This window comes from Panthera uncia (assembly GCF_023721935.1).
Source record: "Panthera uncia isolate 11264 chromosome A1 unlocalized genomic scaffold, Puncia_PCG_1.0 HiC_scaffold_17, whole genome shotgun sequence".
Taxonomy (NCBI): Eukaryota; Metazoa; Chordata; class Mammalia; order Carnivora; family Felidae; genus Panthera; species Panthera uncia.
Window position 1 is genome coordinate 3,286,204 of NW_026057577.1, and position 72,089 is coordinate 3,358,292.

The 72,089-nt window shown below is 34.8% G+C and overlaps 2 protein-coding genes across 2 annotated transcripts; one reads left to right on the forward strand and one right to left on the reverse strand.

Moving 5' to 3' along the window:
- The first annotated feature begins 18,946 nt into the window (after positions 1–18,946).
- Positions 18,947–19,882, forward strand: LOC125935091 (olfactory receptor 1C1). Its single transcript, XM_049648797.1, has one exon. The coding sequence runs from the start codon at positions 18,947–18,949 to the stop codon at positions 19,880–19,882; it is 936 nt and encodes a 311-aa protein (XP_049504754.1).
- A 14,343-nt stretch (positions 19,883–34,225) lies between these two features.
- Positions 34,226–41,209, reverse strand: LOC125935092 (olfactory receptor 14A16-like). The gene is made up of 3 exons (XM_049648798.1): positions 40,308–41,209; positions 35,371–35,389; positions 34,226–34,312 (listed from the first exon to the last, which is right to left on the reverse strand). Exons 1-3 carry the CDS (start codon positions 41,207–41,209, stop codon positions 34,226–34,228), a joined length of 1,008 nt encoding a protein of 335 aa, XP_049504755.1.
- Between the last annotated feature and the right edge of the window lie 30,880 nt (positions 41,210–72,089).

Here is a 72,089-nt window from a genome sequence, read left to right on the forward strand (position 1 = left end):
AGGGGATGGAGAATTATGTATCATGCAAATGGACATAAAATGAAAGCCAGGGTAGCAATATTTGTATCAAAAAAAAAAAAGATTTTAAAACAAAAACTATAAAAAGAGATGAAGAAGGGCACTATATCATAATAAAGGGAACAAACCAACACGATGATCTAACAATTGTAAATATTTTTCCAGCCAACATGGGAACTCCAAAATATTAAAAATTCAGTGAATAACAAATATAAAGGAACTCATTAATAATAATATAATAATATTAGGGGATTTAATATCACTCTTACATCAACGGATAGATCATCTAGTTGAAAATCAACAAAGGAACAATGGATTTGAGTGACACACTGGACCAGATGGTACAGATGTAAATATATATTCAGAACATACAGAAAATTTTATCCTAAAGCAGCAGAATACACATTTCTTTATAAGCACACATGGGACACTGCCCAGAATAGATCACAAATCAGGCCCCAACAATTGCAAAAAGACTGAGATCATACCATGCATATTTTCTGACTGCTAGATAATGAAACTTTAAGTCAACCACTCAAAAAAATTTGGAAAGACCACAAATACCTGGAGGTTAAACAACATGCAATTGAACAATGAATGAGTCAACCAGAAAGTCAAAGAACATTTTTTTAAATAAATGAAAACAAATGAAAATGAACACACAAGGTCAAAACCTTTCATATGCAGCAAAAGTTGTCCTAGAGGGAAGTAGATAGCAATACAGATCTACTTCAAGAAGCAAGAAAAATCGCAAGTAGACAATGTAACATTACACTAAAGGAGCTAGAAAAAGGACAATAAAGCCTAAAGTCAGCGGAAGGGAAATAATAAAGATTAAATCAGAAATTAATAATGTAGAAAACCAAAACAATAAAAGTGATCAATGAAACCAGGAGTTGGTTCTTTAAAAAAATAATAAAATTCATAAAACCTTAGCCATATTACAAGAAGAAGAGAAAGGATTCAAACAAATAAAATAACAAATAACAGAGGATAAATAACAACAAAAAAAACCCCACAGAAATACAAACACTTATAAGAAAATAGTATGAAAAGCTACCTGCCAATATTTGGGACAACTTGGAACAGATTAATAAATTCCTAGAAGCATATAAAATAACAAAACTAAAACAAGAAGTAATAGACTTGATCCAACTGATAACCAGCAAAGAAATTGAATCAGTGATCAAAAGTCTCCCAACAAACAAAAGTGCAGGTCCAGATGGCTCCACAGGGGAATTCTACCAAACATTTAAATAAGAGTTAACAATATCCATTTGTTTTCCTCAAACTATTCCAAAGATAAAAATGAAAGGAAATCTTACAAATTCATTCTATGAGGCCAAAATGACTCTGATTCCAAAACCAGAGAAAGACTCCACAATGGAAGAAAACTACAGGCCAATATATCTAAAGAACATAAATTAAAAATTAGCAACAAAATACCAGCAAAGTGAATCCAACAATAAATTAAAAGAATCATTCTACATGACAAGGAGGATTTATGCCTGCGCTGCAAAGTGATTCAGTATTCACAAATCAATCAATTTGGTACACTGTATTAATAAAAGAAAGGATAAAAATGATATGATCCTTTCAATGGATACATAAAAATCTTATGACAAAATATACCACCCATTCATGGTTAAAACCCTTAACTAAGTGGGGATAGAGGAGCACATATCTCAATATCATAAAGACCATATATGAAAAACCCATTGTTAATATCATCAGGAGGATTCAACAACTGAGAGCTTGTCCTCTACAGTCAGGAAGAAGACAGCGATGTCCACTGTCATCACTGTTATTTAAAATAGTACTGGAAGTCCCATCCTCAGGAATCTCACAGCAGCAACAACAACACAACAACAAAACAATCACACACACAAACACACACACAGAGCATCCAAATTGGCAACAGTGAAGTCAAAATTTCACTACTTTCAGATGACATGGTACTCCATATAGAAAACCCAAAATAATCCATCAGAAACGTCTAGGACTGAAACAAGGAATCAATCTCATTTACAACTGCACCAAAAACCATTAGGACTGAACCTAACCACAGTAAAAGATCTGTCCTCTAAACACTATAAAACACTGAGGACAAATATTGAAGATGAGTCAAAGAAATGGAAAAACACTTTCCATGCTCATTGATCGGAAGGAAAAAAAAAGATTGTTAAAATGTCTCTATGAGCCAAAAGAATCTACACATTTAATATGATACTTATCAAAACAACACCTGCATTTTTCACAGAGCTAGAACAATCTTCTAATTCCAGACTTTAATGTATATTCCAAAGCTGTGGAAATCAAGGCAGTATGTTACTGGCACACACACACACACACACACACGTGCACACACATGCACACACACACAAAGACATATAGATCAATAAAATAGAATAAAAAACCAAAAAAGGAACCCACAATCTAGGCATTTAATCATTGACAAAGCAGGAAAGAACATCCATTGGGGGGGGGGGGCGGAGAAGACAATCTCTTCAAAAAATGGTGTTGGGAAAACTGGACAGCTACCTGCAAAAGAATGACATTGGACCACTTTTCTTATACCATACCCACAAAAATTCAAAATGGATGACAGACCTAAATTTGTGACAGGAAACCATCAAATCAAAATCCTAGTAGAGAACACAGGCCATAACGTCTTTGAAGTCAGCCATAGGAACTTCTAACTAGAGACACAAAGGCAAAAAATAAACTAGTGGGACTTCATCAAAATGAAGTGCTTCCATGGGGCGCCTGGGTGGCGCAGTCGGTTAAGCGTCCGACTTCAGCCAGGTCACGATCTCATGGTCGGTGAGTTCGAGCCGCGCGTCAGGCTGTGGGCTGATGGCTCGGAGCCTGGAGCCTGCTTCCGATTCTGTGTCTCCCTCTCTCTCTGACCCTCCCCCGTTCATGCTCTGTCTCTCTCTGTCCCAAAAATAAATAAAAAATGTTGAAAAAAAAAAAATGAAGTGCTTCCACATAGCAAACAAACAGTCAACAAAACTAAGAGGCAATCTATGAAATGGGAAAAGATACTTGCAAATGACATGTCAGATACAAGGTTAGTATCCAAAATATACAAAGAAGTTATAAAACTCAAAACCAAAAATCAAATAATCCAGTTAAAAATTGGGCAGAAGACATGAATAGACATTTTTCCAAAAGAAAACATCCAGGTAACTAACAGACATATGACAAGATGCTCAACATCACTCATCATCAGCGAAATAAAAATTAAAACCATGTAATATAATAATAAGTAGGGAACATTAATACCTCACTTACATCAATACACAAATTATCTTAAGCAAATCAATAATGAAACTATGGATTTGAAGGACACAAACTTTGTGACACTCAAAAATCCATGAAATAGATGTAACAGATATATTGAGAATGTTCCATTCTAACACAACAGAATACACATTCTTTGCAAGTAAATATGGAACATTCTCCAGAATAGATCACATATTAGGCCACAAAACAAGCTTCAACAACTACAAAAATACCAAAGTCATATCATACAACTTTTTTGAACCAAAACTATGAATCTAGAAGTCAACCACAAGAAAAATTCTGGAAAGATCACAAATATATGAATGCTTCCCGGAGAGCAGCCAGCACTGAGATCACTCTCCAGGGGCAAAGTAGCTGGTTGGTGCCATTTCTCTCCCTTGCTTCTCAACATTAACAACCTTCAGATAAGAAAAAAAAAGTACATAGAAATAAATTAAAATATAAAGAAAATAGTTCAAAATTTTAGGATGAAACAAAAGCATTTCCAAGAGGGAAGTTTATACCAAGAAAGGCTTGACTCCAGAGCAAGATAAATCTCAAATACGCAACCCAACCTTACGCCTATAAGAGCTAGAATAAGAACAACAAGCAAAAGCATAAATCCAGTACATGGAAGAAAATAAAAAATAAAATAAAATAAAAGAAGAAATAAGTGATATAGAACTACAAAGGAATAGAACAAACCAATGAAACCAGGAGCTGGTTCTTTAAAAAAAATAAAATAAAATTGATAAACCTCTGGCCAAATGTATCAAAAAGAAAAGAGAAAGGACCCAAATAAATCAAATCTCAAATTAACAATGAGGAATAAAAACCACACCACAGAAATGCAAATAATTATAAGGGAATACTATGAAAAACCAAATGACAATACAGTGGATAACCTGGAAGAAATGGAAATATAAACTACCAACACTGAAACAGGAAAAAATAGGAAACTTTAACAGACCAATAATAAGCAAAGAAATTTAATCAGTAATCAAAAAATTCTCAATGAACAAAGGTACAGGGCCAGATGGCTTCACAGCAGAATTCTACCAAATATTTAAAGAAGAGTTAATACCTATTTTTGTCAAACTGTTCCAAAAATAGTTTCTATGAAGCCGACATTACTGTGAAATCCTCAACAAAATATTAGCAAACCAAATTCAACTGTACATTAAAAACAATCATTCATCACAATCAAGTGAGATTTATCTCTGGGTGTGTTTCAGTATTGGCAAATCAATCAAGGAGACATATCACATCATTAAGAGAAAGAATAAAAAGCATATGGCCATCTAAAGATTCAGTAAAAGCATTTGACAAAGTAAAACATCCACTCTTGAAAAAAACCCTCCAACAACATAGATTTAGAAAAACAAACAAACAAACAAAACATACCTCAACATAATAAAGACCATATATAAGAAAATCACAGATAATATCATCCTTAATGGGAACAACAGAGGGTTTTTTTTCCCCTAAAGTTAGGAAGAAGATAGGATGTCCACTCCCACTACTTATCCAAAATAATACCAGAAGCCTTAGCCACAGCAGTCAGACAACAAAAATAAATAAAACACATCCAAATCAGCAAGAAAGAAGTAAAATTTTACTATAGTCAGATGACATGATACTCTATGTAAAAACTCAAAAGACTACACCAAAGAACAGCTAAAACCGTTAAATAAATTCAGTAAAGTCACAGGACACAAAATCAATGTACAGAAATCTGTTGCTTTTCTATACCACAACAATGAAGCAGTAGAAAGAAAAAAAATAAGAAAACAATTCCTCTTACATTTGCACCAAAAACAGTGGTGCACCTAGGAATAAACCTAACAAAAGAGATTAAAAAAAAAAACAACTATAGTCTAAAAACTATAACACATTGATGAAAGAAATTGAAGATGACACAAAGGAATGAAAAGACATTGCATAGCCATGAATTGGAAGAAGAAATATTGTTAAGATGTATATACTTCCCAAAGCAATGTACACATTTAATGCAATGCCCATCAAAATGCAAAGAAAATTTTTCACAGAAGTAGAACAAACAATCCTAAAATATGTATGGAACCACAATAGACTCTGGATAACCAAACCAATTTTATAAAAGAAAAGCAAAGCTGCAAACATCACAATTCAAGGCTTCATTTTACATTGCAAAGCCGAGTGACCAAAACAGTATGCATGGTACTGGGATATATATACACATTATATACATTCTATGTTCATTATATACTGTTACATATTTGGCAAAAAAATATACACACAGATCAATGGATCAGAAGAGAAAATCCAGAAATAAACCCATAACTATATGGTCAATTAATCATCCACAAACTGGGAAAGAATATCCAAAGGGAAAAGGACAATCTATTCCACAAATGGTCTTGCTAAAGTTGGACTGTAACTATCAAAAACACACTGGACCAATTTTTAACACCATACATACAAATGAATTCAAACTCCTTTAAATAATGTGAGACCCAAAACCATAAAATCTTTGAAAAGAGCACAGGCAGTAAGTTCTATGACATTGGTTATAGCAACATTTTTCTAGATAGATCCCCTGAGGCAAGGGAAACAGTAGCAACAATAAACTCTTGTGACTACATAAAATAAAAAAGCTTCTGCACAGCAAATGAAATAATCAACAAAATTTAAAAGCAACCTTTGTAATGAGAGAAGATATTTTTTTGCCAGTGATATAACTGATGAAGGGTTGCTATCAATAATATATAAATAACTTTAAAAGTCAAAACTGAGGGGCACCTGGGTGGCTCAGTTGGTTGAGCATCTGAGTGTTGATGACAGCTCAGTATATGACCACCAAATTCATGAGTTTGAGCCCCACATGGGGCTCTGTGTTGACAGCACAGAGCCTGCTTGTGATTCTCTGTCTCCCTCTCTCTCTATCCCCCTTTCTCTCTTTCACTTTCTCTCTCTTTCTCTCTCTCAAAAATAAATACATCCACAATGAAAAACAAATAATCCAATTACAAAATGGGCAGAAGAAGTGAACAGTCATTTCTCCACAGAAGACATCCAGATGGCCAACAGATACATGAAACGATGTTCAACATTATTCATCATTAGGGAAATGCAAATCAAAATTACAATGTGATGTCACTTCACACCTGTCAGAATGATTAAGACCAATAACACAAGAAACAACTGATGTTGCTAAGGATGTAGAGAAAAAAAGGAAACTTCTTACAAGATCAGTGGGAATGCAAACTAATGCAGCCACTCTGGAAAAGTCTGGAATTTCCTTAAAAAGTTAAAATAGACCTACATTTCTATCCAGTCATCACACACACACACACACTCACACTATACACACACACACACACATACACACACACACACACATATGGCAAACTGATGGTTACTATAGTGGAGAGGAGATGAGTGGATGGGTGAAATAGATGATGAGAAGTAAGGGAGAATTAAGGAGTGCACTTGTTGTGATGTGCACTAGGTGATATAGGGAATTTCGGATTCACTATAATGTACTCCTGAAACTAATATAACACTCTATGTTTACTAATTGAAATTAGAATAAAAAGTTAAAAAAAAGAAACACAGCTTTATAATTACTGTGAAAAAAAGTAGTTCTGCAGAATATTAAGATAAACAATGAGATTCAGGCTAAAAGTTTTAAATTTTAATTTTATCTTGAAGGAAATTATAACACAAATGTATCACAAAGTGACTGAGAAATCAGAAAAGAAAATAAGAAAAAGCCTTTATGCATTAATACCTTAAATGTCACTTGTTTTTACTATTTTTTGAACAAGTGACTGTACCTTTTCATTTTTCCCTAAAATTATATAACTAGCCATGATCCCTCTCACTTCTAAGTGACAAATCACTTACTCTACAGTCCCTGAATTCTTATGTTAGTAATAGAAAAACGAAATAAATATGACCTAATTTTAACAACAACAACAAAAAAATAGGTGACAGATTTATATAGTTCTGACTGCTGCAGAGAATGTTCAAAGCAGTTTCCATGGAACAACTCATTTAATTTTCACAAAAGCTATGTGACGGAATGGATCTGTCAGATTGGCCTGGCTACTAACCCACAATCAGTGTTACATCAGGTTGTAGGTATGTTTTTGCTTAGGTTATATGTTCCTGATGATCTGGAATGGGGGTATAGGTCTCATCACCCTGGTCAGCCAGTGATTAAGACTATTACCTGGTCCCCTTCTGGAATATTGCTGTTCATCATGGTCCTTGCGTCAGACATACCTGGGTTTAAATGTTTCTTCTGTACGTTTTCAGTCGTTTATGTAAATCCTCTAATCCTCTGCATGCCATTTGTCTATAAAATGTAGCTCTGTGGCTTCCTTTTTTTTTTAAGTATCAGAAATATATCCCTTGTGTAAGATAATGAAATACCATGTATAGTACACAACAGCAAATGGCATAGTTCATTTAGGTTATAATTAATAAAAGGAATATTAATAAAATAAGTCTATAAGGTCATATAATAGTTGTTGATCCATTCAGTACAGGGCTATTTTATATATGATTTTATCTATCTATCATCTATCTATTTATCTATCTATCTATCTATGCATTTATTTAATTTAAATTCAAGTTTTTTACATACAGTGAGTCTTGATGTCAGGAATAGAACCCAGGGATTCATCTCTTACATATGATACCCTGTGCTCATCCTAACAAGAGCCCTCTTTAATGACCATCACCCATTTAGCACAAAACCCCTCCAGCAACACTCAGTTTGTTCTGTTTTTAAGAGTTTCTTATGGTTTGACTGCATCTGTTTTTACCTTATTTTTCTTTCCTTTCCCCTATGTTCGTCTGTTGAGTATCTAAAATCCCATATATGAGTGAAATCACATGATATAAATATGATTATAAAGTGCTTTAAGTTACAGAACATGGAGGTGGGGAAATTCATTCATGAACAGGAAGTGATCCAGTGAGCTCAAAGAGGAATTTGGCTTTTTAAATAAGTCTCAAAACATGAGTGGTATGTGATGATAAAAGACAATGGGGATCAAAACAAATGGTATAATAAAAATAAAACAACACTAGAGCTCATTTTATGCTTAATATATACCCATGTTATGTTTCAGAAATCTTAACAAATTGAAAACAATTAATTAAAATATGAGTGTCCATATGTTCTTGTAAAATAATCTATCATTTCCAGATTATATATTATATTTTCTGGGATCCATAAATACTATTATGTTTTGCATAAAAACAATCTTGGAGAGGGGATTGGAGCTTGGTATTAGAAGCTATTGCAAAATATTCTTAAAGGCTGATGTAACATCTTACTATAAAGTAAAACTTTTGCATTTACAAATGAGGGGGGAGAAGCTTAAATGTGAGAAGATTTTTCTCAGTTTGAGATATTTCACACAGTTTTTTTGTTTGATTTGGTTTAGTTTGGATTGGTTTTAAGATAGAGAGCACAAGTGGAGTAGAGGCACAGAGGAAGAGATAGAGATAGAGATGAGAGAGAGAATCTTTCTTTTTATTTTTTTAATGTTTATTTATTTTTGAGACAGAGAGAGACAAGAGCATGAACAGGGTATGGTCAGAGAGAGGGAGACACAGAATCTGAAGCAGGCTCCAAGCTCTGAGCCATCAGCTCGAACTCCTGGAGTGTGAGATCATGACCTGAGCCGAAGTCGGACGCTCAACCGACTGAGCCACCCAGGCGCCCCTGAATCTTAATCAGACTTTTGTGCTCAGCACAGAGCCCAATTCATGGCTTTATCCCACCACTGTGGGATTGTGACCTGAGCCAAAGTCAAGAATCAGACGCTCAACCAACTGAGCCACACAGAGACCTCTCACATAGTTTTTAAAATTCAAATTCATTTCGAAAATATTTTTAAATTGATGTCATTTAATATTAACAATTAAAACCAAATTTAATCCAAGTATTGCCCCCACTAACTCTACATTAATAATATCTATTACAAATATTTTGTTTGACAAGTCCTCTACCATTCTTTTATACTCAGCATCATGTTTTCCCTTGATTACTGTCTTGTCTTCCCTTGCTTCCCTTCCCCTCTGCCAATGCCTGCTTGGTTCATCTAAGCCAGGATTATGCCCTCAATCACAGTATTTCCTCTACATACACAGCCACATGCATTCTCTTGAACCAACAGTTTTATACTTCACTACCTTAAACAATTCTATATTTTGTATATGTGGAGCTCCACCCTAATGTGATAAATTCTTAAAATAAAATATTACCATATGATAATATATATTGAATACATGTTTAATATGTTATAATTCAACACTATAGAGTCTTAGAGTATGTGCTTATTATTCCAACATCCTTGCTCCATGGCTTGCGGCAAGGTAACGTTTGGAATTCCCTACAAATGTAGCTTTTGTGTTCTGCATTCATGTCCTTCTCCCTATGCAGTTTATAATTCTAATTCCTCACTACCAGACCCAGAACATATTCTCAGTTCCAATATCGACTGCCCCTTACAAACACACACACACACACACACACACACACACACGGACACACGCACACGCACACACACACACACACACACACACACAAACATGCACATACATCTACTAGATAGAGATGAAGTCACACTGGTGTTTAGCCTGGACACTAAATTGTTAATACAGTCATCATGCCGTTTGTTCTTAGGTACAAGTTAAAGGAAAATCAAATTTTGCATTTCAGAGACTTGATTTTTTTTAATGTTTTCAAAGGTAATCAAGTATTATGTGGAGGGTTTTATGAGGTTTAACATACACTAATGGGCAGTGCATACAAACACAATCCACATTCAGTTAACCCATTCTGACATAGCTTCTCTAAATACTGTTCTCTGTTTTATGTTGTCTCAGCTCATCAATTGTAATGTCTAGGAATTCCTGGGACATACAGCTGAGCTCATACTACTTGTGGAAAGCCCCCACAGATATTTCCCCAACTGGAGCCAATATTGTGGCTGGACCAGTCCTTGTGATTCTTACAATGGTTATGTTTCAACAACTATGAGGGAACTTTGAAAAAACAAGACTTATTACAAGTCCTGGAGGGTACACAGCATACATGGGGTTCTGCAGCTAGATCATAATACACACACACACATACACGCACACGCGCAAAAGAGGATAAAATAATTATGCAAAATGATTTAGGGAAATCAGTGACTTCATCAAACATAATAACATCCATTTTACAGAAATCCCAGAAGAAGAGAGAGGAAAGGGGCAGAAAGTTTATTTGAAGAGATAGTAGCTGAAAACTTCCCTAATCTGGGGAATAAAGTAGATTTCCAGATCCAGGAGACACAGGGAACCTGCATGAGAATCAACAAAAGCAGACCAAATCAAGACACATTGTAATTAAAATGACAAAATATAGTAATAAAGAAAAAAAAATGAAAGCAGCAAGATGAAATACATCCTTATCTTGCAAGGGAAAATGCATGAAGTTAGCAGAAAATTTTTCAACAGAAAGTTTTCAAGCCAAAAGGGAGTGTCATGATATATTCAAAGTGCTGGAAAAAATCTAGATCCAAGAATGAAGTATCCAGCAAGTCTATCATCCAGAATATAAGGACAGATAAAGAATTCCCCAGATGAACAAACACTAAATGAGTTTGTGATCATTAAACCAGCTCTGCAAGATATAATGCAAGGGAATCTTTGAGGTGAAAGGAGAGACCAAAAGTGAGAGTTTAAAGATAGGAAACACAAAAACAGTAAATGTGAATATTTGCACACACCCTAAAAATCAGTGAACTGACAAAAAAGGATATAAAATATAATAACATATACCTGAAATATAGAGAGGAGAAGGGGAAATAATGTATTCAAATTTAAATAGCCATCAACTTAACATAGACTATATGTAGAAGTCATTATATACAAACCTAATGGTAACCAAGTATCCAGAACCACTAATAATATGGAAAGAATAAAGTGAAAGAAATCCAAATATACCACTAAAGAAAATCAGCACAACGTGAAACAGAGAAAGACAAGAAAGGATCAGAGAAAATGTTCAGAAACAACTGCAGAACAAATAATAAACTAACAATAAATACATATTTATCAATAATTAGTTTTCATGTAAATGAGCTAAATGCTTCAATCAATCAAAAGGCATATGGTGAAAGAACAAGTTAGAAAAAAAAAGACCCATCTATAATGTGCCCACAAAAGACTCATTTTAAACCTAAAAACAGCAGCAGATTGAAAGTGAGAGGATGGATAAATATTTACTATCCAAATGGAAGCCAAAAGAAAGCTGGAGTGGTTGGGGCACCTGGGTGACTCAGTTGGTCAAGCGTCCAACATCGGCTCAGGTCGCGACTCACAGGTTGTGAGTGAACCCCACATCCGGCTCTCTGCTGACAGTGCAGAACCTGCTTCAGATCCTCTTCTCCCTCTCTCAGCCCTTCCCCTTTCTCTCTCAAAAACAAGAATTTTTTTTTAAAGCTGTAGTAGCAATAGTTATATCAGGAAAAAAAAAAAAACACTAGATTTTAAAACAAAAACAATAACAAAATTTGAAGAAGGATGCTGTAAAGTTGTAAAGGGGACAATCTATCAAGAAACTATAACAACTGTAAATATTTGTGCATCCAACAAATCACCCAAATACATAAAACAGTTCATAACAAACATAAAGAAACTAACTAATAGTAATACAATAATAATAGGGAAATTTAACACCTCATTTACGTTAATGGACAGATTTCTAAACAGAACAAGGAAACAATTCTTCAAATGACACACTCAAACAAGTGGATTTAACAAATATATTCAGAACATTCCATCCTAAAACAGCATAGTACACACTGTTTTCAAACACACATGGGTGTACTCCAGAATAGCGTCCACATTAGGATACAAACAAGTTTTATCAAACTTGATTCAAAAAGATCAAAGTCATACCATGCAGTTTAACTGACCACAATGATATGAAACTGGAAGTGAACCACAAGAAAAATTCTGGAAATACCACAAAAATATAGAGATTAAATAACATGCTACTAAACAATCAATGGACAACCAGGAAATCAAATAAGAATTTTTTTTTAAGTACATGGAAAAAATCATGAAAACATAGCAGTCCAAAACATTTGGGGTGAAGCAAAAGGAGTGTTAATTGGGAAGTGTGTAGCAATACAGGCCTACCCCAAGAAGCAAGAATAATCTCAAATAAACAACTTAACCTTACACAGGGACTAGAAAAATAAAAACTAACAAAACGTATATTCAGCAGAAGGAAATAAATAATAAAATTTAACCAGAAATACATGATATAGAGGGATGCCTGGGTGGCTCAGTCCATTAACCATCTGACTTGGCTCAGATCATGATCTCATGGTTCAAGGGTTCAAGCCTTTCATCAGGCTCTGTGTTTCCAGCTCAGAGGCTGGAGCCTGCTTCACATTCTGTGTCTCCCTCTCACTCTGTCCCTTCCCCACTCATGCTCTTTCTAGCTCTCTCAAACATAAATAAACGTTAAAACAGTTAAAAAATAAATGACATAGAAACTTAAAAAAAAAAAACAAAAAATACATAGTACACATCGAATAAATAAGATGCTTCTTTGAAATGAAATCAATAAAATTGATAAATCTCTAGCCAGACTTATCCGAAAAAATGAAAAACAATGTTCATATAAAAAATCATAAATGAGAGAGGAAAAATAACAAATAACACCACAGAAATACAAACAATTATAAGTGAATATTATGAAAAAGTATGTGCCAACCAATTGGACCACCTGGAATAAATGGATAAATTCCTAGAAACATGAAGTGCCAAAACTGAAACAGTCAGAAATAGAAAATTTGAACATACCAATAACCACTAAATAAATTGAACCAGTAATCAAAAAAACCTGAACAATCAAAAGTCCAGGGCCAGATGGCTTCACAGGTGAATTCTACCAAACATTTAAAGAAAAATTAATACCAATTATTCTCAAAAAATATTGTAAAAAAATAGAAGAAAAAGGAAAACTTCCAAATTTGTTCTATGAAGACAGCATTACTGTAATATCAAAACTGGATAAACACACCACTAAAAAGAGAACAGGAAAATATCCCGGATAAGCATAGATGCAAAAATTCTAATCAAATACTAGCAAACCAAATTCAATAATATATTAAAACAACAACAACAACAACAACAACAACAACAGCAACAACAACAACATTCAATCCCATCAAGTGAAATTTATTCTTGGGTTGCAATCTTTGCAAATCAATCAATGTGATACAGCACGTCAATAACAGAAAGAATAAGATCCATATGATCATTTCAATATGTCAAAAAAGAAAACAAAACAAAATAATAAATGAAGACCCCTCCAAAAACTTTCAGTTTATGTGGTTCACCATTATCAGAGATCCTAAGGGGGATCCTGTGAGACAAAGTACCAGAGACATCATTACAAGCATAAAACATACAGACATCACAATGACTCTAAACCCGTATCTTTCTATAATAACACTGAATGTAAATGGATTAAATGCGCCAACCAAAACACATAGGGTATCAGAATGGATAAAAAAAACAAGACCCATCTATTTGCTGTCTACAAGAGACTCATTTTAAATCTGAGGAAACCTTTAGATTGAGAGTGAGGGGATGGAGAACTATTTATCATGCTACTGGAAGCCAAAAGAAAGCTGGAGTAGCCATACTTATATCAGACAAACTAGACTTTAAATTAAAGGCTGTAACAAGAGATGAAGAAGGGCATTATATAATAATTACAGGGTCTATCCATCAGGAAGAGCTAACAATTATAAATGTCTATGCGCCGAATACCGGAGCCCCCAAATATATAAAACAATTACTCATAAACATAAGCAACCTTATTGATAAGAATGTGGTAATTGCAGGGGACTTTAACACCCCACTTACAGAAATGGATAGATCATCTAGACACACGGTCAATAAAGAAACAAGGGCCCTGAATGATACATTGGATCAGATGGACTTGACAGACATATTTAGAACTCTGCATCCCAAAGCAACAGAATATACTTTCTTCTCGAGTGCACATGGAACATTCTCCAAGATAGATCATATACTGGGTCACAAAACAGCCCTTCATAAGTTTACAAGAATGGAAATCATACCATGCATACTTTCAGACCACAATGCTATGAAGCTTGAAATCAACCACACGAAAAAGTCTGGAAAACCTCCAAAAGCATGGAGGTTAAAGAACACCCTACTAACGAATGAGTGGGTCAACCAGGCAATTAGAGAAGAAATTAAAAAATATATGGAAACAAACGAAAATGAAAATACAACAATCCAAATGCTTTGGGATGCAGCGAAGGCCGTCCTGAGAGGAAAATACATTGCAATCCAGGCCTATCTCAAGAAACAAGAAAAATCCCAAATACAAAATCTAACAGCACACCTAAAGGAAATAGAAGCAGAACAGCAAAGGCAGCCTAAACCCAGCAGAAGAAGAGAAATAATAAAGATCAGAGAAGAAATAAACAATATAGAATCTAAAAAAACGGTAGAGCAGATCAACGAAACCAAGAGTTGGTTTTTTGAAAAAATAAACAAAATTGACAAACCTCTAGCCAGGCTTCTCAAAAAGAAAAGGGAGATGACCCAAATAGATAAAATCATGAATGAAAATGGAATTATTACAACCAATCCCTCAGAGATACAAACAATTATCAGGGAATACTATGAAAAATTATATGCCAACAAACTGGACAACCTGGAAGAAATGGACAAATTCCTAAACACCCACACTCTTCCAAAACTCAAGCAGGAGGAAATAGAAAGCTTGAACAGACCCATAACCAGCGAAGAAATTGAATGGGTTATCAAAAATCTCCCAACAAATAAGAGTCCAGGACCAGATGGCTTCCCACGGGAGTTCTACCAGACGTTTAAAGCAGAGATAATACCTATCCTTCTCAAGCTATTCCAAGAAATAGAAAGGGAAGGAAAACTTCCAGACTCATTCTATGAAGTCAGCATTACTTTGATTCCTAACCAGACAGAGACCCAGTAAAAAAAGAGAACTACAGGCCAATATCCCTGATGAATATGGATGCAAAAATTCTCAATAAGATACTAGCAAATCGAATTCAACGGCATATAAAAAGCATTATTCACCATGATCAAGTGGGATTCATTCCTGGGATACAGGGCTGGTTCAACATTCGCAAATCGATCAACGTGATACATCACATTAACAAAAAAAAAAAAAAAAGAGAAGAACCATATGATCCTGTCAATCGATGCAGAAAAGGCCTTTGACAAAATCCAGCACCATTTCTTAATAAAAACCCTTGAGAAAGTCGGGTTAGAAGGAACATACTTAAAGATCATAAAAGCCATTTATGAAAAGCCCACAGCTAACATCATCCTCAACGGGGAAAAACTGAGAGCTTTTTCCCTGAGATCAGGAACACGACAGGGATGCCCACTCTCACTGCTGTTGTGTAACATAGTGCTGGAAGTTCTAGCATCAACAATCAGACAACAAAAGGAAATCAAAGGCATCCAAATTGGCAAAGATGAAGTCAAGCTTTCGCTTTTTGCAGATGACGTGATACTATACATGGAAAATCCAAGACTCCACCAGAAGTCTGCTAGAACTGATACATGAATTCAGCAAGGTTGCAGGATACAAAATCAATGTACAGAAGTCAGTTGCTTGCAATGAAGCAACAGAAAGACAAATAAAGAAATTGATCCCATTCACAATTGCACCAAGAAGCATAAAATACCTAGGAATAAACCTAACCAAAGATGTAAAAGATCTGTATGCTGAAAACTATAGAAAGCTTATGAAGGTAATTGAAGAAGATATAAAGAAATGGAAAGACATTCCCTGCTCATGGATTGGAAGAATAAATATTGTCAAAGTGTCAATACTACCCAAAGCTATCTACACAGTCAATGCAATCCGAATCAAAATTGCACCAGCATTCTTCTCGAAACTAGAACAAGCAATCCTAAAATTCATATGGAACCACAGAAGGCCCTGAATAGCCAAAGTAATTTTGAAGAAGAAGACCAAAGCAGGAGGCATCACAATCCCAGACTTTAGCCTCTACTACAAAGCTGTCATCATCAAGACAGCATGGTATTGGCACAAAAACAGACACATAGACCAATGGAATAGAATAGAAACCCCAGAACTAGACCCACAAACGTATGGCCAACTCATCTTTGACAAAGCAGGAAAGAACATCCAATGGAAAAAAGACACTCTCTTTAACAAATGGTGCTGGGAGAACTGGACAGCAACATGCAGAAGGTTGAAACTAGACCACTTTCTCACACCATTCACAAAATAAACTCCAAATGGATAAAGGACCTGAATGTGAGACAGGAAACCATCAAAACCCGAGAGGAGAAAGCAGGAAAAGACCTCTCTGACCTCAGCCGTAGCAATCTCTTACTCAACACATCCCCAAAGGCAAGGGAATTAAAAGCAAAAGTGAATTACTGGGACCTTATGAAGATAAAAAGCTTCTGCACAGCAAAGGAAACAACCAACAAAACTAAAAGGTAACCAACAGAATGGGAAAAGATATTTGCAAATGACCTATCGGACAAAGGGCTAGTATCCAAAATCTATAAAGAGCTCACCAAACTCCACACCCGAAAAACAAATAACCCAGTGAAGAAATGGGCAGAAAACATGAATAGACACTTCTCTAAAGAAGACATCCAGATGGCCAACAGGCACATGAAAAGATGTTCAACGTCGCTCCTTATCAGGGAAATACAAATCAAAACCACACTCAGATATCACCTCACGCCAGTCAGAGTGGCCAAAATGAACATCAGGAGACTATAGATGCTGGAGAGGATGTGGAGAAATGGGAACCCTCTTGCACTGTTGGTGGGAATGCAAACTGGTGCAGACACTCTGGAAAGCAGTGTGGAGGTTCCTCAGAAAATTAAAAATAGACCTACCCTATGACCCAGCAATAGCACTGCTAGGAATTTATCCAAGGGATACAGGAGTACTGATGCATAGGGGCACTTGTACCCCAATGTTTATAGCAGCACTCTCAACAATAGCCAAATTATGGAAAGAGCCTAAATGTCCATCAACTGATGAATGGATAAAGAAATTGTGGTTTATATACACAATGGAATACTACGTGGCAATGAGAAAAAATGAAATATGGTCTTTTGTAGCAACGTGGATGGAACTGGAGAGTGTGATGCTAAGTGAAATAAGCCATACAGAGAAAGACAGATACCATATGGTTTCACTCTTATGTGGATCCTGAGAAACGTAACAGAAACCCATGGGGGAGGGGAAGGAAAAAAAAAAAAGAGGTTAGAGTGGGAGAGAGCCAAAGCATAAGAGACTGTTAAAAACTGAGAACAAACTAAGGGTTGATGGGGGGTGGGAGGGAGGGGAGGGTGGGTGATGGGTATTGAGGAGTGCACCTTTTGGGATGAGTACTGGGTGTTGTATGGAAACCAGTTTGACAATAAATTTCATGAAAAAAATAAAAAAAATTAAAACCAATATTTATAAAAATAAGGGAGAAACCAACTCACAAAAAAATATAAAACCAACTCACATTAGAAGATGAATTTGGGGGGTGTCTGGGTGGGTCAGTCGGTTGAGCGCCCAACTTCATCTCAGGTCATGATCTCACGGTTCATGGGTTTGAGTCCTGTATTGTTCTCTGTGCTGACAGCTCAGAGCATGGAGCCTACTTTGGATTCTGTGTCTCCCTCCCTCTCTCTCTCTGCCCCTTCCTCACTTGCACTCTCTCTCTCTCTCAAAGCAAAATAAACATTAAAAAAAAAAAAGATGTATTTGGAACTTTGTATAGTCTCCAGTGTGCTGACCTCAAGGGAGAAAATGGTGTCCTGGTTCAAGATCTGTCCCCTTATATTATATAAATAAATACACTTTAATAAGTAAATACTCCCACAGTGATACAATATAATTATCTATAGAGAGAAACACGTTTATCTGTATCTCATTACTCTCTGTTTTTTCACCCTTGAGTAGGAATCTAAATGAATCTAAATGAATGCTCAGGCCTATGGATATATAGTGGGGAGGAAAATTGTTGATTGGCAAAAGTCTTAAGGAGGAAGGTATGTATTGATAATTTTCAAAGATTTTTGCAGGGATATCTGGGTGGTTGAGTCTGTTTAAGTGTCCAACTCTTGATTTTGGCTCAGGTCAAAATCAAGCCCTGCTTTAGGCTCTGTGCAGACAGCCTGAGACTGCCTGGGATTCTCTCTCTCCCTCTCTCTCTGCCCCTCCCCCATTTGCATACTCTGTCTCTCAAAATAAATAAATAAATAAACATTTTTAAAAAAAGAAGATATTATGCAGAAAATTTGCATTTTTGTTTGAAGGAAAAAAACATTCTTTCTTGAAAAAAGTTTAGATTGTTATGCCCAACATGTCTATGTGAATATATAGACAATGTCGTAAACACAAGATATAATTGGTGAGCACAAAGAATTTGAATGGTACTTTATTACACACACACACACACACACATGCACACACACAAACATGCACACACATGTGTGTGAGATAGTTAACATTTCTAGTCTTTACAATTTAATATTTTCCTTTCCTAGATTTGTTGGGAAGATGGAAACAGGAAATCTAACAATTATCAAGGATTTTGTCCTTCTGGGACTTTCTGGATCAGCAGAGCAGCAACATTTCCTATCTGTGCTCTTCCTATGTATGTACTTAATCACTATATCAGGCAACATGCTCATCATCTTGGTTGTGGGCTTTGACTTTCACCTCCATTTACCCATGTATTTCTTCCTTAGTAACTTGGCCTTTGTTGATATCTGTTTTACCTCAACTACTATCCCCCAAATGATAGTGAACATCGTGACTGATACACAGACAATCTCTTTCATAGGATGCCTCAGCCAGCTTTTCTTCTTCATTTCTTTTGTGAATATGGACAGCCTTCTTCTCTGTGTGATGGCATACGATAGGTATGTGGCAATTTGCCGCCCTTTACATTATACTGCAATTATGAATCTGCCCTTTTGTGTCCAGCTAGTGGCTGGGCTCTGGATTGTCACTTATCTCCATGCCCTCTTACACACTCTCTTAATGGCACATCTGTACTTCTGTGCTTCCAATATCATCCACCATTTCTTCTGTGATCTCAACCCTCTCTTGAAGCTCTCTTGCTCTGATATATCCCTCAATGTGATGGTTATTTTTATAGTGGGAGGTCTATTTGCTCTCACTCCCCTTATCTGCATCCTCATATCTTATGGACTGATCTTCTCCACGATCCTGAAGATCACGTCTACTCAGGGGAAACAGAAAGCTTTCTCCACCTGTGGCTGCCACCTATCAGTGGTGGTGTTGTTCTATGGCACAGCCAGTGCTGTCTATTTCACCCCCTCCTCCTCTTTTACCCCTGAGAGTGACACCTTGTTAGCCATCATGTATACAGTGGTGACTCCAATGGTAAATCCTTTCATCTACAGTCTAAGGAACAACGACATGAAGAGAACACTTCAGAAAATGCTTTGTAAGGATTTACACTTTTAGCAGCAATCATGAATACCTAATGGCTGAATTAGACATCATGAATATGGTAATAAAATGTGCATTCATGGGTCATCATAGTAACAGTAATAAAAGCAAATGACAGCTAATAAATGTCTCTGTCATGCTGGAAATGATGATAAATGCTTTATATAGATTATCACATATAATCCTCAGAGTATAAAAATTAGATAAAATTATAAATCCATCTTTCAGATATGGAAAATGAATTTCAGGGAAGTTATATAGTGTGTGTATTGCCCTACTTTGTGAGTAAGGAATCTCTGGCTCCAGTACAAATATATTCTTGTGAAAATTATCAGTCTCTGTGATAAATTTCACAAATATCATAGATTAAGATAAACCATTCTGAACTTGAAATTTTATGAGTCCAAATTTAAATAAGTAGGCATGGACACAAATACTAGCTTCATAGTAAAGTGGAATGGTAAGGTCCTTGGATTCCTAATTTATAATGCAAAGTAAGGAATGCACATTCACATTAAAAATAAAACAAACAAACAAAGCTGGAGTGATGACTTGTAACCTTCACTTTTATCTAATAAGAAAGAATAGTTGTTTCATATTTGTGTAGTAAAATATTATCTTTCCCAAAGGTTATCTCAATCCCTTACAACAGTTTTAGGTGTAGAAAGTTGCTTAGGGTTATAATTTTGCATACAGAATACTATTAGGGTTGGTGATGTCTGTTTTAGGATTTCAAATATCATACAGGTAAATTCTGGACTGGTTACCTTTACCACATTGAGCCATCAGATATTACATTACCAATAGTTATTTTTCCAGGAATAAATAATATTACACTCTTTATTCTACAATTTTTATTAGTTGTTAGTTTTCTTCTCTTTATTAATTTGTGTTTCATCAGTGTTCAATCCTTAAATCAATTGTTGCAGACTCAGAGTAAAGGTCTAAACATTTAGCAGTTTCCCACAACCAAAATAGTGACCTAATCCAAGTTACTTGAATTCTTTCTTTTGCAAATATCTAAATAGCCAGCTGAGATGGAACAGCTATGTAATGGAAAATTCTATATCCTTTCACCATAAACACCTTGCAAGACTTTACCTGTCTGATGATGAGCTTCAGCAAAATCATGACACAAATGGCAGCACATAGGAGGGATCAATAAGGAAGAGGGAAATGATAGTGATTGGGGAGGGGGGGTGGAAGTAGATATGCAGCAGTCTACATCATATATCATGAATCTTTCTTAGACCAGATCAGAAATTTAAAAGTTGGGGACTCCTGGGTGGCTCAGTCAATTGAGTATCTGACTCATGATTTTGACTCAGATCATGATATCACAGTCCATGAGTTTGAGCCCTGTATTGCTCTCTGTGTTGACAACAAAAAGCCTGCTTGGGATTCTCTCCCTCCCTCTCTCTCTGTTGCTCCCTTCCTCACATATGCTCTCTCTCTCTCAAAGTAAATAAATAAGCATAGAAAAAACAAGGAAATATATAGGTAAATTTGCACAAAAGTGTAACTTGGTAGCATGAACTGGGTGTTTTATAATGCATTTGGTATCCTTCAAACTTGCCATAGAAACCATAATTCCACTTACCCACTAGGATAAATAAAGTGAACTCATGAGAAATAAAAATTTTAGTATATTTCAGTAGTTTAAAGGATATAGGTGATTGCAAGACACAAGAAAAGCATAAAGCCTCATAAAATGGGTGCAGCTCACCAGTCTTTCTTTATCCTGTTAAGATGGACTATGAGCATGATATATGTTTCCATTTGTTTGTATTATCTTCAATTTTCTTCATCAATGTCTTATGTCCTCAGAGTACAGGTCTTTCATGTCTTTGGCTAAATTTAGTCTTAGGTATTTTATTCTTATTGATGTCAAGAGGATAATTTTCTTAATTTCTCTTCAGGCTCCTTTTTATTTATATATAGAAAAGCAACAGATATATATATATACACATATATATATATATATATATATATATATATACATATATATATATGTGTAGGCTGCAACTTTACTGAATTCATTTGCCAGTTCTATAGTGCTTGGGGGATTCTTTAGGGCTTTTTATGTACTGTCATGTGATCTGTAAATAGGTAGGTTTTACTTTTTCTTTACACATTTGGTTGTGATTTATTTATTTATTTATTTAGTCTGATTGCTGCAGCCAGGATTTCCAGTGCTATGTTGAAGAAAACTGCTGAGAATGGACATCCTTGCATTGTTTCTGATCTTAGAGGAAAGCTTTCAGTTGTTCCCCATTAAATATGATGTTAGCTGTTGGTGAGGATATGAAGAAAAGGGAATACTTGTGTACTATTAGTAAAAATGTAAATTGATTCAGCCACTATGGAAAACAGTATGGAAGTTCCTCCGAATATTAGGAAAAAAAGAAATACCATATGATCCAGTAATTTCACTGCTGAGTATTCACCCGAGAAAGCCAAAACACTAATTCAAAAAGATATTTGCATGCTATGTTTATTGCAACATTGTTTTATTATGTTTATTACAGACAAGATAGGGAAACAACCTAAATGTCCATCAATATGTGATTGGACAGAGAAAATATGATATATATACACAATAGAATATTACTCATTGATAAAAGAGCATAAAATCTTGTCATTCACAACATTGATGAACATAGAACGTCTCGTGTTAAGTGAAATTAGTTAGACACAAAGACAATCACCATATGTTTTTACTCATAATTGGGATATAAACAACGAAACAAAACAAAGGCAAACAAAAATAGAAACAGGCATGCACAGAGAACAAACTGGTGTTTGCCAGAGGGGTGGATGAGCAAAATATCTGAAAGGGATTAAGCGGTACAATCCCCTTTTATAAAATATGTAAGTCATGGGGATGAAAGGTATAGCATAGGGAATAGAGTTAATAATATTGTAATAATTTTGTATGGTGACAGATGGAAACTACACTTACCATGGTGAGCATTGTGTAATATATAGATTACACACAATGTTCACTGTTGTATCCCTGAAACTCATGTATATTAACTCTACTTCAAATTTTAAAAAAATATAAAGAAAGAAGGAAAGAAAGAAAGAAAGAAAGAAAGAAGAAAACCATGCCATGACCTACATGTAACATATGATGTTTCCAAATCATACTTGATGGATATTACCTTGCACAAAAGGAGGTACTTAGATCAAGAAACTGCTCCACTCAGTATAAAATGACTATATAATTGGTACCTATGTTTCAGCATCCTTGCCTACTTACCCATTAATTCTAAATTTATTTACCATAAGCAATCCAGAGAAGTGGGATATATCCTCCTAAACACATTCCATAAGTAACACTTTTAGTTCCCTTTCTGCTAGAAATTACTGTCAGAAGATCTCATTAGATCTCATTAATTACAAAAAAAAAAGAAGATTTGATCTGGTTATTTCTTTTTACATGTGTCATTAGAAGAGGAAAGATTAGGCACAGACTTACCTGCTAACATTTCCTTCCCAGCCACTCATAAGATTGGGCACATTAGGAACCATAGATGTCACAGATAATTGTTTGAGTGGTTGTTTTACTATAGGATGTGAATATAGATACCCCAGAACATTTAAGAGTGACAAGGAAGTTTTGATAAAAAAAATAAATAAATTGTTCCTTTTCCCCTAATCTCTTAGTTTTTATTCTCTATACTGCTACCACTGTACTGCTATAATTTATATAAAAAAGAGAAGACTTCGAATATAAACTAAACAAACCATATACCACTTAAAAATGAGTTAAGTTTTATCCCTTGAACTTCCGTCTCATTTTGTAACAATTAAACAAAACATGCTTAATAAAGAAATAGAGAAATATGAAAAATTCAAGTTTTGGAAGGATAGCTATAAAAACACTCAAGAACAGAATAAATGTAAAAGCTAATTAATTAAAGCAAATGCAAATACCATGTGAAAATATTAAGAAAAGGTTACACTATAAATGTGTTCAGTGTTCAGTGCTTTTATTAACTTATATTTCACAAAGAAGAAAGAGCCAATTATATCATATTTTTTATAAAATGTTGAAATAGTTATAAATTCTATTGATAAATTAAGAAAATGATCTGCAATACATATACATCTAAAGAGGAAGCAAGGAACTATAACCTATTTCAGAAGTACCCTCATTGTGGGATCTAGCATAATTTATCTGTTTTTAAAAATTTTGTGTTCTAATAGGCCCAAGCTTCTAAGAGTTTTTTTTTTAGAAAATTTCATTGCAAAGAAATATAAAAAATTTCTCTCTGTCTCTCTATCTGCCTTTCAATATATAATCCAATGATGTTCATATAACTTATTTTTATAATAAAATTAAAGAATGTTTCAAGTGTTCTTAATATTTATCAAAATGGATAAAAGACAATATTCCAAGCTTTTTAATGTAGATATAAAAATGATAGTGTAAATCCTATATGTGGACTTGAAAAATGCATATCACATATTGTTTTGTGAAAGAAAATAGTGCACTAAAGAGCATGTAAGGATTCATATCATCCTTGTAAAATATGTATGTGCTCACACATTTATCTATATTTGTATGTTAGAAAAATATAAAATATATAATGCAAAATATAATAAAGTAATTAACTCTCGTTATTGGGATCATCAGCAATTTTTACAATTTTCTTCTTCATTTCGTTTGACTTCAGACTGGATTGTTTTTTTTTCTTTATATACCATAAAATCATCTTTCTTTTTTTTAAATTTTTTTTAACGTTTTATTTATTTTTGAGACAGGGAGAGACAGAGCACGAACAGGGGAGGGTCAGAGAGAGGGAGACACAGAATCTGAAACAGGCTCCAGGCTCTGAGCTGTCAGCACAGAGCCCCACGCGGGGCTCGAACTCACGGACTGCGAGATCATGAACTGAGCTGAAGTCGGCCACTTAACCGACTGAGCCACCCAGGCGCCCCTAAAATCATCTCTTTTCTAATGTTATTTTCCATCCACTCTTTTGTAGAAAGCATCTTCTTCATTCACACAGAATAGCTTCTAGATCTTGGAATCTGTCATTATGCATTAGGCTTTTCTGGCTATCATATACTTTCTCTCCTTATAATTCAGTAAAAACAACCTTACCTTCCTGTATTTCACCCTCCAAAATTAAAGTTTTCCATCCACCAGTAAAATGCCTTTGATTGCCATGTTTCTTTACATCTATTGCCTTCTGTATTAATACTCATCACAGAATTTTTCACACTAGTTCTAGATATTTTGTCTCATCTTCATATGTTCATGGCCTGGAATTTTAAGTCTTTGGTCATAATTTTGTATTTAAAAAATTTCCTTGTTGTAAACATTATTGATTTGGTTTTCCTTTTTTTTTTTTTTTTTTTTGGTAGGCCTCCTAACAATAAAGTTTCAAGCCCTTTGTTACATAACTGTTTTTTCTTCACAACTAAGTAAATATAAGTTATGGAAAGACCATTACCCATATCTATAGAGATGCGTTTCAGCTGGTATTGTGTTCAGCAGGATGTCCGTATACCCCAGTGACTTTTACCAACATACTTAGCAAATAATCCATGATATAGCAATATTGTTGCTTCAATTATTATGGGAAGAAAAGGTGTTGGTAAAGTTACTTATTAGCACAGGAAAAATTTGTAACTAGAGAATAGAATTTGTTACATTGTGTCATGTTTCAGGCAATATTTTAATATCACAGAAGGGAAATATATGTGTAAAATTACATTAACATTCTATTAATCCAAATAGCATCCATTTGGGCAGAGCAGTGTGGATCTGATTCTAGATATTTCTGTATGCAAAAAGTGTGATATCACACTGATTTGTTAAATCAAATAAATCTGGTGGCGTCTGGGTGGCTCAATTGGTTGAGCATCCAAGTCTTGACCTTAACTCAGCCACTAAGAGTGGGGAACTTGCTGGGGATTCTCTCTCTCTCCCGCTCCCTCTGATCCTCCACCTCACTGTCTCTCAAAATAAAAAAATAAATAAATAAACAAACTAAAAAAAATAAATCTGATGGTGAATAGCACTCAATGTTTCTGCCAGTATGGTGAATAATCAATTTGCAGTCATAATCGGGAGTCTTTGTTCTTTCTTAGTGTCTAATGCACCCTGGGTGTAAACAAAATCTTTGCTTTATGATACCATTATGTATTTTTATATTTGCCACATTTTATGGTTCTCCAATCACGGTGATCTGTGCCAAGGCCAGGAAAGTCTCCTCCCTCAGACATGTGTAAAATCACCCAACTCCTTTTCAGGTTGTTCCAGAGCACAATATGGTGGATATTCATTATCATTGGGTCAGAAATATTTTTCTACTCCCTCAACATCTGAGGGGCTTTACTTCTTTGGTTAAATACTGTATGTATATTTTACATAAAGAAGAGTGCACATATTTTATGAATACAGCTGAACATATTTTTACAAACTTCACACACCCATTTTATCAGCATCTAGAATACGTAGAACAAATCACACCCCAGAACCTCCTTTACAACTCAACACTGAACATAAGTGTTATCCTGACTTCTGAAAACATCCTGTTTTAAATATTTACAGAAGATGAATGACATTTTACAGGGTACATCCTGTATGTCCAGTTTCTTGTGCTTAATATTGTCTCTGAGATTCACATCTGTTGTTGGATATAGTTACAAAATTTCCATTCCAGGTGTGATTTATAGGGTCTAGTTGTTTGAATATGCAAAATGTTTTAACAGTTAAAGACATTTTGAGAGTGTGTAGATGATGATAGATAGATGATAGATAGATAGATAGATAGAATATTTCTCCTCTAATCAATTTTAAACATCCTATAGATCAAATGTGGCACATTGATAATGAAATACTGACTTTCATTCAGTGTTTTAATTTTCTATTATTGCACATACAGATTACCACAAGCCTAATAGCTTAAAAGCACGAATTGCACGTTTTTATAGGTCAGACTTACTGAAATAAAATTATGGTGTCTCAGGGCTATGTTATCGTCTCAAATCTTTAGGGAAAAATCTGTTTCCTTGCATTTTCCAGCTTCTAGAGGTTTCCCACATTCCTTGAATCATGGGCCCCCTTACTTTATCTTTAAAAGTCAACATTGCCCAGTAAGGTTCATCTCATCGGGCCATCTTTCTGATTTTCTGACTACAGTTGAGAAAGGCTCTCATTTTTTAAGATTTTATGTGATTATATTGAGCCCAGCTGGATTATCTAGGATATTCTCTCCATATCAAGGTCTATAAATTTAATTCTATCACCAATGTCCTTTTTTTTCCATATAAATAACATATTCATATATTCTGGGTACAAACATGGACTTTTGAGTATCCATGAATTGCCATTATATGACGGATTCCCAATGTTTTATTTTTTTTAACTTTAATGTTTATTTATTTTTGAGAGAGACAGAGAGAGAGACAGAGTATGAACGGGACAGGGGCAGAGAGAGGGAGACACAGAATCCAAAACAGGTATCAGGCTTCGAGTTGCCAGCACATAGCCTGACATGGGTTTCAAACCCACGAACCACGAGATCATGACCTGAGTCGAAGTCAGACGCTTAACCAATTGAGCCACCCAGGCCTCCCATCAATGTTCTTATCTCTAAGAAAACTACACTTTACATGAAAATTCCCAAATATTCCTATATATATATATACATATATATAATCATATTATATATTGTACATCTGGCATTTGTATAATACAAATCAATGACTTGAAAATGAAACAGATACACAAATCATTTTTCTAAGAAATCAATATATATTTACTGTCATTGAAACTTTTCTCTGCATATTTCACAAATTCAGTATTTTTTTCTTCTGAAAATAGTTATTTATGATGAAAAATACCTATGTGTACAGAATTAGAACTATTAAATACAATTTATTATAATCCATTGCCAGGAGAATGAATTATGAAGAAACTCAATGCAAATACAGAACCAGTTTTTGGAGACTCAGAATAATGATGATTAAACTCAGTCCATCAATATATCTTAAATATTTTTTTTACTTCAATATCAAGTAACATACAATTTATTTCAATAAGGTTCCTTCACGCTGGCCAATATCTTTAAAAATGACAGAAGTACCTCAGGGCACCTGAGTGGCTCAGTCAGTTAAGCATCCGACTTGGGTGCAGGTCATGATCTTACTCCTCATGAGTTTGAGCCCCGCATTGGGCTCTGTGCTGACAGCTTGGAGCCTGGAGCTTGCTTCAGATTCTGTGTCTTCCTCTCTCCCTCTCCCTCCCCCACTCACCTTCTCTCTCTCAAAAATAAATAAGCGTTAAATTATTTATTTATTTATTTATATTTTTTTAAATTTTTTAATGTTTGTTTATTTTTGAGAGAGAGAGAGAGAGAGAGCCCAAGAAGGGAAGGGCCAGAGAGAGAGGGAGACACAGAATCTGAAGCAGGCTCCAGGCTCTGAGCTGTCAGCACAGAGCCCTATGTGGGGCTTGAACTCACAGAATGCATGATCATGACCTGAGCTGAAGTCAGACGCTTAACTGACTGAGCCACCCAGGTGCCCCTAAAATTTTTTTTAAATGACAGAAGTATTTCAAAGATATGACAATTTCAGTTCTGAACCATGGCACCAAAGTAAATATAATAAATTGAATCAAATGATTTTTTTTGTTTTCCTATGGCATATAAAAGTTATGTTTATACTCTAGGCTAGTAAGTGTGCAATAGTATTATGTCTATAGAAAAACTTAAATACTTAATTTAAATATTTATTGGTAAAAAATACTCACCATCATCTGAGTTTTGAGTGAGTTATAAACTTTTTGCTGGTGGATGGTCTTACCTTGAGGTTGATGGCGTCTGACTAATCAGGGTTGATCAAGGTGGAGGTGGCTGTGGAAATTTCTTAATATAAAACAATAACAGGGGAGTCTGGGTGGCTTATTCAGTTAAGTGACCAACTCTTGATTTGGGTTCAGGTCAAGATCTCACATTAGTGATTTTCAGCCCCATATCGGGCTCTGCACTGACAGTGTAGAGTCGGCTTGGGATACTCTGTCTCTCTTCCTCTCTCAGCCACCCACCCTCTCTGTCTCAAATATAAGTAACAAACATTTTTTTAAAAAAAACAATAATAAAATATGCTGTAACTATTGACCTTTCTCTTCATGGATGATTTCTCTGTAATAATTAATGCTTTTGTCAGCATTTTACCCACAGTATAACTTCTTTCAAAGTTGGAGTAAATCCTTTAAAACCCTGCCTGATTATCAACTAAGTTTATGTGATATTCTAAATCCACTTGTATTTATTTCAACAATTTTCATAGTTTCTCACCAGTAGATTCCATGTCAAAAAAAATTCTTTGTTCAGCAGTAAGAAGCCACTCTTTATCCATTAAAGTTTATTATGAGATTGCAACAATTAAGTAACATTGTCAGGCTTCGCTTATTTATTTATTTATTTATTTATTATATTTTAAATTTAAATGAGTTAGTTAACAGATAGTGTAATAATGATTTCAGGACTAGAATTTAGGGATTCATCACTTACGTATAACATCCAGTGCTCATCCCCACATGTGACCTCCTTAATGCCCATCACTCATTTAGCCCAGCCCCCTACCCAACACCCCTCCATCAACTCTCAGTTTGTTTTCGGTATTTAAGAGTCTCTTATGGTTTTTCTCCCCATCTGTTTTTACCTTGTTTTTGTTTACCTTATGCTATGTTCATCTGTTCTGTTTCTTAAATTCCACATATGAGTGAAATTGTACCTTTCGTTCTCTCACTGACTTATTCACTTATACACTCTAGTTCCATCCATGTTGTTGCAAATGGTAAGATTTCATTCTTTTTGATTGCAGACTAATATTAGAGAGAGAGAGAGTGTGTGTGTGTGTGTGTGTGTGTGTGTGTATACCACATCTTCTTTATTCATTCATCAGTCGATGGACATTCTGGCTCTTCCCATACTTTGGCTATTGTCAATAGCACTGCTATAAACATTGGGGGGCATGTCCTGCTTTGAATCAGCAATTTTTATCCTTTGATTAATTACATAGTAGTGAAATTTTTGGGCCACAGGGTAGTTTTATATTTAAATTTTTGAGGAACCTCCACACTTTCCAGAGTGGCTGCACCAGTTTGCATTCCCCAACAGCAGTGCAAAAGGGTTCCTCTTTCTCTGCATCCTCGTCAAAATCTGTTGCCTGAGTTGTTATTTTTAGCCATTCTGACAGGTGTGAAGTGATGTCTCAGTGTGGTTTTGATTTTTATTCCCCTGCTGATGAGTGATGTTGAAGATGTTTTCATGTATCTGTTATCCATCTGGATGTCTTCTTTGGAAGAGTGCCTGTTCATGTTTGTTGCCCATTTCTTGATTGGATTATTTGTTTTTTGGGTGTTTAGCTTGATAAATTCTTTATGCAGTTTGGATACTAACCTTTTATTTGATATGTCTTTTGCAAATATCTTCTCTCATTCTATCTATTGTCTTTTAATTTTGTTGACTGTTTCCTTTGCTGTGCAGAATATTTTTACCTCAATGAGTCCCAATAGTTCATTTTGGGTTTTGTTTCCCTTGCCTCATGAGACATGTCAAGTAAGAAGTTGCTATGGCTAAAATCAAAGAGTTTGTTGCCTATTTTCTTTCTAGGATTTTAATAGCTTCCTGTACTATGTTTAGGTCTTTCACCCATTTTGAGTTTATTTTGTGTGGTGTAAGAAAGTGGTCTAGGTTTATTCTTCTGCATGTCACTGTACACTTCTCCCAACACTATCTGTTGAGGAGACTGTATTTTTCCATTGACTATTCTTTCCTGCATTGTCAAGGATTACTTGGCCATATGCTTCTAGGTCCATTTCTGGGTTCTCTATTCTATTCCATTGACTTATTTGTCTGTTTTTGTGCCACTACCATCCTATGCTAATGATTAGAGCTTTGTAACATACCTTGAAGTATGGAATTGTGATGCCTCCAGCTTTTGTTTTCTGTTTCAACATTACTTTGGCTATGTGGGGGACTTTTCTGGTTCCATACAACTTTTAGAATTGTTTGTTCCAGCTCTGTGAAGAATGCTGATGTTATTTTATAGGAAGGTGGAGTCTTTTGGGTTTTTCACGAAGAGTATCATGTATTCTGCAAAGAGTGAAAGCTTAACTTCCTCCTTGCCAATTTGGAATCTCTTTATTACTTTTTGCTGTTTGATTGCTAAGGCTAGGACTTCCAACACTATCTTGAATAACAGTGGTGAGAGTGGCCATCCTTGTCTTGTCCTGACCTTAGGTGGAAAGCTTTGTTTTTCCCCATCAAGGATGATATTAGCTGTGGGTGCTTCATATATGTCCTTTATGATCTTCAGGTATGTTTCTTCTATCACTACTTTCTTGAGGGTTTTTATCAAGAAAGGATGCTGTATTTTGTTAAATGTTTTTCTGCATCTGTTTAGAGGATCATGTGGTTCTTATTCTGTCTTTTATTGATGTGATGTATCACATTGATTGATTTGCAGATATTGAACCAAACATATCTCAGGAATAAATACCACTTGATTGTGGTTAATAAGTCTTTCAATGCATTGTTGGAGCCTGTTTTATAGTGTTCTGTTGAGAATTTTTGCATCCATGTTCATCAGGGAAACTGGTCTGTATTTTTCCTTTTTTGTGGGGTCTTTGATTTTTTTTTCAATATATGAAATTTATTGTCAAAATGGTTTCCATACAACACCCAGTGCTCATCCCAAAAGGTGCCCTCCCCAATAGCCATCACCCACCCTCCCCTCCCTCCCACCCCCCATCAACCCTCAGTTTGTTCTCAGTTTTTAAGAGTCTCTCATGCTTTGGCTCTCTCCCACTCTAACCTCTTTTTTTTTTTTCCCCCTTAACCTCCCCCATGGGTTTCTGTCAAGTTTCTCAGGATCCACATAAGAGTGAAAACATATGGTATCTGTCTTTCTCTGTATGGCTTATTTCACTTAACATCACACGGGGTCTTTGATTTTTGAATCAAAGTACTGCTGGCTCCATAGAATGAGTTTGGAAGTTTTCCATTCCATTTCTAATTCTTGGATTCAGCTTCAAAAGAATAAGTGTAAGCCCTCTTTAAACATTTTATGGAATTCCCATGGAATGCCATCCAGCCCTGAACTGTTGTTTGTTGGGAGATTTTTTGATTACTGATTCAAGTTATTTACTGAGTTATGGGTATGTGTAAATTTTCTATTTCTTCCTGTTTCAGTTTTTATAGTTTACATATTTCTAGATATTTGTCCATTTAGACAAGGCAGAAAATCAGTGATATAAAAGACAAAATTATGGAGAATAATGAAGCAGAAAAAAAGAAGGCAACATAGGCAAGAGATTACAAAACAAGACTTAGAGAAATCAGTAACTTATTAAAAGGGAACAACATTTGAATAACACTTCAAAGGAGTCCAAGATGGGGAAAAGAGAGAAAAAGGGGAAGAGAGTTTATTGGAGCAAATAATAGCAAAAAACTTTCCTAATCTGGGGAAGGACACAGACACCAAAATCCAAGAAGTACAGAGAACTTTCATTAGATTCAACAGGAATCCACCATGACCAAGGCATATCATAGTTAAATTTACAAAATATACAGACAAGGAAAGAATTATGAAAGTAGCAAGAGAAAAAAGTCCTTAACCCATAGAGGAAGACAGATCTGGTTCATAGCAGACTTATCCACAGAAACTTGGAAGGTCAGAAAGGAGTGGCAGGATATATTCTGCATGCTAAATTGGAAATATATATAGCCAAGAATTCTTTATACAGCAAGCCTCTCATTCAAAATAGAAGGAGAGATAAAGAGTTTCCAAGATAAACAAAAATTAAGGAAGTTAGTAACCACTAAACCAGTCCTGCAAGGAATTTTAAGGGTGTCCTTTGAGTGGATAAAAGACAAAGCAAAACAAAATGAAAAAAGGAATAAAGACTAAAACGGTTCAGAGATTATCAGAAACACTAACTCAACAAGTAACACAATGGCACAACTTCATATCTTTCAGTACTCACTCTCAATGTAAATGGGACTAAATGTTCCAATCAAAAGACATAGGGCATCAGAATGAAGAATAAACCAAGACCCATCTATATTTTGTTTACAAGAAACCCATTTTAGACCTAAGGACACCTTCAAATTGAAAGGGAATGGCGAACCATCTATCATGCTAATGATCACTAAAATAAAGTTGGAATAGTCATACTCATATCATACAAACTAGATTTTAAAATAAAGACTGTACCAAGAGATGAAGAAGGACATTATATCATAGTTAAGGTGTCTATCAACCAAGAAGCCCTAACAATTGTAAATATGTATGCCCCCAATATAAAGCACCCAAATATAAAATTTGATTAATCACAAACATAATAAAAACTCATCAATAATGATACCATAATAGTAGGGACTTCAATATCCAACTTACAGTAATGGACAGATCAGGTAAGTAGAAAATCAAAAAGGAAACAATGGCTCTGAATAACACATTGCACCAGATGGATTTAACAGATTTATTCAGAACATTTCATCCTAAAGCGTCAGAATGCACATTCTTCTAGAGTGTACATGGAACATTCTCCAGAATAAATCACATAGTGGGTGACAAATCAGTCCTCAACAATTACAAAAAGATTGATATCATATCATGCATATTTTCAGACCACAACACTATGAAACTCAGAATCAACCCGAAGAAAAAAATGGAAAGAGCATGAATACTTGGAGATTAAAGAACATCCTACTAAGGAGTGAATGGGTGAGCCAAAACATTAGACAAAATTAAAAATTACATGGAAGCCAATGAAAATGTAAACACAAAAGTCCAAAACCTCTGGGATGCAGCAATGTTGGTTATAAAAGGGAAGTCTATAGCAATACAAGCCTTTCTAATTAAGGAATGGGGGTCTCAAATACACAGCTTAATCCTATCCCTAGAAAAATGTTGGAAAAAGAATAGCAAATAAAACCCAAACCTAGCCGAAGAAGAGAAATAATAAAGATTTGAGCAGAAATCACTAATATCAAAATCATTTAAAAAAAGAAAAAAGAAACAAAAAGAAAAACAAAAGCATTACAACAGATCAATGAAACCAGTAACTGGTTCTTTGAAAGAATTAACAAGCCAGATTGATCATAAAGAGAAAGGAAAGGACCCAAACAAATAAAATCACGAATGAAAGAGAGATCGCAACCAACACTGTGAAAATACAAACAGTAATAAAAGAATTTATGAGCAATTACATGCCAACAAATTATGCAATCTGAAAGAAAAGGCTTCACTTCCAATTAGAGTTCTCTTGCTGTTTCTACCAAATCTGCAGTTATTTGCTGCCCTGAAAGCAAGAAACCCTCAAAGTCACCCATGAAGTTTAAAATCACTTTCATTTAAATTCTTGTTGATGTTTGACCTCTTCTCGTGCATTATGAAGATTCTTAACAGCACCTAATGGTGAATCATTTCCAGAAGGATTTCAATTTACACCCCCAACACCATCCATCAGATGAATCACTATACATGATAGCTATATCCTTATGGTACGTACTTCTAAAATAAGAAAATTTGAAAATCAAAATTACTTCTTGATCCATGGGGTACAGAATAAATGTTGTGTTATCAGGCATAAAAACAATGTCCATCTCATTTTACACCTTCACTGGAGCTCTTGGGTGACGAGATGCATTGTCAATGAATAGTAATATTTTAAAATCAATGTTTTTTGTTTGTTTGTTTTCTGAGCAGTATTTCTCAAGAACAGGTTTAAACTTTTAATACCATGTTGGCAACAGATGTGCTGTCATGCAGGCTTTGTTGTTCTATTTATAAAGCAGAGGCATAGAGTTAGAATAATTTTTTTAGTATCCTAGGATTTTCACTCTTGTAAATGACAATTGGCTTCAAGTTAATGTCACCAGATACATTAGTGCCTAAAGGAGAGATAGCCTATCCTTTGAAGACTCAAAGGCAAACACAGACTTCTACTGTCAAGCTATAAAAGTACTATATAACATCTTCCAATATAAGGTTGTTTCATCTGCATTTAAAATCTGTTTTTTAGTGTAACCACCTTTATTAATTATCATAGCTAGTTCTGCCGGATACTTTTTTGAAGATTTTATTTAAATTCCATTATTTAATATACAGTGACACATTAGTTGCAGGTGTACAATTTGATGATTTAATACTTGCATAAAAACCCAGTGCTCATCACAACAAGTGCACTCCTTAATCACCACTATATCCTTAACCCAAACACCCCACATTGCTCTGGCACCCATTAGTTGGTTCTTTATAGCTAAAAGCCTGATTCTGGGTTTGCTTTTCTCTCTCTTTTTTCCCTTTGATCTTTGTTTTGTTTCTTAAATTCCACATATGAGTGAAATCATTTCTCTTTCTCCAACTGACTTATTTTTCTTCGCATAATATTCTGTAGCTCCATCCATGTAGTTGCAAATGACAAGATTTCATTTCTTTATGGCTAATAGTCCATTGTATATATTCACTGCTTCCTCCTTACTCATTCTTTAGCTGATGGACAATTGGGTTCTTTCCATAATCTGGCTATTAGAAATAATGTTGCTATAAACATTGGGTCGCATTCATCCTTTTGAATTAGTATCTTTGTATTTGGGGGTAAATATCTCCTAATGCAATTACTGGATTATAATCTAGCTCTATTTTTAACTTTTTCGGGAACCTCCATACTGTTTTTCCAAAATTGCTATGAATTTCCACCAAGAGTCTAAGAGGGTTCCCTTTCTCTGCATCTTTGCCTACACCTGTTGCTTCTTGTGTTAATTTTAGCCATTCTGACAGGTGAGAGGTGCTTGCTCATCTTGGTTTTGATTTGCATTTCCCTAATGTTGAATGATGTTGAGTATATTTTCATTTTTCTATCAGCCATCTGTATATCTTCTTTGGTAAAAGATCTACTCATATCTTCTCATTATTTAATTGGATTAATCATTTTTTGGGTATTGAGTTATAGATATTCTTTATATATTTTTGAAACTAACCCTACATTGGGCAGGCCATTTGCAAATATATTCTCCCATTCCTTAGGTTGCCTTTTAGTTTTGTTGTTTATTTCACTGTGCAGGTAGAAGCTTTTCATATTGATAATGTCCAATCATGTATTTTTGCTATTATTTCCCTTGCCTCAGGAGACATATCTAGTAATAAGTTGCTATGTCTGTGGTCAAAGAATTTAGTGCCTGTGATTTATTCTAGGATTTTTATGATTCAGTCTCACATTTAAGTCTATAATCCATTTTGAATTTATTTTTGTATATGGTATAAGAGTGGTTCAACTCATTCTTCTGCATGTTGTTGTACAGTTTTCCCAACACCATTTGTTGAAAAGACTCTCTTTTTTTATTGGATATTCTTTCCTACTTTTTAAAAATATTTTTTAATTTTTAAAAATATTTAGTTTTTTTTTCCTTTGGGAGAGAGAGAGAGAGAGAGAGAGAGAGAGAATGAATGGGGGAGGGGCAAAGAGAGAGAAAGACAGACACAGAATCTGAAGCAGGCTCCAGGCTCTGAGCTGTCAGCACAGAGCATGACACGGAGCTTGAACTCACTGACCATCAGATCATGACTTGAGCTGAAGTCAGAAGCTTGACGAACTTAGCCACCCAGGCACCCCTCACTGGATATTCTTTCCTGCTTTGTAGAAGATTAATTGACTATATAGTTGTGGACTTTTTTCTGATATTTCAATTCTGGTTTATTGGTGTATATGTTTATTTTTGTGCCAGTAACATGTTGTTTTTATTACTACAACCTTGTAATCTAACTTGAAGTCTGGCATTGTGATGCCTCCATAATGTGTTCACTTTTCTAGATTGCTTTCGCTATTCAAGTCTTTTGTGTTTCCATGTAATTTAGAGGATTGTTCTAGATCTGTGAAAAAATGCTGGTGGTATATTGATGGGGATTGCATTAAATGTGTATATTGATTTGCATAGCACAGACATTTTAACAATCTTTGATCCTGCAATCTATGAACATGGAAATGTCTAGTACAGGTCTTTCACCTCTGGTTGTGTTTTTTCCTAGATATCTTATGCTTTTGGTGCAATTGTAAATGAGATTGGTTTCTTAATTTTCCTTTCTGCTGCTTCATTATTCATGTACATAAATGCAACAGATTTTTGTGCATTGATTTTGTTTCCTGCAACTTTACTGAATTCACTTATTAGTTCCAGCAGTTTTTGGGTGGAGTCTTTCAGATTTTTTTATATATAATATTAAGTTTGCCAATAGTGAAAGTTTTCCTTCTTACTTGCTAAATTGGATGCATTTTATTTCTCTGTTGTCTGATTGCTGTGTCTAGGACTTCCAACATTATGTTAAATGATAGTGCTGAGAGTGGACATCCATGTCTTGTTCCTACTGTAGAGGAAAAGCTCTCAGTTTTTCCCCGTTGAAGATGACACTAGCTGTGCATTTTCCATAGATGATCTCTATTATTTTGAATTATATTCCCTCCAAACCTTCTTTGAGAGTTTTTGTTATTAAAAGATGTTGTAATTTGTCAACATGTATTCTACATGTATTTAAGTGATCACATTTTTTATCCTTTCTTTTATTAATGTGGTGTTTCACATTATATGAATATTGAACAACACTTTTAACCTAGGAATAAATCCTACTTGATTGTCATGAATGATTTCTTAAAATGTAGTTTGTTGGTTCGTTAGTATTTTATTGAGAATTTTTGCACTCTATCCATCAGGGATATTGGCCTATAGTTTTCTTATTGTTGTTGTTATCTGGTTTTGGTATCAAGGTAATGTTAGTTTCATAGACTAAAATTCAAAGTTTTCCTTCTTTTTTCTATTTTTTTTGTAATAGTTTGAGAAGACTTGGTGATAACTCTTATTTATTTCTTTACTCATTTTTGTACTTTAGAGAGGGAGAAATTGAGCAAGTAGTGGAAAGTGGCAGAGCTAGAGAGAGAGATCACCTTAAGCAGGCTCCACACTCCATGCATAGCCCAATGTATGGCTTGATAACAGGACACTGGGATCATGACCTGAGCTAAAAGTCAAGAGTCAGATGCTCAACCAACTGACCCACCAAGGTGCCCCAGTCATAACTCTTCTTTAAATGTATTGTAGAATTTACCTGTGAAGCCCTCTGGTCCCCTTTTGTTGGGAGATTTTTTTATTACTATTCAATTCCTATGCAAGTCATCAGTCTGTTCAAGTTTACTAATTCACACTATTTCAGTTTTGGTATTTTATAAATTTCTAGGAATTTTACCACTTCTTCTAAGTTTTCAATTTATTCACATATAGTTTTTCATAATATACTTTTATAATTCTTTGAATTTATGTGCTGTTGCATGTTATTTCTCTGGTCCCATATTTGATTTTGTTTATTTGTGTCCTTTCACTTTTCTTTTTGATAAATCTGGCTAGAAGTTTGTATATATTTTTTTCAAAGAACCAGTTCCTGATTTTATTGATTCGTTTTATTGTGGGTTGTTTGTGTGTGTGTGTGTGTGTGGTTTCTATAACATTTATTTCTGCTCTAATCATCATGATACCCTACCTTCTGCTGGATTTAGGCTTTGTTTTTCTTTTTCTGGCTACTTTAGGTGTAAGATTAGGTTTTATATCTTAAAAATTTCTTGCTTCTTGAATTAGGCCTCTATTGTTATAAATATCCCTCATAGGACTTCTTTTGCTGCATCCCAATGATTTTGGATCATTGTGTTTATTTTTAATTCCATGTGTTTTTAAAATTTCTTCTTTCATTTCCTTGTTGATCCATTCAGTGTTTAGCAGCATGTTGTTTAACTTTCATGCATTTGTCAGTGGGGAGTTAAAGTTCCCTATTATTAGTGTATCATTATCAAATCATTCCTTTATGTTTGTTATTATTTTATATATTCATGTGCTTCCATGTCAGGTACATAAATATTTACAATTGTTAGATCTTCATGTTAGATTGTCCCATTTATAAATATATTGTGTCCTTCTCTATCTCTTGCTATTGTCTTTCTTATAAAGTCTAGTTTGTCTGATATAAGTATTGCTTCTCTTGCTTTCTTTTGGCATTCTTTGGCAGGATAAATGTTTTTCCACACCCCCACTGTCAATCTGTACATAACTTTAAATCTGAAAGAAGTCTCTTGTAGGAAGCATATATATGGGTATTGTTTTGTTTTTATCCATACTGACACCTAAGTGTTTTCAATGGAGCATTTAGTTCATTTAAAGGCAAAGTTATTATTGACAGATATGTATTTATTGTCATTTTATTATTCATTTTCTCATTGCTTCAGGGACTTCCTATGATCCTTTCTTGTCTTCCTCACTGTGTCACTGTGCCCTTTAATATTTCTTGCAGGGTTAGTTAAGTAATCACAAACTCCTTTAATTTTGTTTTTCTGGGAAATTCTTTTATTTTTATTTTTATTTTTTATTTTTTGATGTTTGTTTATGCTTGAAAGAAAGGACAGAGTGTGAGCAGGGGAGGGGCAGAGAGACAAAGAGACACAGAATCCAAAGCAGGATCCAGGCTCTGAGCTCTCAGCACAGAGCCTGGCTCAGGGCTCGAACTCATGAAATGTGAGATCATGACCTGAGCCGAAGTCGGATGTTCAACCAACTGAGCCACTCAGGCTCCCCTTTTGTGGGAAATTCTTTATCTCTCCTTCTGTTCTGAATAATAGATAGCCTTGCTGGATAGATTATTCTTGAATACAGATTTTTTTCCACTTAGCACTTTGAATAAAATCACATTTTGTATATCTGTGTCTTCTCACTAGACTTCAGGGACACAAATGATGCCAGAAAATGTCATATAGTACCTTATGAAAAGGGGAAGTCAGATGGACAACACATTGTTTTTACTTGTTGAGTAAAAAAAAAGCCTTGTTGAGATGAAATCAACACAACATGAAATTATACATCTTAATATGTACAGTTTAGTGGCATTTAATACATTCACAGTGCTGTGCAGACATCACCTACCTCTGTCTATTTCCTTTAATTTGAGAATGGCATTATGTATATTGTGTCATGTGGCATTTTACATATTATCTTTCTTAAGAGTTACTATATTATCAGTTTATCTAGAAGAGCCAAAGTTTATTTCTGATGTTCCAGTATCCTGTACAATTTACCATTCATCACAGAAAAGGACCTTCCCATTAGTATGACAAATATAAGTCAGCATATATCTGTACACTTCCAAGTAGAAACCTATGGGTTTTGCCATCAACTTGATCTAAACAATGAGGATGCTTCTTAATTGCACTTTAATGAGTACAATTAAATTTTTCATGATAACTTTTACTCTATATATCCAGTATTATTACTAGGCTATGAAATGGATTATTTATATAATCATGTCAGTGAATAAAAAGATCACAATGTATGCAATATTAACTCTTTAGTTTGATAGACAATATCTTCTCATTAACAATTTCCTTAGTGCCATCTTCATATTCTTATTTCTCAGACTATAGATGAGGGGGTTTATGGTGGGTGGCACCACAGTATAGAATACTGAAACTAGCAAATCAAAGAGTGATGGATATTTGGATAAGGGGTGTAAATAGGCAAAAAACCCAGAAGAGAGAAACAGAATCACAACAATGAGGTGAGGCAAACATGTAGAGATAGCTTTGTGCCTGCCTTCTACAGAGGGCATCCTCAGCACAGTGGAGAATACATAATAGTAAGAAATATCAATAAACACAAAACAGCCAAAATCTAACAGTAGGCTGAGGCCAATGACTACTAATTCCCCAATGTTATATGAACAGGCAAGAGAGAGGAGTTGTGGGACATCACAGAAGAACTGATTAACTTCAGGAGGCCCGCATATGGGTATGGAAAAGGTAGAAGCTGTATGAAGAATTGCATTGAGACATCCACTGATCCATGAAGAGGTGACCATCTGTATGCAAGCTTCATGGCCTATGATGATGTCATATCTGAGAGGATGGCAGATGGCAACATAGCGGTCATAGGACATGACTGTGAGTAGTGCTACTTCTGTACTGGCTAAGAGGAAGAAGAAAAAGACCTGTGAAACACATCCAAGAAAGGAAATTGTGTTTTGATTCATTAGAGAGTTCATGATGGATTTGGGAACAGTGATGGAAATGAGGCAGAGATCCAGAAAAGACAGGTTCTTCAGGAAAAAGTACATTGGAGTGTGGAGCCGATGATCCTTGGTGGTGAGGGTGATGATGAGAAGGTTCCCCAGTATGGCTGCTAGATAAATTAGCAAAAACAGGACTGCATGTAAGATCTGGATCTCCCTAATATCTGAGAAGCCCATGAGGAAGAATGTTCCTCCAGAGGTGAAGTTTTCCATTTCTCTGGATATTTAATCAATTACTACAAAAAATAAAGTAAACAACTTAAGACTCAGCTGAAGACAATTTATTGTTGTAGTTTCTTAATTTCCCTTTCCCTTACTGTCATGTACATCTATCAAACTATATAATACCACATGAGAGTAACACCAGAAAGCCTCCATCGAGGTCATTGAACCACAGTGATAACACTGTGGAATGACTGAAGGGGGTGTCAGCACATTCCAAATCACCCACCTCATCTATCTGTCTAGAGCAAGTACTATACTCTGGATCTCTCTAACATGGAAAGTTTTATAATGTGTATTGCAATAAGTAGTGAGACAAACCATGGAATATGAGAAATCAGCCCCAAATATAAATTACAACTTACTCATTTAATATCTTTTAATCTTGAATAAATATCAGAGTATAAATTTATTCAATGTACAGAGTGAGCTTTCCCATTTGATTCAATTAGATAATGCATATAAAAACATCTGGCATAATTCACTAGCAAGAAGGCCTTTAACAAACACCATTTCTTCTACTTATCCATTCTTCCTCCATTATGCCTGAGTCAGGAAATTTTGAAAAACTTTCAAATGGTAAGGCTTTTTTTTCTTTATTAAAAAGTTTATTTCTTTTTTGTGTGTGTGCATTGGGTTGTTGTTGCATTGTATTGTTTTTGAGTTTGTTTGCAATTCTTGAAATTGTAAGAAACTTTCAATAATATGAATTATTCTTGTTCATTGAAATACTAATTAGATAAATTCCAATGGAATGTTATTGACTATTTTTCTGTACTCAGACCCATTCTGTATATATTTATTAATAGTTACTTATTTTTGAGAGAGAGAGAGAGTGTGTGTGAGCAGGGGCGGGGAGGGCAGAGAGTGAGAGAGAAAAAAATCTGAAGTAGGCTACAGAATCAGTCTCAGCAGCAACCTCAACTTTCTTCTGGAGATACAGTTATTTATCTTATAATTATTTATTCTAAATTACATATTAATTATTCAACAATAGAGAATATAATACATTCTTACCATACAATTCTAATAAACATGAAAGATAGAGTTTGGGGGACCAAAGGCAGTCAGACATTAACTGCATCAGGAATTCTGAGGAATCACAGTGGATTGGATATAGAATGTGGGAAATTAAATTATTAGCCCTTGGAATAATGATACTGTATAAATAAGAAAAGAGAACAGGTGTTATTTAAGCCAGAGAATGCACTGTGAACAAAGCAGGATCAAGGCAGTCTGAAGAGGTGTACATAGAATGCTTGATAGGAAAGGTGTGAAGACATTTCGTGGGGTAGGGATGTAGGGAATTGCAGGACATGAACTGAGTGGCTCAGCCTTTACTATGTCTACACTGACAGCAAATGACACTCCAGGGTTTGAAGAGAATGGCATAACAAAGGTGGCATTTCTGAGAACTTAGTTGTTCTTTATGTTCAGTAACTTTTGAAGAAAGATTTTTTTTGTGTGTTAAAGGGAAGCAGAGAACATATTATTTTAATAGTATACTTATGACCATATAATGAAGGTCTGGAATCAGTGTACACCAATAGGTATGTGAAGGAAAGAGCAAATGCAAAATAACTTAAGAGAAAGGAGATGCGTGGAAGATTTGAATGTGTTATTGAATAAATAAAAGTGAAATAGAGGTTCGAATAAAATTCTAGCTACAGACCGATGGTTGTGAATTGTTTCATCTTTGCTCCAAAACTAGCCAGAAGATAGAATGTACTTGTCTGTGTCCAACTCATTTACTTTTTTCCCACTGTGGCTCTCTTGCTTGTGTTCTGAATTCTAGTGTTATAGCAAACTGTTTTGCTAATGACAGACTTAGAAGAAAAGGCTTTCTATAGAGGTTTTTGTTTTGTTTTGTTTTCCTCAGAGAGTAGGAACAAGTTGTTTTATGTCTTGACAAAAGGTGGTTATGAATATCTTAATTAATTATGAAATAAAAACGTAAACTTTTAACTGGTATTAAGAAATTCCTGGGGCACCTGAGTGGCTCAGTCAGTTTTGAATCCGACTCTTGATTTTGGCTCAGGTCATGATCTCACCGTTTGCAAGATAACAGCCCCAGGTAGGGTCTGCACAGATAGTACAGAGCCTGCTTGAGATTCTCTCCCCCTCTGTCTCTGCTCTTTCTACCTATCTCTCTCAAAATAAATAAATTTAAGGAACACTTTACACTATCATTGTACTCTTATAAGTGTTTTATAGCAGGGAAAGAGACATCTTTGTCCCTCAAAATACCAACAGACTTCCCATAGCCTGATTCACCCTGGCTTCCATGCCTGGGCTAAGAATGAAGCAGACAATGGCCTCTCTTCACTTCCTTGGACCTGCCACTGATGAGAATATCTCAAGCTATAAGTGTTGAAACAACTGTTAAATGCTTAACTATTTTTGACCAAGCCAGTGTATTAGATTTTTTTCATTTTGTTTGTATTAACAAGCTAAAGCAGATATTTGTAGAAATAAATTTCAAGTATCTTATATTTTGATAAGCCTCTTAAAATATTTCTAGTCCCATAAATATTTTAATGTTAACTGCTCATCTTTGTGTTTTAAATAGCTCAATGTTGAAATCCTTGTATCTTCTTTTTTTAAATATGAAATTTATTGTCAAATGGGTTGTCATACAACACTCAGTGCTCATCCCAAAAGGTGCCATCCTCAATACCCATCACCCACCCTCCGCTCCCTCCCACCCCCCATCAACCCTCAGTTTGTTCTCAGTTTTTAAGAGGAATATTTATTCAGTAACGTCCTCTCCCACTCTATTCCTTTCAAGTAGAACAGATGAGAGTTTTGTTCTGTTTTATTGTTTTGTTAATTTGTTTTCTTTTTCAGAATAAATGGATCTCAGAAAGCATGCATTTTGTCAAGTTAGCCAAAGCCAAGTGTAAATCACAATTTACTAAATGCACTGTTGGGAAAGTGAGATCTTGCCTAATTACCTACACCAGTCACATTCTAATATATTTTTATGTATTATTGAATATGACTTACATCCATACTGAACACAACTCATTATATGAAGAGATTGGAGCTGTGGAGAACTTAAAAAACTAGTCCCATGTCACACAGGGTAGAGGAAGGATTTGAACACAGGTGGTCTCACTCCTAAAGTTTATAAGCTAAAAAGTCTTATGTAATGTTGAAACTTAGACTTGACTGTATCCCTGGTTATCATCATTAAAAGCTTTTACAGAAGTTTTACTTTAGCATTCTTCTTCAGCATGGTGCTTCTCTTTGTGAAAACAGAGTTAATATCTCAATTCTTTACAGGATGGGGCACATCCAAGTCCAGTGGATCATAGAGGTTGGTTTGACAGGCTCTCCTCCTATCTCTTTTTGTGGACTTTCAAAGGATAATGCTAACAGCTAATGTTCAATACGCTTACTCTGTGCACTTTACCCATGTTAACTCTGAGGTTTGAAATGGATTATCACACACATAAAGATAAGAAAATGAATACTTACAGAAGTGTAATTGTTTGACGAGGGTTTCAAAGCAAAATAACAGCCATAACCACATTCAGAGCAAAGACAGTAGAATCACCACCAACATGATCTTATACAGGATTTTGCCTTGGCAGAGAGCACTAAGAACCATAGGTTCCTGTCCATGCTTTTTCAGTTTTAAAGAGATTCTCCATTGAGTGGGTAAGTAAACACCCTGGGAATAGACCCAAATTAAAAACAAAAGAAAACAAAACAAACGAAACAAAACAAAACAAAACAAAACAAAACACATTGTCCTTGGAAAGAAAGAGACTTCATAGGGGTTACCTCATTTATCACCAAAGTTGTGACAAAAACTAACAAGACAGAGACTATTCCAATTTTACATCTTTCTTTAACATTACAGTAGGAAAAAAATCCATTACCTTAAGGTGCATATACTTAATATACAGTAAGGTTGAACAAGTTTTAAAGTGTGTATGAACCACTTGCCTTAATTTTGTGTGGGATGTCTTTTTATACCTTTTTACTATATTTAGGAATCTTCATTGCTTTCTTTAAGCTTTACATATGTTCAGAAATTTAGAACTTAATTGTCTCATGATTTTCAGGTATAAGGGCAATTATTTTCTCTTTTTTTTGTTTTTATATTTTTTGTAATAATATTTTGCATATGAAGTTTCATTTAATCTAGCCAAATGTACTAATCTGTTTTGTCATGACTTCTGGCTTTGAGATCTAGTTTAGAAAGGATTTGTTTTCTCCTTTCCTATATTTTAGATTATACTATTTTTTTTAAAAAAAGCAAGATATAATTTTCTAACTTTTTTCAAGTCCTTATCATTTCCCCTTCTCATTCAGAATTATCTTAAAAGTTTATTTCACTCATAGCATCATTACAAAATTCTTCTTAGCTCATTTTTATTGATGTAGATATTACAATAGCTTTTTATTAAATAATTGCTTCAGTGTGTTTTTAGTAATTTTCTAGGCATGCAATCATAATATCCTAAAAATAAGCATAATTTAAATTTTTATTCCAATTTCAAAACTCATATGTATTTCACATGTTTAGTTATACTGATAAACACAAGAGTATTTAATTGCAAATAGACTTTTCTTATTTCTGGAAGTTTGGGAAATATGCATCATGTTGCACACTTCATATATGCTATGGGGATAAATTCAATGCTGACATATTATTAGGTTTTACTAAAAATTAGTGCTGAGTTTGATGATGACATAATTCTTAATTTAATTAATGTTGAAATATATTAATATAGGGGCGCCTGGGTGGCTCAGTCGGTTAAGCGTCCGACTTCGGCTCAGGTCGCGATCTCACGGTCTGTGTGTTCGAGCCCCGCGTCGGGCTCTGTGCTGACAGCTCAGAGCCTGGAGCCGTTTCAGATTCTGTGTCTCCCTCTCTCTCTGCCCCTCCCCTGCTCATGCTCTGTCTCTCTCTGTCTCAAAAATAAATAAAAACATTAAAAAAAAAAAGAAATATATTAATATATTTCCTGTCACTAAAGCTAACTTGACCTCTGGAGCAGAATAGTTTCTGTGCTATAATTTTTAGTGACTTTTGGAAGATAGGTAATATTGCTTCAGTTGAGTGTGTTCCCTTGGTATTTACAAATATAATATATACTTGCATATTTTTTTCTGAATATGTAGTTTTTAACGTATTTACAAATACAGAATACAAAGAAAATTAGTCTTATACACATATAATATGTGTATAAGTAAATATAAATATAAATAAGTATAAATAAGTATAAATATAAATAAGTAAAGAATATAATTTTAAAGTAAAAGAGCAAGCAATACAGAACATTTTAAAATCACAGTCTTAATAGTCTCAGTATTTCTCTTCCAAAATACAGATTTGTAGTGTAGTCATGCAACAAAAATGATGAAGCTTGAGAATATTATGCTCAGCAAAAAAATCCTGATTCATATGACCACATATTATATGATTCTATTCACATGAAACATCCAGATTAGAAAAATTCACAAGACAGATAGGAAATTAGCGGTGTCAGTGACTGAAACTAGGACAAAATTGGTAGTCACTGGCATTGGGTATAGAATTTAGTTTTTAAAGTAATGGAAATGTTCTAAATTTAAATAGTGGTGATGGTATACAATTCTTTGAATACACTAAAATTCACTGCAGAGTATACATTAAAATGGGAAATTTTGGAGTGCCTGGGTGGCTCACTTGGTTAAGTGTCTGACTTCAGCTCAAGTCATGATCTCATAATTCATGAGTTTGAGTCCCACATCAGGCTCTCTGCTGTCAGCACAGAGCCTGTTTCAGATCCCCTACCCTCTGCCCCAGTCACTCATGCTCTCTCTCTCTCTAAAGAAATAAAATAAACATTTTAAAAAAATAAAATGGAAAATTTTATGATAAGTGAATTATATTTACAAAGGTGTTGGGACACCTAGGTAGCTCAGTTGGTTGAGCACCCAACATTGGTTCAGGTCATGATTTCACAGTACATGAGTTTATGCCCCACGTTGGTCTCTGTGCTAACAGTTGAGAGCCTGAAGCCTGTTTCAAATTCTGTGTCTCCCTCTCTCTCTGCCCGTCCCCCACTTGTGATCTGTCTCACTCAAAAATTTTAAAAAACATTAAAAAAATGTTTAAAGGTGTTACATTGAGAGGAGTTAAGATGGTAGAGGAGTAGGGATACACTAAGCTTGTCTCATCCTTGGGACACTGCTAGATAAACACCAAATAACTTTGAACACCCAAGAAACCAATCTGAGCATGGAGACAGCACATCTTCACAACTAGAGGTAGAAAAAACGGCCACATCTTGGAAGGTAGGAGCTTCCAAGAGTTGACTTTGGGGAGAAAAGAACTGTGGGTGCTGTGAAGGGAAGGAAGTCCTGATCATGATGAGAGGAGTGAAAGAGACAGAGAGAGAGAGAGTGAAAATTCATGAGGGAATTGCACAGGACAAACTTCCCTGAAACCTTTCACTGGGAAAAGGGGAGGGGTTGACTACAGCAATTTATTATAAGAAGCAAAACACAAAGGCTGAAGATTTAGAGGTCCATGCCATCACTGGGGTTATGCCTTGCAGTGTTGGTGGTGTTCTGGTGCATAAGGAGGGTGGAGACCCAGGAGTAGGCACCATGGTCTGAAGATACCCTGGGTCAAACAGTGAGAAACAGTACTCCTACCTGAAGTGCATTTGGGAGTGGTGTCACAGTTTCTCCAGGGACAAAAAGAACTGGCAACACCTCTTTGCTGCCCGCACCCTATCATTGGAACAAAGTTGCTTGCTGAGGGCTGCAAAACTTAGTGCCAACATTGTGTTGTACTTTACCATAAACTCTGAACTAATGCATGGTTATGCAACTGCTTTTTTGAGATACACTGGCAAATGGCAAAAACTCTGAAAGACCCTGACCCAGAGGGTCAGGATGGGTCCATGTTGTTCTGTTCCCTAAAATTCGGAGTTTGGAGTTTCGAAACCCAGCCACATGCCTGAGATAAAACAAAGTAGCATTGTGTCACCTAGCAGGCAGACAGCTCAAACACAGGCAGGGTGAAGGCAGAGATCTGGCCAAAGCTGGGGACACAAAACAGGTGTTTGCTTTTTTGTGAGGGCTTCCTAATGAGTAGCAAGTCTGAACTCCCTTTTTCAGGGACAAGAGAGCAGGCAATGCCATTTTCCCACCCACCCATCAACAGTGCACAACATCAGTGGCAAAAAGTGCTACCCAGTGGAGGCCAGAGGTGCTTACACCAAAACCCCACCCCACTGCTCATTGCAGGTGCATCTCCTCTAGGCCAAGTCCACCTGAGAATCAGTGGCCCCATCCCCAGAAGACAAACACAAACTCCTCACATTCAACAAGTCTACTAATCAAAGTACTTTAAAACTTCAGGGGAAATAGGAAATGGTAAATGGGATCTGGCTTCCTTGTTTTTGTTTTGTTTACTTTTGTTTGTTTGTTTGATAAAGCTTCTTCTACTAGTAGAGCAAAACACACCTAGGATCTAGCTTATTAACTGTTTTTACTCCTCCTTAATATAGCCACAACTCTGTCCTGTTGTCTAGGAATACAACAGACTTTCCTAACAATCACACAGATGCAAAATAATAACCAAGAAAAAAAATTGTAAAACAGAGAAATTCACCCCAAAAGACAAGACAGGAAGAATTAACAGAGAGAAATTCAATCAATTTAGATACAAGTGAGATATCTGAACCAGAGTTTAAAGTGACAATCATAAATATACTAGCTGAGCTTGAGAAAAGCATAGGAAACACTAAAGAATCACTTATTTCATGAATAAAATAACTAAAATATTGTCAGGCTGAAATTAAAAAAAAAACAAAACTATAACTCTAGTGTAAAACTGAATGGATGCTATTGCATAGGATGGACAAAGCAGAGGAATAATTCAGTGAAATAGAAAACAAAAGTGTGGTAAATAATGAAGCTGGAAAAAAGTCATAAAGAGATATATTGGATCACAAATGTAGACTTAAGGAACTCAATAACTCCTCAAGCATAATTACAATGATACCATAGGATACCCAGAGGAAGAAGAGAAATAGAAAAGAGCAGAAGGTTTTTTGAACCAATTATGGCTTAAAATTTCCCTCATCTGGGGAAGGTAATAGATATAGAAATCCAAGAGGCACAAAAAAACTCCCATTAAATCCACCAGTGTCAGCCATCACCAAGACATATCATAGTCGTATTTACAAAATACACAGAGAAGGAAAGAATCCTGAAAGCAGTAAGGGAAAAGTCTTTAATCTATGAGGGAAGACAGATTAGTTTTGCAGCATATTTGTCCACAGAAACCTGGCAAGCCAGAAGGGAGTGCATAATATATTCATTGGGCTGAATGGGGAAAATATGCAGAAAAGAATACTTTATCCAACAAGGCGGTCATTCAGAATAGAAGAAGAGAGGGGGGCCTGTGTGGCTCAGTCAGTTAAGCCTCTGACTTTGGCTCAGGTTATGATTTCATGCTTCATGAGTTCAAGCCCGGATCAGGCTCTGTGCTGACAGCTCAGAGCCTGGAGTCTGGTTTAGATTCTGTGTCTCCCTCTCTACCTTCCCTCATTTACACTCTGCCTCTTTCTCTCAAAAATATATCAACATTTAAAAAAATTAAAAAAATAATAGAAGAGATAAAGAATTTCCAAAGCAAACAAAAGTTAAAGGAGTTTGTGACTACTAAACCAGTTGCATGAAAAGCAATGGGAACTCCGAGGGGGGAAAAATCAACAGCAACAAAGACTAGAAAGGAACAGAGAACAGCACCAGAAACTCCCACTTAACATGTAACAAAATGGCACTAAGTTAGTATCTGTCAATAATCACTGTGAATGTAAATGGACTAAATACTCCAATCAAAAGATACAAGATATTTAGATTTGATTTTTGAAAAGACCCATCTATATGCTATTTACAAGAAACTCATTTTAGACCTAAAGACACCTACAGAGTGAAAGTGAGGAGATAGAGAAACATCTATCATTCTAATGTTTGCCAAAAAAAAATGTCAGAGTAGCCGTACTTGTATCAGACAAACTAGATTTTAAACCAAAAACTGTAACAAGAGATGAAGAAGGGTATTATATCATAATTAAGGGGTCTAAACATCAAGAAATCTAACTAAGGTAAATATTTATAACACAACTTAGGAGCACACAAATGCATAAATCGATTAGTAACAAACATAAAGAATTTCATGGATAATAACACAATAATAGTAGGGGACTTTAAAACCCCAATTACAACAATGAACAGATAAACTAAGCAGAAAATCAACAAGCAAGCATAGCTTTTAATGACAAACTTTATCAGGTGGAGTTAGCAAATATGTTCAGAACATTTAATCATAAAGCAGTGAAATACATATTCTTTTCAACTGTAAATGAAATGTTATCCATAATAGATAACATACTGAGTTACAAATCAGTCCTCAAGAAATACAAAAAGACTGATATCATACCATGCATATTTTCAGACCTATATAGACATTTCACACTTTAAGCTATGAAACTTAAAGTGAGCCACAAGTAAAAATTTGGGAAAACAACATCTACATGGAGATTAAGAACATCTTACTAAGGAATGAATGAGTTAGCCAGGAAATTAAAGAAATAAAAAAATACATGGAAACAAATAAAAATAAAAACGTGACAGTTCAAAAACTTAAGGATGCAACAAAGGTGTTCCTAAGAAAGAAGTATATAGCAATATAGGCCTACTTCAAGAAGAAAAATCTAAAACACACAACCTCACCATACACATTAAGGAGTAAGAAGAGGAATATCAAATGAAATATAAAGCCAGAGGAAAGAAAAATAAATAAATATTTGAAAAAATGTACACAACAAACAACAACAATAATAAAAAAAGAACAGAGCAATGAAGCTAGGAACTGGTGCTTTGAAATCATTAATAGAATTGATACACCCTTAGCCAGACTTATCAAAAAGAAGAGAATGGAATGAAATGGATAAAATCACAAAAGAAAGGTGAATAATCACAATGAACACCCTAGAAAAATAAAACAATTATAGGAGGAATGGATTGTAGTGAAAAATGATATGCCAACAAACTGAATAATCTGGTAGAAATAGACAAATCCTAGAAACATACAAATTATGAAAACTAAAACAGGAAGAAACAGAAAATTTGAACAGACTCATAACCAGGAATTTTACTGAATCAATAACCAAATTTATCCCAACAATCAAAATTCTACAAAGGGGAATTCTGCCAAATATTTATAGTTAATACCTATACTTCTCAAACTGTTCCAAAAAAAATAGAAATGGAAGGAAAACTTCCAAACTCTTTCTATGAGGCCAGCATTACATTAACTCCAAAACCAGACAAAGACCCCACTGAAAAGGAGAATCATAGGCCAATAGCCCTAATTAACATGGATGCAAAAATTCTCAACAAGATACTAGCAAATTGAATTCAACAGTACATTAAAAGAATTATTCACAACAATCAAGTGGATTTATCCTTTGCCTAGAGGTCTGTATCAATATTAGCAAACCCATCAACATGATGCATCACATTAATAGAAGAAAGAATAAAAACCGTATGATCCTGTCAATATATGCAGAAAAATATTTGACAAAATACAACATTCATTCCTGATAAAAAAAAAAACCTTCAACAAAATAGATATAGATGGAACATACCTCAACATCACAAAAGCCACATATGGAACACCACAGCTAAAGAAAAACTGAGAGCTTTTTCCCCTAAGGTCCAGTAGAAGACAGGGATGTCCACTCTCACCATGAATATTTACCATAGTACTTAGCTTCAGAAATAAGAATACAAAACGAAATAAACAGCATCCAAATTGGAAAGGAAGAAGTCAAACTTTCACTTTCTATAGACAACGTGATACTCTACATAGAAAACCTAAAAGCCTCCAACAAAAAAATGGCTAAACTAATGGCTGAACTAATACATTAATTCAGCAAAGTGCGGGGCATAAAGTCAATGTAAGTAAATCTGTGGCATTCCTATACACCAATAACTAGAAGCAGAAAAATAAATTAAGGAAATGATCCCAATTAATATTTCTCCAAAATCAAGACACCTATGGATAAATGTAAACAAAAAGGTAAAAGATCTGTACTACTCTGAAAACTATAAAAAAGTTATGAAAAAAAGTGAAGAGTACACAAAGAATTGGGTAAAAAATTCCGTGCTTATGAATTAGAAGAGCAAACATTGTTAAAATATCTATACTACCCACAGCAATCTACACATTTAATGATAGCTCAGCAAAAACAAAAACAAAAACAAAAACAAAAAAAAACCACACCAGCATATCTCACAGAGCCAGAGTCAAAAATCCTAAAATTTGTATGGAACCAAAAAAAAAAAAAAAAAAGACATCAAACAGCCAATGGGATCACTCTTAGGGAAATACACACAAAACCATGATGAGCTAACATCTCACACCTGTCCGAAAGGCTAAATTTAACAACACAGGAAACAACAGATGTTGGCAAGGATTCCTTGCCCTCTTAAGAAAGGGGAACCCTCTTAAAGAGTTGGTGGGAATGCAAACTGGGGCAACCACTCTGGAAAACAGTATGCAGTTTCCTCCAAAAGTTAAAATTTGCTCTACTCTATAACCCAGCAATTAGACTACTAGGTATTTACCCAAAGAATCCAAAAAATACAGGTTTGAAAAGGTCCATGAACCCCAATGTGTATACCTGCATTGTCAACAGTAGCCAAATTATAGTGTGGATGGAGCTAGAGTGTTTTATGCTGAGCAAAATAAGTCAGAGAGACAAATACCATATGATTGTACTCATATGTGGTAGTTGGAAACAAAACAGAGGTACATATGAGAAGGGGGAAAAAAAGAGAGGAAAGCAAACCATAAAAGACTCAATGATAGAGAATAAACTGGGTGTTGATGGAGGGAGGTGGGTGGGGAATTAGCTAAATGGGTGATGGGTATTAAGGAAGCCACTTGTTATGATGAGAACTGGGTGTATAGATAAGGGATGATCACTAAATTCTACTCCTGAAACCAATATTACATTATATATTAACTAACTAAAATGTAAATAAAAATTTGGAAAAATAAATAAATGACATCCTTAATACCAAAAAAATATGTGTTACATCGAAAACAAAAATAAAATAGTCATCTTGTTCTATGTATCACAAAAAATTTTAGACTGTCTAATGCACAGATTAATATAATTCATATAGTAACATATATGTATATCTAAAATACTGCTATATGAAATCTTGTTTTACTTTTATTACCAACAACTGCTCTCTTTTATGCTAATGTCATAATTTATTTAACTTGTCCCCTTCGGTGGATATTTAAGTTGTAATAATTTCTATTGGTGCAACTATTTTGATTTTTTTAGATATAATTTGCAAGAAAAATATTGTATATATAGTGTTTCAAATAATTATGAGATTATAGAAATCAAAATAAAGACTTAAATATACATCAATGACTGAAGCAACCAGAAACATATATATGTGTAATGATACGTCGCCTCGTTTAAATATATTTTTCATATATGTTTATTGATATGATAAAACATGGCATAATTAACTCCAGGGTAACATGGGTAGCTCAGTCAGTTAAGCTTCTGACCTCAGCTCAGGTCATGAACTCACAATTTGTGAGTTTGACCCCAGCTCAACTCTCTCTGCTGGAAGTGCAGAGCCCATTTTGTATCTTCTGTCTCCCTCTCTCTTCCCCTTCCCTGCTCGTGTTCTTTCTCTTTCTCTCTTTCCCTCTCTCAAAAATTTGTGTTCTCTCTTTCCCACTCTCTCAAAAATAAATTTTAAATTTTAAAAAATGTATAATTAACTCCAGAGTCTCATTCTATTTAATCCTTTCTTAGATAGTGTGCACATGGTTTTTTATTTGTGTGTGCTTTTACTCAAATAAAGTGGGAGACTTTTTCTCTCTCTCTCTTTTTTATTTTATTATTTTTAATTCAAGTTAGTTAACATACAGTGTAGCAGTCTTGGCTTCAAGCACAGGACCCAGTGACTCATGTCTTATATAAGATGCTCAGTTCTTGTCCCAAAAAGTGCCCTCATTAATGCCCACCACCTATTTAACACTCCCCCCACTCCTCCAGAAAGGCTTAGTTTGTTCTCTATATTTAACACTCTCGTGGTTGCCTCCCTCTCTGTTTTTATCTTATATTTCCTATCCTTCCCCTATGTCCATCTGTTGTGGTTCTCAAATTCCACATATGAGTAAAATCAAGTGATATCTGTCTTTGTCTGACTGACTTATTTTGCTTAGCATAATATCCTTAAGTTCCATCCACATTGTTGCAAGGGGCAAGATATCATTATTTTCCATCACTGAGTGGTTTTATATATACCATATCTTCTTTAACCATTGATCTGTTGATGGAGATTTGGGCCCTTTCTATAATTTGGCTATTGTTGATAGTGCTGCTATAAACATTGCGGTGCATATGCAACTTCGAATTAGCGTTTTTGTATCCTTTGGGAAAAATACCTGGTAGGGCAATTTCTGGCTCATAGAATAGATCTATTTTTAATTTTTTGAACAGCTTTCAAACTGTTCTCCAGAGTGGCTGCACCCATTTGCATTCACACCAACAGTGTAAAAGTGTTCCCTTTTCTCCCCATTGTCACAAACATCTGTTGTTTCCTGAGTTATTAATTTTAGCCATTCTGACAGGTGTGAGGTATCTCATCATGGTGTTGATTTGTATATCCTCGATGATGCGCAATGTTGAGCATCTTTTCAAGTGTCTGTTAGCCATCTTTATGTCTTCTTTGGAAAAGTGTCTATTCATGTCTTCTGCTCATTTCTTCATTGGAATATTTGGTTTGGGGGTGTTGAGTTTGGTAAGTTATTTATATTTTGGTTGCTAACCATTTATCTGATATGTCATTTGCAAATATATTCTCCCATTCCATTGGTTGCCTTTTAGTTTTGTTGATGGTTTCCTTTGCTATGCAGAAGCTTTTTATACTGATGAGGTCGCAATAGTAAATTTTTGTTTTTATTTATCTTTCCCCCATATGCATGTCAAGTAAGAAGTGGCTGTGGCCACAGTCAAAGCATGGCTACTTGCTTGTCCTGTAGGATTATCATGGTTTCCTATCTCATATTTAGGTCTTTCACCCATTTTGAATATATTTTTGTATACGGTTTCAGAAAGTGGTTCACTTTCATTCTTCTGCATGTCACCGTCCAGTTTTCCCAGCACCATTTGCTGAAGACACAGTATTTTTTTTCCATTGGATATTCTTTCCTGCTTTGTCAAAGATTAGTTGGCCATATATTTTTGGGTCCATTTCTGGTTTCTTTATTCTGTTCTGTTGTTCTGTATTGCAGTTTTTTGTGCCAATAACATATTGTTTTGATGACTACAACTTTTTAATGAAGCTTAAAGTCCAGGATTGTGATTCCTCCAGCTTTATTTTTCTTTTTCAAGGTTGCTTTGGTTATTTGGTATCTTTTCTGGTTCTATACACATTTGGGGATTGTTTGTTATAACTCTGTAAAGAATGCTGGCATTATTTTGCCAGGAATCACATTGAATGTGTAGATCGCTTTGGTAAGTATCAACATTTTCACAATATTTGTTATTCCAATTCATGATCATGGAATTTTTCTCTATTTTATTGTGTCTTCTTCAATTACTTTCATAAGCTTTCTATAGTATTCAGTGTATAGATCTTTTACCATTTTAGTTAGATTTTTTTCCTAGGTATCTCATACTTTAAAGTGCAAATGTAAATGGGATTGATTCCTTGATTTCTTTCCCTGTTGCTTCATTATTAATGTATAAAAAATGCAGCCAATTTCTACACATTGATTTTATATCCTATGACTTTGCTGAATTTATGTATCAGCTGTAGCAATTTTTTTGTTCATTCTAGTTTTCCATATATATTATCATGTCATTTGTGAAGAGTGAAACTTTCTTTCTTGCCAATTTGATTTCCTTCCTTTTTGTTGTATTATTGCTGAGACTAGGAGTTTAAGTACAATGTTGAACAACAGTGGTGAGAGTGGACATCCCTGTCTTGTTTCTGATCATAGGGAGAAATCCCTGAGACTCTCCCCATTGAGGATGATATTAGTTGTGAGCCTTTCACATATGGCTTTTATGATGTTAATGTCGGTTCCTTCTATCCCTACTTTCTTTAGGGTTTTTATGAAGAAAGGGTACTATATTTTGTCAAATGCTTTTTCTGTATCTATTGAAAAGATTATATGATTATTATCCTTTCTTGTATTGATATGGTGTATCATACTGATTAATTTGCAAATATTGAACCCACTCTGCAGCCCCGGGATAAATCCCACTTGATGATGTTGAATAATACTTTTAATGTACTGTTGAATTCAATTTGTTTGTATCATGTTGAGAATTTTTGCATCCAGGTTCATCAGGGATATTGGCCTATAATTCTCCTTTTTAGTGGCATCTTTGTCTCCTTTTGAAATCAAGGTAATGTTAGCTTCATGGAATTAGTTTGGAACCTTTCTTTCCATTTCTATTCTTTGGAGCAATTTGAGGAGAATAGGTATTAACTCTTCTTTAAATGTCTAGTAGAATTACCCCTGGAAGCCATCTGGTCCAGAACTCTTATTTGTTGGGTGATTTTTGATAAACAATTCAATTTCTTTGCAGGTTATGGGTCTGGTCATTTTTTCCATTTCTTCCCATTTGAGTTTTTGTAGTGTGTAAGTTTCTAAGAATTTGTCTATTTCTTCCGGTTTGTCCAGTTTGTTGGCATATGTTCTTTCATAGTTTTCTCATATTTGTTTATATTTCTGTAGTGTTGGTTGTAATCTCTCCCCTTCCATTTGTGATTTTATCTATTTGGATCTTCTATATTTTCTTTTTGAGAATTCTGGCTATGGGTTTATCAATTTTGCTTATTCTTTCAGAGAACTCTCCTTTAGTTTCATTCATATGTTCTACTGTTTTTTTTTTTTAATTTTTGGATTCTATATCATTTATTTCTGCTCTAATCTTTATTATTTTCCCTCTGCAGACTTGGGCTTTATTTGCTGATCCTTTTCTAGATCCTTTAAGTGTATGACTAGGTTATGCACTTGGAACATTTCTTGCTTCTTGAGACAGGCCTGAATTGCAATGCATTTTCTTTGAACTGCCTTTGCTGCATCCCAAAGGGTTTGGAATGTCATATTTTCTTTTTTTTTTTTTTGCTTCCTTGTATTTTTATTTTAATTTCCTCTTCAATTTTAGGGTTACCCATTCATTCTTTAGTGGGATGTTCTTTAACTTCAATGTATTTGAGGGCTTTCCAAGTTTTTTTCTCTTGTGGTTGATTTTGAGTTTCACAGTGTTGTGATCTGAAAATGTATATGGTATGATATCATATTTTTGTACTTGTTGAGGGCTGATTTGGGCCCAATATGTGATTTATTCTGGAGAATGTTCCATGTGCACTCAACAAAATGTGTATTCTGCTGTTTAGGATAAAATGTTCTGGATATATCTGTTAAGTCCATCTGGCCCGGTGTGACATTGGGAGCTGTTGTTTCCTTGTTGATTTTCTTCTTAGATGATCTGTCTTTTGCTGTAAGTAGATTATTAAAGTCTCATACAATAACAGTATTTTTATCAAGGAGTTTGCTTATGTTTGTGATTGTTTTATATATTTGACCTGAGGAAATCACCAGAAACAAAATCTACAGATAACACAATGGCACTAAATTCATATCTTTCAATAATCACTCTGAATAGAAATGGACTAAATGGCCCAATAAAAATACATAAAGTATCAGAATGGATAAAAAAACAAAATCCATCTCCATGCTGCCTACAAGAGACTTATTTTAGGCCTGAGGACATCTGTGGACCAGAAGTGAGGGTATGTAGAACCATCTATCACACTAACAGATGTCAAAAGAAATCCAGAATAGTCTTACTTTTATCAGACAAACTAATTTTTTTATTTATTTTTATTTTTTATTAATTTTAATGTTTATTTTTTTAGAAAGAGACAGACAGAGCATGGGGGGGGTGCAGACAGAGAGGGAAACATAAAATCTGAATCAGGCTCCAGATTCTGAGTTGTCAGCACAGAGCCCAACGTGGGGCTCAAACTCACAAACTATGAGATTATGACCAGAGCCAAAGTTGGACATTTAACCAACTGAACCACTCAGTCTCCCCCAAACTAGATTTTAAAGCAAAGAATGTAACAAGAGATGAAGAAGGGAATTATATCAGAATTAAGAAGTCTATCCATCAAGAAGAGCTAACAATTGTAAATATTTGCCCCCCTAACTCTGTGGTACCTGACTATATAAGTAAATTGATCTCTCATTCTAATTCACTTGTAAGTAAACATGTATGTTATCATTTTTTTTTAGCTTTTTTAATGTTTATTTATTTTTGAGACAGAGAAAGACAGAGCATGAATGGGGGAGGGTCAGAGAGAGAGGGAGACACAGAATCTGAAGCAGACTCCAGACTATGAGCTGTCAGCACAGAGTCCAATGCGGGGCTTGAACTCACGGACCATGAGATCATGACCTGAGCAGAAGTCGGAGGCTTAACCAACTGAGCCATCCAGGCGCCCCTCATTTTTTTAAATTTTTCATTCTTACATAGCTGACTTTGCTAATACACAGAAACAGATACAGAGGATTAGAAAAATTGAGAAGACAGAGAAATTTGTCCCAAATGAAAGAACAGGCCACAGCCAGAAATCTAAATCAAACAAATATAAGTAACATGCCTTATATAGAATTTCAAGTAATGATTATAAAGATACTTTGTTAACTTGAAAAAAGAGTCAAAGGCTTCAGTAAGACCATTAATACAAAGATAAGGAATGACATAGTGGACATAAAGGTAAAATAAATTAAATCAGAAACACATTTGATGAAATAAATTGCAGGCTAGATGAAGCAGAGATGATCTATTAGACAGAGAAACAGAATGTTAACATGCTGAACAAAAGAAAAAAGAAAATTATGCAGTAGAGAATAGACTAATAATCCACTGTCTCCATTACATAATACCATTTGTTTTATAAGAGTCTAAAAGTAGAAGAGAGGGGAAAGGGGGAGGGGATAATTTGAAGAAATAATAGCTTAAACTTTACCAAATTTAGGGAAGGAAACAGATACAGATTCATGAGACACAGAACACCCCCAAAAAATCCACAAAAGCATATCCACAACAAGACATATTGTAAATAAAATGGGAAGAGAGAATGAAAAAGAAAAATGATTAAAATCAGAAATACACAAGAAGATAATTATTTACAAAGGAAACATCATGAGGTTATCAGCAGGTTTTTCAGTAGGAGCTTTCCAAGCCAGAAGGCAATGACATAATATATTCAAAGTGCTGAATGGGGAAAAAAAGTCTGCAGACAAGAATACTCTATCCAGCAAAGCTATCATTCAGAATGAAGGAGAGACAAAAAGTCTCCCAGGCAAATAAAAACTAAAGGAGTTTTTGACCACTGAAACAGATTTGCCAAAATTACTAAAGGGGATTTTGTCAGTGGAAAGGGAAAAACAAAGTGACAGTATGAAGGTAGGGAACACAAGAACAGTGAAAATTACTTTTTCTGTAAAAAATCAGTTAAGGAACTCACAAAATAAGTGATGTAAAATATGACACCACATACCTAAAACTTGGGGAGGAGAGGAGTACAGAATGGGTTCAAACTTAAATGACCATCAAGTTATTATAGACAGTAATATGCAGAAGATGTTATATATAAACTTAATGGTAACCATAAAGTGAAAACCATGAATAAATATGCACAGAATAAAGAAAAAATCCAAATATATCACTTAAAAAAGTCAAATATGAAAGAAAAATAGACAAGATATTCAAGAAGATGACCAGAAACAAGTAATAAAATGGCAATAAATACATATCCATTAATAACTACTTTGAATGTAAATGGATTAAATGATCCAATCTAAAGACATATGGTGAAAGAATAAATAGAAAACAAGGTCCATCTATATTATGCCTACAGGAAACTCATTTCTCACTGAAATTTATCTGCAGATTAAAAGTGAAGACATGTAGAAAAATGTGTCACATAAATCGATGTCAAAATAAAGCCAGAGTAGCAAACTTATATTGGACAAACTAGATTTTGAAACAGAGACTGTAACAAAAAACAAAGAATGGCACTATATAATCATGAAAGAGACAATCCAATAAGAAGATATAACAATTATAAATATATAAATTAAATTATATAAATTTAAAAATAAACAATTTATAAATTATAAAAAAATATTTATAAATTATAAATAAAATTATAATATGCACCTAACATGGGAACACCCAAATACATAAAAGTTTAATAACAAACATGAAAGAACTAATCGATAATAGCACAATAATAGTAGGGAACTTCAATACTCACTTACTTCAATGATCATATCATGGAAACAGAAAACCGGCAAAGAGACAACGGCTTGAAATGACACTGGACCAGATGGACTTATCAGATATATTCTGAACATTCCATGCTAAAAAGCAAAATACACATTCTTTACAAGTGAACATGGAAAATTCCTCAGAATATATCAAATATTAGGCCACAAAAGAATCCTCAACAAATTCAAAAACATCAAATCATAAAATGCACCTTTTCTGACCACAACATCATGAAACTGGAAGGCAAACACAAGAATAAATCTGGAAATACTAAAAACACATGTAGGTTAGGTAACATGTTGCTAAGCAATGAATGCATCAACCAAGAAACAAAAGGAGAAATACAAATTTTCTGGAAACAAATGAAAATGAAAACAACTTTTTGAAACCTTTGGAAAGCAGCAAAAATTTTTCTATGAGAGAAGTAGATAGAGGCCTATAGAAAAGAAGTAAGAAAAGTCTCTCAAATACGTAACCTTATACCTAAAAGAGCCAGCCAAAGATCAACAAAAAGTCTTAAAACCAGAAGTGGGAGGTAAATAATAACAAATAGGGTGGAAATAAATGGTATAGAATCTAAAACCACAACAAAACAACAACAATAAAATAGAACAGATGAATGAAACCAGGAGGTTGTTATTTGGAAAAAAAAATTAATATTGAAAAACCTATAGCCAGACTTAACAGGATGAAAAGAAAAATGACCAAAATAAATAAAATTACAAAGGAGAGAGAAGAAATAACAACATAACAGAAATGAAAACAATGATAAGAATGTATTATGATAAAGTATAGCCAACAAATGGACAACCTAGAAGAAATGGATAAATTCTTACAAAAAATACACTACTGAAACTGAAGCAAGAAGTATATAATTTTAACAGATTATTACCAGAACAAAAAACTGAATTAGTAATTAAAAACCTCACAGTAAACTAAAAGTCAGAGCCAGGTGGCCTCACAAGTAAGTTATACCAAATATTTAAAGAAGAGTTAATACTATTTTTCTCAAACTATTCCAAAATGAAAACAAAAAATGAAGGAAAACTTCCAAAGTTATTTTATGAGACCAGCATTACCCTGATATCAAAATCAGATAATGACTCCTCTAAAGAAGAGAACTACAGATCAATATTTCTGATTAACCTAGATTAAAAAAAAACACACTAAAAAAAAGTACTAGCAAAGGGAATCCAAAAATACATTAAAAAATCATTCACCACAATCAAATGGGCTTTATTCTTCGATTGCAAGGGTGGTTTGGGTCAATATAATTTTATTATATTTTAATATAATAATTATTTTAAATATTTTAAATATATTTTATATAATGTATATATTTATATTTTATATTTATATGTTATATATTTATATATTTATATTTTATATTTATATATTTATATTAAATATATTTTAAAATAATAATTATTTGAATAAAAGACATATAGGGGGAATAACCTCAGGGTTAACAAGGCACCTTTTCTTTTGTTAACCATCTCTGCTCTAGGCTGCTTTGCCTGCAGCACAGCAGTCTATAGTCTAATTTACCTGTTTGCCTAACTTGGTCCTTCCGTCCTGTGAGAGCAGTTTCTTGCTAAAGTACTAAATTGGGGGGCACTTATGCCCTGAACGCCTATTCTTGTTTACCACCTATATCTTTGTAATCGGTGTCTTTGCACTCCTATTTTGGGGGTCTTGCCCCTCCCTCTCTATTCTGGGGGGGGGCTCTGCACCCCTTCTCTAGTCTGGGGACCTTTGTATCCTCTCTCTGGGGTTGCCTTTGCACCTCCCTATTCTTGGGGTGCCAATCTTGTTTACCCAAACTCAGGTGTGAGCATATTACTGCTTTGTATTTCTTTATGCCTTGTTAACCCATTGGTGTAAGCCTGGGGGATTCCTAAGCTTATTCCCCACAATTTTCAATATCAATTCTGTAAGTCCAGATTCAAATGGCTTTACTAGTGGATTCTAGAGCATTGAGTGGATGGCTATGAGCAGTGGTTTACAACCTTCCTCAAGAAATAGAGGGAAAAGAAACATTTTCAAACATATTCTGTGAGCACAGTATTACTGTAATACCAAAGTCAGACATTAAAAGAAAACTACAAACTGTTGTAACTCATGAACACATGAATTATTAAAATCTTCAAATATTAGCAAACTGATCCCAGGAATACAGGAAAATTATTATAAACCATTATCAAGTGAGATTTTTACCATGAATGCAATATTTGTTTACATTTGAATACTGATTTAGATAACATATATCAAATTCATAAAGTATAAAAAAAGTAACTCCTACAACGGATTACATACAATAATTTGAATAAACCCAGCATGCATTGAGGATAAATACTCTTAGTCATCTTGGAATAAAAGTCAGCTTTCTCCAATTGATAAATCTACATCTATGAAAGGTCTACAACTGAAATCACTATTAATGATGAATATTTTCTAAATGTCACCATGCCCATATCACAGAAAATCAAAACAAAACAAGTATATCTTGTCATTTGTATTTTAACATAACATCAGAAGTTCTAATCAATATTTTAAGATAAAAATAATAAAATTTATTAAAAGCATACAGACTGATAATGAATAAAGTTGTATTTATAGATGTCATGACACTGTGAGTTGAAAATCCTAGAGGATCCAACATGGCAAAGAAGTAGGGGGACCTGAAGTTCCCTCATCCTTCAAACATTGCAGTGTTGAGGCCAAAGGACTTTTAATTCCAAGAGTCTGGGCTGTAGAGTGACAGACAGTTCTCTGGGGACCCACGAGGACAACCTGATGGACCACAGGTGTGTGACTGCAAAGTGGGAGAGATAAAACGGGGTCCATAGGCACAGAGGGGAGGGAACCTCTTCTGCAGAGAGACAAAGGGAAGAGAAAGAGAGGCTGTGAAAGCATAGGACAGTATCTAGACAAGAGAAAAACCACGGACTTGAGATGGAGAAAGATCCAATTTCTAACTGCCAGGCTTTCTCCGAACTGGGGCTGGCTGCCCTTTTCCCACACCTGGGGAAGAAGGAAGCCAACCCTGGGCTTCATATCTAGTTAGGAGGACCAATCCACAGTGGGAGAAAGTAATCCACTTTCTGGAGTGCTGTGGGAAGAAGGTATATAACCAGTCAAAGGACAAAGACTGCCTGTGCCCAATAGCCAGAGGCCATATATCAGTGGCATGGAGCAGCACTTCCCTGGAAGAGCAGGGCCCTTGAAGACATTGTGGTTTAAATTCCAGCCAAGAGCCAGGGAGGCTCAGGAAACAGTGGAGTGGGACAAACCTCCTTTTTCATGCCTGTGGCGCTGTGATAACACTATGAGGAACCGGGTGGTTTGAGACACCCAATCCATGAAGAGAGACTGGGGTATCACCATTTTTCTCCCCATCACCAACAAGGGGGGGATTCAGGGAATGGACAGCAGACCCACAGTGAAGGCGGAACCCACCTACAGCAAACCATGCCCCTCTGCATCTGGTAACTGGGTGGCCACCAGAGACTGACACTGACAAACCAGAGAGCCTCTCCTCCAGACCAGCACTGCACCTGGTTCCAAGGCACCCAGCCATTTTGCATTTATGATTTAATTCTTGGACTATTTTATATATATATACACATACATATGTATACACATACACATAATATATATGCATATTATATAATAGTATATATAATATGTATATGTATTATGTATATTATATATTAATGTATATAATATGTATATGTATTTTCTTCCTTTTCTCCTTCTTATTTCTTCCTTCCAGAGTCTGGTTATTCTGGTTGTTGGTTTGTTTAAGCAGGCATATTTAATCTATTCTCTTTCTACCTATTCAATATCTCCTTCTTTATTTTCCTCTCTCTCTCTCTCTCTGTCTGTCTGATTAAGTAGTATAGTTTCTCTGCCTTGTCAATTTTCTTTTCTTTTCCCCCTGCCCAGTTGTTTTGTTGTAGCTGGGTTTTTTTGCTTTGTGGTTTTTTGTTTTTGTTTTTGTTTTTTTTTTTTTTGCTTTTTGTTTTTGTTTCTGTTTTTTGCTTTGTTTTTGTTGGTTCTCTTTTCAAGGAGTACTTCAATGAACAAATCAAAGCACACCTCCTGAAGGGGCCAACACATCATTACGAGTAGGGAGATAGAGCAACCAAAGTCACAACAACGGAGAGAAATTTACCTCCTGAAAGACCAGGCCCTGGACAGTGTATGACTCTTCTTTCATATAGTAGTGCCTGCAGATGCAGGATACGTAACAAGCTTTTGAAACACATAAGAGGCAGAAAACTAGCCAAAATGATGAAACAGAAGAATTCTCCTCAAATGAAATTCTAGGAAGATATGACAGCTAGAGAATTGACAAAAACAGATATAAACGATATAACTGAACAAGAATTTAGAATAATAGTTAAAAGATTACTCGCTGGGCTTGAAAAAAGTATAGAAGACAGCAGAGAATCTATTTCTGTAGATATCAAGGAGCTAATAAATTGTCATGATGAAATTAAAAAAATGTTGTAAATGAGATGCAAAATAAATTAGAGGCGGTGACACCGAGGATTGAAGAAGCAGAAGGCGGAATAAATTAAATACGTGATAAAATTATGGAAAAAGATGAAGTTGAGAAAAAGATAAAAAAAAAATTCTAGACCACATGGGGAGAATTACAGAACTAAGTGATTCAATGAAATGTAATAATATCCGTATAATAGAAGTTCCAGAAAAAGAAGAGAGAGAGAAACAGACAGAAGGTGTACTTGAAGAAATCATAGCTGAAAACTTCCCCAATCTGGGGGAAAAAAGACATTGAAATCCAGGAGGCACAGATAACTCCCTTCACACATAACTTGAATCAATCTCCTGCACAACATATCATAGTGAAACTGATGAACCACACAGGTAAAGCGAGAATTCTTAAAGCATTTAGGGACAAATGGGCATTAACCTATAAAGGTAGACACATAAGAGTAGTAGCAGACCTATCTACTGAAACTTGGCAGGCCAGAAAGGAGTGGCAGGAAATTTTCGATGTGCTGAATAGGAAAAAATATGCAGCCAAGAATCTTTATCCAGCAAACCTGTCATTCAGAATAGAAGGAGAGATAAAGGTTTTCCAAAACAAACAAAAACTGAAGGGGTTCATCAGGACTAATCCACAGCTACAATAGATCCTGAGGGGGACACTGAGAGTAGAATGTTTCAAAGACAACAAAGCAACAGAGACATCACTACAAGCATGAAACCTAGAGATGTCACAATGACTCTAAACCCATATCTTTCAATAATAACACTGAATGTAAATGGACTAAATGCTCAAATCAAAAGACATAGGGTATCAGAATAGATAACAAACAAGACCCATCTATTTGCTGTCTACAAGAGACCCATTTCAGATTTCAGGACACTTTCAGATTGAAAGTGAGGGGATGGAGAAAAACCTACTGTGCTACTGGAAGTCAAAGAAAGCTGTAGTAGCCATACTTATATCAGACAAACCAGACTTTAAACGAAAGGCTGTACCAAGAGATGAAGAAGGGCATTATATCATAATTATGGGGTCTATCCAAAAAGAAGAGCTAACAGTTATAAATGTTAATGCATCCAATTCGGTAGCACACACACATATATATAAAACAGTTAATCACAAACATAAGCAACCTCATTGGTAAGAATGTGGTAATGCAGGATACTTTAATACTCCACTTACAGTAATGGACAGATCGTCTAGGCATAAAATCAATACGCACACAACGGCCCTGAAAAATACACTGTACCAGATGGACTTGACAGATATATTCAGAGATTTTCATCCAAAAGCAGCATAATACACATTCTTCTCCAGTGAACATGGAACATTCTCCAAGATAGATCACATACTGGGTCAAAAAAGCCCTTAATAAATATAAAATAATTGAGACCATACCATGCACATTTTCAGATCATGATGCTATGAAACTTGAAATCAACCACAGGAAAAAGTTTGGAAAACCTCCAAATGCATGAAGGTTAAAGAACATACTACTAAAGAATGAATGGGTCAGCCAGTCAGTTAAAGAAAAAAATAAAAATAAAAAAATCTATGGAAGCAAATGAAAATGAAAACACAACAGTCTGAAACCTTTGGGATATAGCAAAGGCAGTCCTAAGAGGAAAATACATTGCAATCCTGACCTAACTCAAGGAACAAGAAAAGTCCCAAATACAAAATCTAAGAGCACACCTACAAGAACTGGAAGCATAACATCAAAGAAACCCCAAGGCCAGCAGAAGAAGAGAAATAATAAAGATCAGAGCTGAACTTAACAACATAGAATCCAAACAAACACACAAAAAAACACTAAAACAGATCAATGAAACTAAGAGCTGATTTTTTGAACAAATAAAATTTATAAACCCATAGCCAGACTTCTCAAAAACAAAAGAGAGAGAATCAAAATAGATAAAATCACAAATGAAAATGGACTTACCACAACCAACACTTCAAATAAGATTATTAGAGATAATTTAAAAAATTATATGCCAACAAACTGGACAACATGGAAGAAATGGACAAATTCCTAGACACCCACACACTACCAAAACTCAAACAGGAAGAAATAGAAAAAATTGAACAGACCCATAACTAGTGAAGAAATTGAATTAGTTATCAAAAATCTCCTAACAAACAAGGGTCCTCGGTTAGATGGCTTCCCAGGGGAATTCTACCAGACATATAAGAGAGAGTTAAAACCTGTTATTCTTAAACTGTTTCCAAAAAGTAGAAATAGAAGAGAAACTTCCAAAATCATTCTACAAAACCAGCATTATCTATTTTCCAAAACCAAAGACCCCACTAAAAAGGAGAATTAGAATCCAATATTCTTGATGTACCTGGATGCAAAAATTCTGACAAGATATTAGCAAATTGAATTTAACAGTACATTAAGATAATTATTCACCATGATCAAGTTGGGTTTATTTCTGGGCTGGTCCAATATTGGCAAACCAATCATATTCATACACAACATTGTTAAAAGAAAAGGTAAGAACCATATGATTCTGTCAATAGATGGAGAAAAAAGGCATTTGACAAAAACAGCGTCCATTCTTGATAAAAACTCTCAACAAGAAGGAATGGAGGGAACATACTTCAATATAATAAAGGCCATATATGAAAGACTCACAGCTAAAATCATTCTTACTTGGGAAAAACAGAGCATTTATCTTACAATCCCAAAAAAGTCAAGTGCATCCACTTGCACAGCACAATTACTGTTTAATATAGTACTAGAAGTCTTAGCCTCAGCAATCAGACAACAACAACAAAAAATAAAAGGCATCCAAATTCACAAGGAAGAGGTCAAATTTCAATATTATCAGATGACATGATACTTTATGTACAAAACCTGAAGACTCCACCAAAAAAATTGCTAGAACTAATGCATGAATTTAGCAAAGTTGTGAGATATAAATCAATGTGCAGAAATCCATTGCATTTCTATACATCAATAACTAAGTAGCAGAAAAAATAAATCAAGAAATCAATCCCATTTGCAATTTCACCAAAAACAATAAGATACCTAGGAATAAACCTAACAAAAGAGGTAAAAGATCTGTCATCTGAAAACTATAGAACACTTCTGAAAAAAAATAGGACGCAAAACAATGTAAAACCATTCCATGCTCATTAATTGGAGGAATAAACACTGTTAAAATGTCTCTATTACCCAAAGCAATCTATGCATTTAATCCAATCTCTACAAATACCACCAGCATTTTCTGTGGAGCTAGAACACACAATCCTAAAATTTGTGTGCAATCACAAAGACTCCGAATAGCCAGAGCAATCTTGAAAAAGAAAAGCAAAACTGGAGGCATCACAATTCCACATTTCAAACTATATTACAAAGCTGTACTCATCAAGACCATATGGTATTGTTTTTGTAACCGATACATAAATCAGTAGATAAAAGGATAAAACCCAGTATTAGACCCACATATATATGGTCAACTAATCTTCAACAAAGTAGGAAAGAACAACCAATGGAAATAAGACAGTCCCTTTAAAAAATAGTGTTGGGAATACTGGATGGCAACATGTAGAAGAATGGACCTGGACCACTTTCTTACACCATACACAAAAGTAAATTCCAAATGGTTGAAAGACCTAAATATGAGACAGAAAACAATCAAAATCCTAGAGGAGAAAATAGTCAGCAACCTCTTTGACCTTGCCCAGAGCAACTTCTTACTAGACAAGTCACCAAAGGCAAGGGAAAAAAAATAAACATGAACTTTTGGGACTTCATCAGGATAAAATTCTTCTGCACAGTGAAGGAAATAAAATCATCAAAACTAAAAGACAGCCTACTGAATGAGAGAAGATATTTGCCAATGACATATCTGATAATGGGTTAGTATCCAAAATCTATAAAATACTAATCAAAGTAAACACCCAGGAAAAAATAATCCAGTTAGGAAATGGGCAGAAGACATGAATAGACACTTTTCCAAAGAAGGCATCAGGTGACTAACATACACATGAAAAGACAGTGAACATCATTCATCATCAGGGGTATATAAATCAAAACCATGATGAGATATTGCCTCACATCTGTCAGAATGGCTACAATTAACACATAATAAACAGCAGGTGTTGATGAGGCTGCAATGAAAAGGTAACCCTCTTGCATTGTCCATGGGAAAGCAAACTGGTGCAGCAACTCTGGAAAACAGTATGTAGATTCCTCAAGAAACTAAAAATAGAACTACCCTATGATCCATCAAATGCATTATTATTTACCCAAATCATAAAAAATACTAATTCCAATAGGCACATGAACCCCATTGTTTATAGGAGTATTATCAACGATAGCCAAACTATGAAGAGAGCACAAACATCCATCTACTGATGAATGGATAAAGATGTGGTATATATACAATGGGACATTACTCAGTCATCAAAAAAGAATGGAGTTTTGATATTTGAAATGATGTGTTTGGAGCCAGAATGTATTATGCTAAGCAGAATAAGTCAATCCAAGAAAGACAAATACATAAGATTTCACTCATATGTGGGATTTAAGAAATAAAACAGATGAACATATGGGAAGAGAGGTATACAAGAGAGAGAAACAAATCACAAGGGACTCTTAATTTTAGAGAAATAACTACGGGTTGATGGATGGAGGTTGGTAGGTGATGGGCTAGTTGGGTGATAGGAATTAAAGAGGGCACTTATGATTAGCACTGGATGTTATATGTAAGTGATGAATTACTGAATTTTACTCCTGAAACCAACATTGCATTATACAGTAAATAAGTAATATTTAAATTTTTTTAAAAGGGAAAAATAAAAAAAATATAAAATTAAATGAAGCAGAGTTAATACTTATTTATCTAAACTATTCCAAGAAATTGAAAAGGAAGGAAAACAACACAGGGAACAACAGGTGTTGTCAGGGATGAGGATAAAGGGAAACTCTCCTGCACTGTTGGTGGGAAAGCAAATTAGTTCAGGTACTCCAGAAACAAATATGGAGGTTCCTCAAAAAGTTAAAATTAGAACTACCTTAGCAATTTCACCACTAGGTATTTATCCAAAGAGTTCAAAATTACTAATTCAAAGGGATACATGTAGCCTGAGTTTTATAGCAGCATCATAAACAATAGTCAAATTATGGAAACATCCCTAGTGTCCAGTGCCTGACAAATGGATAAATATTATGCTAATGTTTGGCGTTCTTTATACACATTTCATTAATACAATAATAAAATAATAATATACACATTTTAAAAAATAAATAAAATGCTTCTGCATAGTGGGGCACCTGGGTGGCTCAGTAGGTTAAGTGTCCAAGTCTTCATTTTGGCTTGGGTCATGATCCCAAGGTCGTGGAATTGAGCTCCATGCTGGGGTCTGTCTCTAGTGTGGAGCCTGCTCTATCTCTATGATGTCTTTCTTCCTCTCCCTCCCTCCCTCTTTCTCCCTCCACCCCCTCCCCAGCTTGGTCTCTCTTTCTCTGAAATAAATAAAATGAAAACAATATTAAATGTTTCTGCAGAGAAAAAAAAAAAGTGAAAAGGCAACCCACACAATGGGACAATATATTTGAAAATTGTTTGCCGGATAAGCTGTTATTTTCCAAAATATACATAGAACTCATACAAATTTAACAGCAAAAACACAATTTGAGTTTTAAAATGGGCACAGGGTCTGAATAGACAATTTTTCAAAGAAGACATAATACATGCCAAATAGGGATATGAAAAGATATTTGACAAACTAATCTTGAGGGAAATGCAAATCAAAACCACAATGAGAGGGGCACCTGGGTGGCTCAGTCAGTTAAACATTGGACTTTGGCTAAGGTCATGATTTCGCAGTTTGTGAGCTTGAGCCTCACATCAGGATCAGAGCCTGGAGCCTGCTTCAGATTCTGTCTGTCTGTCTCTCTCTCTCTGTTCCTCCCCCACTTGCTTTCTCTCTCTCTCTCTCTCTCTCTCTCTGTCTCAAAAATAAATAAACATAAAAAAACCACAATGAGATATCACCTCGTATCTATTAAAATGGCTACCTATTAAAAAGACAAGAGATAAGAAAAGTTGCCGAGGATGTGGAGAAAGAGTAACTTTTCAGTAATGTTCCTGGGAATGTAAATTGATGCAACCTCTATGGAAATCCACAATGTGTAACTCCCTCAATAAACTAATCCAATAACTAAAATATGATCCAGCGATTCCATTTCTGAATATAGACCCAAATAAAATTAAATCTCTATCTCAAAGAAATATCTGCACCCCCATGTTAATGCAGCATTATTTATAATAGTCAATACATGGAAACAAAGTAAGTGTCCACTGGCATTTTAATATTTAAAGAAAATATGATAAATATTATTCAGACACAAAACAGAGTAAAATCATGTCACATATGACTACATGGATGGACTTTGAGGGGTTTATCAAAAGTGAAATAAGTCAAAGAGAAAAACTGTATGATTTGACTTATATTTGGAATATATATATATATATATATATATATATATATATGTATATATACGTATATATATATCAAACTCCTGGAAACAGATAACAGATTGCTGGTTTCCAGAAGTAATAGGTAAGGAAGGGTGGCTGAGTAATGGATTCACAGTGGTCAAAATGTGTAAACTTCCAGTTATAAGTGAGTTAAGATTTGAGGATGTAATGTACAGCATGGTGACTATAGTTAACAATGTTTTCATGTATATTTGAAAGTTGTGGAGAGTAGATCTTTAAAGTTCTCATCACAAGAAAATTATGTGTTACTATGTGTAGTAGTGGATGCTAAATGAATTTAATGGGGTAATCATTTTACAGAATATACATATATCAAAATTTTATGTCATAAATATTAAAATAATATTGTGTTATATGTCAATTATATATCAACAAGCCCGGGGAAACCAATAGTCAAAGGTCAATTGGGCAGAAGA

Coding starts and splice junctions, on each gene's coding strand:
- LOC125935091 (XM_049648797.1), top strand. CDS start 18,947: ATGGAAACAGGAAATCTAACAATTATCAAGGATTTTGTCCTTCTGGGA.
- LOC125935092 (XM_049648798.1), bottom strand. CDS start 41,209: ATGGAAAACTTCACCTCTGGAGGAACATTCTTCCTCATGGGCTTCTCA.